Consider the following 56,937-nt stretch of genomic DNA (forward strand, 5'->3'; position numbering starts at 1 on the left):
CACTCAAGACGGTCATATGACGGAGGGTAATTAGATTGCTCAACTATGCAATGGGGTTGGTTAAAAAAGTAGGATTAGTTTGGGAGGATTTAAAAAATAGGGATGTTGACCTTTTTTTTTAAAAAAAAAAAAAGGGATTTGACTCACTTAAATTAAAATTAAATCTAATAATTTAATTAGTTAAACTAATTAACAATCCCAATCAGTTTATTTCATTTCTCCCCGCAATTTGCCTAACCTATTTTCCCGCAAGAAAAACCCGTCATCTTCTTCATTTTTCTTTCACGTGGCTGCTCCTATATTAGATCCATTTATATCATTGAGCTGTGAAGCAGACCTAATGTATTTCAAACATCACACCGTCTATTGCTCATTCATCTGTATTTGAAGAAAAACAAAAACTTATCTCAGTACAAGCGCAAGTAGGTTTTCTCCATTGTTGTTGAATGTAAGCATTGTAAGCATTAATCCGATTTAAGTCATATTTTTTTTCATTCAGCAAGTGTGGGTAAAAAAATGATGTGTTGGAATAAGCTGGGTTTGATTTTATCGGCGCATGAGAAAATTTTTGGTTGACCCAAAGATTTCTGGGTCGACCATGGTTGACCCAGAGTTCATGGTCGACCAAGAGAGTTCTGGGTCAACCATGGTATGCCCACAACTCTCATGGTCGACCATAAACTCTCTTGGTCGACCATGGGTAGACCATGGCAGACCATGGAGAGTTGTTGTTAATTTTTGTGATTAAAATAGTCTTATTCTCTTAATTTTTGTGAATTTTGTAGGTTATGCCTACAATTATCGTTGTTCATTTCGATGGTAGATGAGAAACGAGTGAAGATAACATATATAAATGGAATCCAGGGCCCAATTCAAAGTTTGTTGCTATTCCAGTAGATGATGAATTTTTTCTTCTTGAAAATTTAAATAGTGAACTATATAGAACTGGGAAAATAGAAAAGTCTGTCAACCTGAGGTTGAGTTACCTTCTAGAGTTGCTGTGCAACATTCAACCGATTTATATAGAGAATGACCAAGATTTGAAAGCATATCTGTATTTTGGTTGTCCCAAAACGATGCCGGTGCTTAAAGTTGAAATTGAACATGATGTTGGTTTTTTGGTTGTTTCTGATAATGTGCATGAAGTTGGTATTGATGAAGGCAATACTGATTATAACGACCAAAGCTCTTATGATGATTATTTATATTTGAATATTGTTTCTTTGGATCGTAATAATATCAGTGAGGTTTTTGACGAGGCAGATGTGGTTGCAAATAATGAGGGAGTTGTGGTTGCAAATGTGGATATTGATAGCGAGCCAATTGTGATTACAAGTAATGAGGCAGTTGTGATTGCAAGAAATGAGGTAGATGTGGTTGCAAATGTGGATATTGATAGCGAGATAATTGTGATTGCATGTAATGAGGCAATTGTGCTTGCAAGTAATGAGGCAATTATGGTTGCAAATGTGGATATTGCTAATGACACGTTTTCATTCACAGATGGTTCAAAATTGTTTGTTGGTCAAGAATTTCCAAACAGAGATGCAGTGAAAAATGTGTTAAGAATAATCAGTTTGGAAGCATGTTTTGAATTTGAGACAGTAAAAAGTAGCCAGATAGTGTATGTTGTAAAATGTACAGTGACTGATTGTAAGTGGAGAATCTGGACCTCAAAGATTAAAGATTCACATGCATTCTCCATTCGAACATATTGCAATACTCACACTTGTGATTTGACGGGGAGACGTAAGAGAATCCGCGGAGCTAGTTCGGCTGTTGTTCGTGATATGTTGGTGAATAATTTCCAAGGTAATCCAGTGTCAATAGCATCGAAAGCGGTCATGGCGATGATGCGCAATAATATGAATGCTGATATATCATATTACAAGGATTGGAAAGGGAAAAAACTAGCAGACAATATTATGAAAGGTGATCCTACCAAGAGTTTTACTCTATTGCCTTGTTATTTGCACATGGTTGAGAACATGAATCAAGGAAGCATAACAGACATATGTGTTGATGAGGAAAATTGATTCAAGTATATGTTTCTTGCTTTTGGTGCATGTGTCAGGGGATATCGAAGCATGCGGAAATGTGTATCAATTGATGGTACATGGTTGAAGGGAAAGTACAATGGTGTTTTACTCGTGGCATCCGCGCAGTATGGAAATTATCACCAATATCCTTTGGCGTGGGGAGTCGTCGATGTTGAGTCTACTTTTTCGTGGATTTGGTTTTTGACGAAGTTGTTAGAAGTAGTACCAGACGAGACTGGACTGGTGATAATTTCAGACAGACATCAGGGAATAATTAATGCGATTTCTAGTGTTTATAGAAATGCGCATCATGGCCATTGTACGTGGCATTTATCCCAAAACTTGAAAACCAGGTGCAAAAAGAAGGGTGCAACGGAAATGTTTCTGCAAATTGCAAAAATATATAAGCAAAACGAGTTTGATGTTGCATACAATGATTTTAGAAAGAGATATCCTGAGGCTGCGCAGTTTTTGGACGAGAGAGATACACTTGATCGATGGACTCGAGCATATTGCCCAAATACCCGTTACAATATTATGACGATAAACGGGGTTGAATCGATAAATGCTCGACTACTTCAAGAGAGAAAACTTCCTATAATTTCACATTTAGATTCTTTGCAGAGACTGACATTATCTTGGTTTGTCCGATATCGCAACGCATCAATTGCAGCTAACACTAATCTGACCCCTACCATCGAGGGAATTCTTCGCAGCCGGTTCACTGATGGCCAAGGAATGCAAGTTTTTGAATTGGGCCGTCTTGAGTTTGATGTTTGGAGTGGTCGACACTCGGCCATTGTGGGGACCTCGGGTTGCTAATCTCATCTTAGGGCAATAAACAATTAATTAACAATTAATCAAACAATACATGAATAATAAACCAAGAGCCAAATTTTTTTTTTTAAAAAACCATCACCTCGCTCGATCGGGCAAACTCAGCCGATCGAGCGAGCTAAAATTCTAAGCTCTCGGTCCGCAACACTTTTGGTCTCGCTCGATCGGTGAAACTCACCCGATCGAGCGAGCCCAAAAGCTCAATACTCTGTTTTTGCAAACACAAGCCTCGCTCGATCCGTGGAGTTTATCCGATCGAGCGGGCACTCTGTTCAGGAAATAAAAATGCAACTTTGCTGTACAATTTGATTCCAAATCTCATACAAACTTCATATAAACTTCTCAACATCATGCTAGATACTTTACATGCATTCAAACTAATAGCAAGTGATCTAGAATACATGAACTCTCAAGTATAAATCAATACTTGGCAAAAACAACATATACAAAGGTTCTTGCTTTCTAACATGTTTACCAAATCATAAATACATGTCATCTGCTTAAAACCCGAGTCACCACATGCTATGTCTCTTCTTAAGCTATCCAAGCCAACTCTAGCTTGATCTTGCCCCAACCTGATGCAATGCACACATACAAACAAAGCAACAGCCGGATAACTCCGGTGAGAATAAATCTCAGTATGAATAACATGTGTAGTAATCCAGATTCCATTTTAAGATAATAATATGATAAACATGATTAAGGATTGGTAATCAATCAATTTCGGAGTGTTATTGGACTTCGAAAGAGAATTTGGGCTTTTGACTTTGGGCCGGATCGGAAGCTCCGAACCCAGATCGGAAGCTCCGATCCCAGCCACTTCGGAAGCTCAGCGGAAGCACTGAGATCGGAAGCTCCGATCCTGGAACGGACGTTCAGACCTCCGGTTGTCAGCTTTACCCGATGACTCAGCCACGAGTTTTGACAAGTGTTGATCGGAGGCGAGATCGGAAGCTCCGATCGTCGGATCGGACGTTCCGATCCCGGTGTGTCATGCATGCAAGTCGTGAGTTGGATCGGAAGCTCCGATCCCGAGATCGGTGGTTCCGATCCTGGCCGGGAATTTTGCCTATAAATAGGGCTTGTCTGATTTTATTTGAATTACGAATTCCTGAGGTTCCTTCTTCAGTTATATAGTGTGAGTTATACACTTGAGGGCCCTATCGGTTTTAATAGAGATTCTGGAATAACCAAGGTGTGGTTATAGTCATCCGGGACTAGCGACTCCAAAGGGCTATCTACGGACGAAGGTATGGTCCAGGAATCTATTTAAGTTTTGGAAGTACTTATTAGCTTAGTTAAGGCTTATAGAATTTATGTAGTGATACGGTGAACTTTTGAATATAGGCTTGGAACCTAGGATCCTACTATACTTGAACTAGCCTAGAGGTACGTACACATTGACTGAGATTGCCAGCGAGTATACATGTTTATATGTTGCATTTATTTGGCATCATTATATGACATGATATATGATTTACCATTTTTTATATTCATATGTCATGTTCATATACACGTTGAGCCTATACCTTGTTATACCTGACTATAGAGCCGCTCAGCTCTATACTCGATAGTCTGTCACTGAGAGTACCACGACGGCGGGGGCATTTATGTCTGTCTACTCTGGTGTACTAGACGAGTATGGTTGCATCCAGAGGTTGATCCGTGCGGTGGCAGCACTCATGTGGCGCCGGTACTGAGCATGACTTTTCAGATGACCCTTTACCAGTCATCATGTTGCATGCATTATATACATATGTTTACTCATGTCTATGTACTGGGCGTTAGCACTCACGTCCTAGTTGTTATCTTGGACACCCTATTCTATGGGGAAGGTCGCAGGATGGACGGAGCCGGTAGTTCGAGGCAGGACTAGGGAGCCGGATCTTTTCAGGGGAATTTATACAGTAGGATTTGTTTTAGCTGTATAATGTTTACTTTTAAGTATTTCGATTTGGTTGTATCACTACAGATTTAAGCCTGGATTATGTTACTAAGCTGATATGTAAATTTAAGTTTCCGCACGTTTTACTCTGTTAAGTTATTTTGTTGTATTAAGTTTAATGCATACTATTAGTTGTCAGTTAGTAGGTGATACCATGCAGGGTCACTACATTTTTGGTATCAGAGCATGCTTAGATTTTGGGATTAGTACTTGGGATTTAGAATTAGTTTTTTGAGTAATTCTTGCGCATTTGGGATTTTAATGTGCAATTCTTTTCAGGATATGGCTGACGAGAGTCACGGTAGTATTGGCCAGGGAGGTGGTCATCATCATCGTCATCACCGCCATCATGATGATCAACATCGTCATCATGAGGGTAGACGTCGCTACTCTATCAATAAATTCATGCAAGTAGGACCGAAACCTTTGGTGGGAGGCGAGAATCTTGAACAAGCAAGAAGTTGAATGTCTAAACTCGAGAGTACTTTTCGTGCTTTTGATTGCACTGAGGATCAGAAATTGGAAGTTCTAGAATTTGTTCTAGAGGATCGAGCACATTTTTGGTGGGATGCAAAAGCTGCTCAGGCACGTACTGAGAGAGGACAGGTGACTTGGGGAGATTTCTGTCAACAGTTCCAAAAACTGTATTTTCCTCCGGCTATTCGCCAAGAACGATCGATGGAGTTGCTTACTCTGAGGCAAGGATCAATGACTATTGATCAATATCAGCAACGATTTCTTGATCTGCTACCTTTCAGTCCTAATATTAATGAGAGTGATGCATCGAAGTATGATCTCTTTCTACAAGGTCTGAACCAAGATATCTACTCACATGTTGTTGTCTGTGATGACCCGGTATCTTATGAGACTTTGGTGAACCGTTGTCATCTTGTGGAGACCAGCAACAAGCGGGCACAGTTGATGATGCCAGCACAGCCTAGTGGATCTTTTGAGCCTCGAGCTCAATCTGTTGTGCAGTCTGGACCTACGTCTTCATCTACTCCTACTTCATCTGGATCTTATGGTTCACGAGGTATGTTCCGTTTTGAAAAGAAGAAGAAGAAGAAGGAATTTTGTAGCCATTGTGGAGGGAAGCATCCTGCAGCTTCATGTCGGAGGGCTACTGGGGCTTGTTATATTTGTGGGCAGCAGGGACATCTGCGGAGAGATTGTCCTCAGCGCATGGGTTCTGCTAGTGGATCGGGATCACAGGTTGGATCTCAGGCTTCTATTGTTCCACGTCAGCAGCCAGCACCACAGAGTTCTTCTGGTTACCGTCCCCAGACTCAAGGGCAGGTATTTGCTTTGTCTCAAGAACAGGCTACTGAGGGAAGCGATCGCATGTTGGCAGGTACCTTTCTGTTATGTGGTATTCCTGCACTTGTTTTAATTGATACTGGAGCATCGCATTCCTTTATTTCTAGTCGCTTTGTTAAGAGACATAGATTACCTTATGTATTATTAGATATGGATTTAGTTGTATCTACTCCGCTGGAACAGGAGATAGTAACTAAGCGTCTAGTGATGGGTTGCCTTCTAGAGTTTGAGGGTAATACGTTATCGGCTAATTTGATGATATTAGCGATGGCAGATTTTGACTGTATTTTGGGAATAGATATGCTGACTTTGTATCACGCTACTGTGAATTGTTATCAGCGTCTGGTACAGTTTCATCCTGTTGAGGGTGATAGCTGGTACTTTTATGGTGAGGGTGCGCGACCTCCGATGCCACTTGTTTCGGCTCTAAAGGCATGTCATGTCTTGGAGTCAGGTGAGGAGGGCTACCTTATCTATGCAGTTGATATGTCCATGAGTAGTACAGGTATTGATCAGTTACCGGTAGTCAGTGAGTTTTCTGACGTATTCCCTGATGAGATTCCTGGTTTTCCTCCGGTGCGAGAGGTTGAATTTGGTATTGATTTAGTACCAGGAACTACGCCTATATCCCGAGCGCCTTATCGTCTAGCACCATCAGAGATGAGGGAATTGAAATAGTAGTTACAGGATATGCTTGATAAGGGATATATTCGTCCGAGTGTTTCTCCGTGGGGAGCACCTGTTTTGTTCGTCAAAAAGAAAGATGGATCGATGCGATTGTGTATTGATTACAGGCAGTTGAATCATGTCACCATCAAGAATAAGTATCCTTTGCCGCGGATTGATGATTTGTTCGATCAACTACAGGGTACTTCTATTTACTCCAAGATAGATCTGAGATCTGGATACCACCAGATGCGGGTACGAGACTCAGATATATCTACGACTGCTTTTAGGACCAGATACGGGCATTATGAATTTCTGGTGATGTCATTCGGTTTGACGAATGCACCGGCAGTCTTTATGAATATGATGAATCAGGTATTTCGAGAATATCTGGATAGATTTGTCATCGTCTTCATTGATGATATTCTTGTCTATTCTCATGACAAGGATGAACATGCACAACATTTGAGGATTGTTTTACAGACGTTACGAGATAAGCAGCTGTATGCAAAATTGAGCAATTGTGAATTCTGGCTTGATCGGGTAGTGTTTCTCGGTCATGTGATTTCTAATGAAGGGATATCTGTTGATCCTAGTAAGATAGAGGCAGTGCTGAACTGGTCTCATCCGACGACGGTTGCTGAGATTCGAAGTTTCTTGGGTCTAGAGGGTTATTACCGTCGGTTCATCGAGAATTTTGCACAGTTGGCCAGACCTTTGACACAGCTTACACGGAAAGATGTTGCCTTCATATGGTCCTCGGATTGTGAGGAGTCATTTCACGAGCTGCGTAGACGTCTTACTACTGCACCTGTGCTAGCTCCACCTTCTGGATCAGGAGGTTATGTTGTCTATACTGATGCCTCTGGTCAGGGGTTAGGATGTGTTCTGACACAGCGTAGACATGTTATTTCCTATGATTACATGTCAGTGTGATGCTATCTGGATTGTTGTTGACCGTTTGACGAAATCAGCACATTTTATTCCTTATAACCGGGAGTATTCTTATGATCGCATGGCACGTTTATACATCCAAGAGATAGTGCGATTGCATGGGATTCCAGTGAGCATAGTCAGTGATAGAGACCCGCGATTTACCTCATGTTTCTGGGATAGTTTTCAGGAGGTGTTGGGTACCACTCTGAGTTTGAGCACTGCATATCATCCGAAGACTGACGGACAGTCAGAGCGGACGATTCGTACATTGGAGGATATGCTACGTTCTTCTGTCATGGACTTTGGCTTATCTTGGCAGGATCAGTTACCTTTGATCGAATTTGCCTACAATAACAGTTATCATCGTAGTATTGATATGGCACCTTTCGAGGCATTGTACGGTCGACGGTGTCGTACTCCGTTATTCTGGGATGAAGTCGGGGAACGACAAGTCGAGGGTCCTGAATTGGTGCAGCAAATTGTAGACAAGGTAGATTTGATCAAGCATAGGATCAAAGTTGCTCAAGATAGACAAGCCAGTTATGCTAATATTCGTCGCAGGCCACTTCAGTTTGAGCCTGGTGAATATGTGTTTCTACGAGTATCACCTTTCAGGAAGGTGATGAGATTCGGCGTGAAAGGCAATTTGCCTCCTCGTTTTATTGGACCTTTCCAGATATTGGAAAAGATCGGAGATGTTGCATATCGTTTGGCGTTACCGCCAAATATTTCCAGTATACATAATGTTTTTCATGTGTCGTTACTTCGACAGTATATAGATGATGAATCTCATGTGATTCAGTCTACTGATATTCAGCTAGATCCAGATCTGTCTTTTGTTGAACGACCAATTAGTATCTTAGACAGAAAGGAGAAAGTTCTTCGGAACAAGACTATACCACTTGTGATGGTATAGTGGCAGCACCGAGGCGTTGAAGAAGCAACTTGGGAAACTGAGAGTCGTATGCAAGCAGAATATCCTGAGTTGTTTGCTTTGTATTTTTGATTACCATGTAGTTGTAATAACAGTTGTTGTAATAAAACATGGTTTGATATTTCATATTGTTATCTTGATTTGTCTTTAGACGTTATTTCGCGGACGAAATATCTAAAGGTGGGGAGAATGTAGTAACCCAGATTCCATTTTAAGATAATAATATGATAAACATGATTAAGGGTTGGTAATTAATCAATTTCGGAGTGTTATTGGACTTCGGAAGAGAATTTGGGCTTTTGACTTTGGGCCGGATCGGAAGCTCCGAACCCAGATCGGAAGCTCCGATCCCAGCCACTTCGGAAGCTCAGCGGAAGCACTGAGATCGAAAGATCCGATCCTGGAACGGGCGTTCCGATCTCCGATTGTCAGCTTTACCCGATGACTCAGCCACGAGTTTTGACAAGTGTTGATCGAAGGCGAGATCGGAAGCTCCAATCGTTGGATCGGACATTCCGATCCCGACGTGTCATGCATGCAAGGCATGAGTTGGATCGGAAGCTCCGATCCCGAGATCGGTGGTTCCGATCCTGGCCGAGAATTTTGCCTATAAATAGGGCTTGTCTGATTTCATTTGAATTACGAATTCCTGAGGTTCCTTCTTCAGTTATATAGTGTGAGTTATACACTTGAGGGCCCTATCGGTTTTAATAGAGGTTCTGAAATAACCAAGGTGTGGTTATAGTCATCCGGGACTAACGACTCCAAAGGGCTATCTACGGACGAAGGTATAGTCCGGGAATCTATTTAAGTTTTGGGAGTACTTATTAGCTTAGTTAAGGCTTATAGAATTTATGTAGTGATACGGTGAACTTTTGAATATAGGCTTGGAACCTAGGATCCTACTATACTTGAACTAGCCTAGAGGTACGTAAACATTGACTGAGATTGCCAGCGAGTATACATGTTTATATGTTGCATTTATTTGGCATTATTATATGGCATGATATATGATTTACCGTTTTTTATATTCATATGTCATGTGCATATACACGTTGAGCCTATACCTTGTTATACCTGACTATAGAGCCGCTCAGCTCTATACTCGATAGTCTGTCACTGAGAGTACCGCGATGGCGGGGGCATTTATGTCTGTCTACTCTGGTGTACTAGACGAGTGTGGTTGCACCCAGAGATTGATCCGTGCGGTGGCAGCACTCATGTGGCGCCGGTACTGAGCATGACTTTTCAGATGACCCTTTACCAGTCATCATGTTGCATGCATCATATACATATGTTTACTCATGTCTATGTATTGGGTGTTAGCAATCACGTCCTAGTTGTTATCTTGGACACCCTATTCTATGGGGCAGGTCGCAGGATGGACGGAGCCGGTAGTTCGAGGCAGGACTAGGGAGCCGGATCTTTTCAGGGGAATTTATACAGCAGGATTTGTTTTAGCTGTATAATATTTACTTTTAAGTATTTCGATTTGGTTGTATTACTACAGATTTAAGCCTGGATTATGTTACTAAGCTGATATGTAAATTTAAGTTTCCACACGTTTTACTCTGTTAAGTTATTTTGTTGTATTAAGTTTAATGCATGCTATTAGTTGTCAGTTAGTAGGTGATACCATGCAGGGTCACTACAACATATATATACATCATTTAAGCATATAACTCATTCATATCATGAACGTTACATAATAACATAACATGCTAGCATTTATAAACGCATATTCTAAACCATAGAAATCTCTAGGTTAATGCATAAATGCAATGCATGTGCCAAGGAATAGGCTATCAAATCTGATATCAATAAATCGTAGTTCTGGGATTCCGAGGAAATAAAATCTTCAACAAACACCAACTTACCCAATCGAGGTGAAGTTGAATACTTCATTTTCTCTGACTTTGGTGCAACTATAGTGAGTCTTCTGGTTCTGGAAGTAAGTCTACATTCCGTGCCATTCAACTACAGCCCTCCAAACGTCATATGCACTCTAGGCCTTTCAACCCTCTGTGCTTTACTGGCTGGAGTTCAAGATGAATGCAACATGTTCTGTATGCATTAACTGCTATAAAACACCTTGAACACATCAATCATATAATTATATGAACATATAATCATTCAACGATACCGACAAATCTGTAAGTATCACATATAATACATAAAACATGTTCAATATAGAAAATACTATAAATCAAAGAAGACAAATAAACATTTACATAAATATTCTGGAAATTCAAGAAAATAGCTATCTTGAATAATCTATCTCATTTATGTAAACGTAAACAATAACATAACTTAAACATGCATGTATGTGATTTTAGGCAACTCGATAATCAAAACAATCTCGAGTTACTCTGCCCATCTTATTAATGTCTATTCATACCTTTCATCGCGATTCAAACATCTTGAATCTGTTGCCACTGCTGATCATCTCAAAGCTAGCCAAATCAGTCATACAATTCTGCTCATTTCAATCAATGCTACTTGAAGGTATTTTTTATTCAACTTCAAATACTTCAAGTCATTCGAACTCGAACACGTCGATTCAACTTCGATAATCTTCAATTCAAATCTGAAATAGATTATAACATATCTAAACATCAATTCCAATCTGAATCGATGATTCTTTAAAGCTTATACAATTCAAATCTTGCTAATACGATCGGAATTCAAACCGACGTCGCAACTATCCGAGTCCGATAAATCTTTCGATTCAAATATCATTATATCTTCATTCTAAACATAATCTCATATTCAATTCATCCACAATATACTTGAAAATGAGCTCTAGACATTTAGAATACATAACAATTCAAAATCTTGAACCGGCGGCATAACGGTACGAAATCGGAAATCCCAAAGGCATTAACAACATTAATACAATCATATCATTCAAATATCATCACCAATTCTTCAGCTTAATTTCAAAATAGCCAGCCCCTAAAAATCAGATTTCTGAAAAATCTTTCAAAAATCGAAAACATGTTCAAACGACAATCTTTTCTCGATCCGTCTTAGATATGCTATCGTCGTATATGCTAAAACATGTTTATACAATAAAATATTAATTCTAACAACATCATAAAATTCAAACATGGTAGAACTTCATAAAACTTACGTCAAAACGTAGCACTCGGAGCTGTGATCGCAAATATATGCTCAATCGGAAATTCTACTGGGCGGATCGAAAGATATCGGAGTTTAAAAATGCCAAAATGGCTTGGAACCCCTTTTCTCTTCCTCTCTCGGTTCTTGGCTGGGAATCTGATGAAATTTCTTCCCTTTACACGTTTTTAATGACCAAGTTTCAAGGGAATTGCATTTTGGTCCCTGAACTTTGGCCTAATTGCAATTCAGTCCCCGGACAAGCGATTTAATTCAATTTCAATCCTAAATAATTTAAGAATAATAGAATTTAATTCTAAACTCTAAATATTCTTAAATTAAATATTCTCGGATTAAAATTAAATCATTTCGGACCTTATCGCATTTTAGTCCTTGAACTTCTCAATATTTGCAAATGGGTCCTTGCTCAGATTTCATCCTCAAATTAAATCATTGATATTTATAATCTTGGAATTTACATCTTAAATTTCATAAATATCAATTCAAATATTTTTAATCTTTTAATTTAAGAATTTCGAATATTAAAATCTTAAAATCCGAAAATTAAATATTTTTGACCCGAAATTGAAATCTCTAATTGCATAAATTCGTAAATTCATATTTTCTCTCTTATTCAGAATTTAAATCTTAAATCCCGTCATTAATGACTTAATATTTTCGGGCCTTACAGCCATTGTGGACCTGGAATCTAAAAGATGCATCTGCCGAGTTTTTGATATGGATAGATTCCCATGTGCCCATGTCATTGCAGCCAGTTGGTTGGCGAATATTGACTTGTATCAATTGTGTTCAGAGTATTATTCTACGATGACATGGTGCATGGCTTACTCAGAGACTGTCTATCCAGTTCCCGAAGAAAGTGAATGGCCACGTAACATTAATTTTCCAGTGATATTACCTCCTTGTGTAGAAAAGAGAGTGGGTAGAAAAAAAACAAAATAGAATTCCTTCGATTGGAGAATTTAGCAGAATGTAGAAGAAGCATCCTTTGTGTTATGTAATTATGGGTAAAAATTACATCTTGCTCAAAAAAACTTGGGTCGACCAAGAATCTCTCTTGGTCAACCAAGAGAACTTGGGTCGACCCAAGAACTCTCTTGGTCAACCCAAGAGTTACTGGGTCCACCCCAAGAGAAGCTTGGGTCGACCCAGGAACTCGAGTTCCTGGGTCGACCCAAGCTTCTCTTGGGGTTGACGCATAAACTCTTGCAAGATTATATATCAAAATCGTTAAATCAGTGGATTCAACCGTCAAAACATGTATCATTATATAGCATACTCGTGAAAATAGCGGATACATATGTTATAACTTTCAAGATTATATATCAATATCGTTAAACTAGTAGATTCAACCGTTAAAACATGTATCATTATATAGCATACTCGTGAAAATAGCGGATACATATGTTATAACTTGCAAGATTATATATCAAAATCGTTAAACCAGTGAATTCAACCGTTAAAACATGTATCATTATATAGCATACTCGTGAAAATAGTGGATACATTTGTTATAACTTGCAAGATTATATATCAAAATCGTTAAACTAGTGGATTCAACCGTTAAAACATGTATCATTATATAGCATACTCGTGAAAATAGCAGATACATATGTTATAACTTGCAAGATTATATATCAAAATCATTAAACCAGTGAATTCAACCGTTAAAACATGTATCATTATATAGCATACTCGTGAAAATAGCGGATACATATGTTATAACTTGCAAGATTATATATCAATATCATTATATAAGTAACAGATACATATGTTATAACTTGCAAGATTACATATCAAAATCGTTAAAGATCAATGAATTTTCCATTGATTATCAAACATATTACAGAGTAAAAAAAATCTAAACTCAGTTACAAGTCTGTCATCTAACTTTAATACTAGGTGATCACTTTTCTTGGATAAAGCACATCCAGCAACGGCTAGGACAAATGCTCCTGAATCCTCACTGTAAAATTACAAAAGTTATGAAATTATTAGTCATTTGTCAATGGTAAACATATTACACATTAGAGATATGATAACGTACTGTTTAATCTGGGCTTTGAATTCATCATACATCTTTATAGACCATGACCTCTCAGGGTGTGGGTTGTTCCCAACAAAGGATAGTAGACGAGCAACTTTGATAAGTATAGGCCCTATGTCCTCATCCAGATCTTTGCATTTAAGATTGGGCTTTCGCTTCAAGTCATATATAGTGCACTTATTGACCCCTGCCACGAGTTTTAGTAAAAACCAGCATCCATCTGTGTGGACTGGGATGAGAATTATTCGTGCCTTTTCCCAAGAGACACATGGCCACATTTGTTTTGAGAATTCGATTTTCATCTTCAGCCACTACAGACATCGACACATAGAAATGTCTATCCATCAGCGACACATTTGGTGACATCAATTCAGGATGTCGTAGCTGAATCTCGAGTAATCCACGGAGAGCTTCACCCATGTGCTGAATGCGATAGAAGAATATTTTTTCAAAGTTAAAAATAAGTGCTCTACAAATATTCACAAATCGTAAATGCTTACACAAATCGTGACGGGCGAATTCGCGTATGCCATGGGCCTGTAGAACGACTTGTCATAATTGTCATAAAATCCTTTAATCATGCTAGGCGAACTTACGAGCATCGATGCTCTAACTCGAGCCAACGAGTTCTTTACCTTGAAAGTCAAGCATTCCACAAATGGCCTCACACCGTCACAACCTTTCGACGTGGTCGCCTCGGAACCTGACATAACCGCATCAGGAGTCACCTAAATATCTAAAAACATAAAATTGATCATTTATTATGTTATACTATACATAAATATATACGTCAAAAAATGCATTAACTCACCTTCAAAGGATTCCTCTGGTATAGTTGGCAGCTCAGCTCCGCTATTATTGGGAAACAATTCCCTGATCATATTATCATCAACACCTAACAGCATACATCAAACAACTTAAAATTTCAATGACAATTTTAATACATAATCCTCTTATGTGAACTTAATTAGAAATTACTCACCAACGTCTGCCTCAAGTACAGATGATTTTCTCTTTTGCCTTCTGCTATAGACCATGCATAATCTCTCTGAACATGTACTGCCGTTTGAGACCTGATCTCAGCCAAACCTGCTCTAATCTGTTCAGCCAAACTCGATCTCAACTTATCAAAACCAGCTTTCATTTGCCTTATACACGCTCTGGTGTCGATAAATTGTGTTGTCATCTCAAGACACAATGAGTTAACGGTATCTTCCAATGCACTCAAACGCCGCCCAAAACGATGCTCAAGGGATGATTGTGGCGGGTAGGATTTGCTACAAAGTGGACTCTAGGCCCCGTAGGAATGGGACGAAGAGTGCTAGAGCTGGATCTAGTGGCATCAACAGAAGGGGTGCTGGAGCTGGATCTATTGGCTTCAGTAGAAGGGTTTCTAGAACCATCGTTATAAAAATATGTGTGCTGGACTAGGGGAGACTCCACATCATGCTCGAGAGGGTGTTGGCTACATATAAAAGCCTTACCCTGACTCCACAGCTCTAGTATCCGAGTGGTGACGACATCTGGTGCAGAATCAACAAAAACACCGGTGGTATAATACGATGACATGAGCTCCTCAAAAGTAGGAGTCAAATATCCAACACAATCCTATATTTATTTAATATCGTATCAGATAAATAAAAAAATTTATGTTCACAGCTACCATATCAAATTAATTAATATTACTTACATCTATATCACAGGCACCAAAAGCTGCACTAACATCAACATCAGACGGGGCACGATTTGGAGGCCACGTGTCCGTCACCCACTGAAACATCCTGGGCAAAATCAAACCATCTACAATATCTCTTCTCTTGGCAAATTTTTGTGTCACACTAGGATAATATTCATAAGCCAAGATCTGTGAAAAATATTTCAAACAATGTTATAATTATTATTATAAATAAAGATAACAAAGTCACTTTTAACATTCAAAAAATGATATACCTGCAGAGGCAGCACAAAACCACAGAGAAGAAAATTGTCATGAACTTCTTTACAACTCTGTCCGTGGGAAGTATATTTCTTTAAAAGGTCCTTCTTCAAAGATATGAAGGCATCACGATAGGCTATTCTACCCCATGGATACTTTTTAAACCTATCCAAATCATCTATAAGCCTTAGACATGTACGATCGATCTTTATGTTTTTTTTCCTACTCCCCCCACAGAATACGTCACAATAAAAGTAAAGACTAGCAATCTTCAACTTCTCCACATCTATCCCCTCAGTCTCATTTTGTCCTAAGGCAGTAATCTTTGCCTCCAAATCAGTAAGAAAAATTTGAGATTTACCAACAAAGTGTCTCGAGACAAAGTTACCTTCTCCATCTGGTAGATCTGTCGGCTCTATACTGCAGTCGAGACCTGTTATTAAACAATACTCTGACATAGAAAATCTAACCGGTCTTTTGCGCACGACCATCCAAAAATCATCACTACCGTTATCAACTATCTGGCTACTCATTAGATACCACATAATTTGACTCGAAATATTAAAATCTCGATGATACCTAACGAGGTTACCAAATGGAGACTTGTCAAAAAACATTGCTCTTTCCTCGTTGTTCAGATATTGATAAATCTTATGGGAACTCTCTTTATATCTCGACTCAATTGTCAATTTGACACGAAAAATTGCATTCCTGCCCAATTTTGTTGGCAAATATACCTATTAAAAATAAAACAAATACATTAGAACAATCAAAAAAACAACCAATAAGCTTTGGGTAAACCCAGAGCTTGGGTAGACCTAAGCTTAGCCCTGGGTTTATCCAAAGCTTGGGTCGACCCAAGAGCCCCAAGCCTTGGGTAAACCCAAGCTCTGGGTCAACCCAAGGCTTGGGTCGACCGAAGCCCTCTGCGTTTACCCAAGCTTGGGTTTACCCAGAAGGCTTCGGTCGACCCAAGCCTTGGGTTGACCCAGAGCTTGGGTCGACCCAAGCTCTTGGTTTACCCAGAGCTTGGGTAGGGTCGACCCAAGACCCAAGCTTTGGGTAAAGCCAGAGCTTGGGTCAACCCAAGCTACCCAAAACCTTGGGTTTCTTGGGTCGACCCAGGGCACCCAAGCCTTGGGTCAACTCAAGAATGGTTTGCGTAGCTCATGGGTCGATCCAAGGGTTAATCAAGCTTTTTTTTTATCTGTACCAAATCATTAAAAAAAATTCAAATATTATCAGATCTTTGTCAGCCATTTGATTGACGGAGTTTGTGCTTATTTGAAAGATATGCGTGGGATGAGAATGGATATTTGTGGAGAAATTTTGAAAGAAAGAATAAGTGATATGCGAAAAGGGAGATGCGAGATGCGAGAAAGAAGATGGGCGGGAACTTTGAGAATTAAAGATTTATGAGAAGGAATAGATTTAAATTTTAATAAAAAATTTTAAAAAATTAAATACAAAGATATATTAGTAATTTAAATAATGAATCCTTTCTTTTAAATACCATACAAAGTACTCCTTCTACCTTCTACCTAAATTTCCCCTATGCAATGCCCCAACCAATTCTTGATGTTGCCAACCCATCATTCACTGCCACTGATGAATTTTCCAGATTTTCAAACCAAGTCTTCATCTTTTTGTTCCTGGAACAGAATCCCGAAAATTCATCATGGCCCAAAAGCTTATCACGGCTTTTACGTTGAAAATGCATCCAAAAAGATGCTGCCTTTTCCACCAAAAGTGAAAAATATAACGAGCACATCAAACCCTTTTGTGAAACACTGTGTCAAGCTTCGACTGAGCTCTTCCTATCGCTACTTGCACGGCTCAGTTCTCGTTGTTGGTGCTATTCTAGTAAGGTGTTTCTTTTCTTCCCGTCTTTATCGTCTCTATTTGGGCTTTGCTTTATATTTATTTTCGAAGATGTTTTTTTGTTGTTTAATGGAACAAAATAATCCCCATCTTGTATTGGAATAAAGATGCGTAATGTGTTAGTTGAAAGGTTTTAAACTTGTGAGTCGGATAGCCTTTCCTTTGCTTTTGTGCGAAATTGGAAATAATAATGTGTTCACTTTCTAATGATGTATGCAACTAAACTTTGAATGTGGTTCTTATTTTGCGACCTTTTGGTTTTTTGAAATATATCAGTGGGGAGGGGGTTGTAGTGGTGGACTAAACGTTATGTCTGAAAATTTGATCAAAGCGAGTGAGGAACTACTGACTTAAGGTTTGGTTGCAGACCTTTTTACGTTTATAGATGTGGAGAGAAGTGTCGAAGTAGCCTTATGTGATGGTTTCTCTTGGCGTCACATCAGTCACACTCTTCTTTATTTCAAGACACAGTACTATACCAAGATAATTCTAAAATGAGTTGGGTTTGTATGGTCCCCATGCTATTTTTCATCAATGAATTCAGTTGATTGGGTCTGTCTGTTGTTATCACAATGGAACAGCAAACTAGTGCACAGATTTGAGATTTCTTCAGCCGTGAATTTTGTATGGGAGAGATTCATATAATTAATGACTTGAAAAAAGGTGCCATAGTGATATGTTCAATTGATGTTCAGATTCATTACCAACATGTGAATACCATAATAAAGTGGAGTTTTCTATCATCAAAGAGAGACATCTCACTATGACACTATGTTATAACATCAAATAATTCTTTGACGTCTACGTTCATACCATTGTCCGCAGGTGAAACCGCTATTTTCAGGTTTTGTCTTTGACCATCCTGACCCCTATAATTTATTTTACTTGCTATACCGAGATGTTCCACAATTTCGGCGTTAAAGACATTTCCTGTGTCTTTCCTTGCGTGCCAATATTACTATTACTGGAGTTTTTTTCATCTTCAGTCAAAACTTGAAGCACATGTTATCCGATCCTTAACTTGAACGTTACTAATACTACCACTGTTGTTTTGAACTTAATTAGGATTTGCCCATTGTTTGATAGGATCGTGTTCATAACTGCCTGAAGGCTCATTTCCGTATCTTGTCCGAGATTTTGTTTACTTCGTTAGTCTTCGTGTATATATACTTTTTAATGCATCATAAGTTGGATTTCTGCTAAATATTATGATTTTGATAATATGCAAAAATTATGACTTGCTTTGATAATTGACTGCCAGAACATAATGTAAACTTTCCTTTTTGTAGGGAAATTTATGGCTTTTATAAAACGTTTCAGGATAGGCCTATAATAGAGTGCTTGCTGGTACTTGATAACTCTCATATTCCTGAAGAAATTGATTATCCTTCTGTTCATATAATCCGAGTCAACTCAGTGGTTATGAGTAAACTTTCTGGTGTTCAGTCGAATGATTCTGTTCATGTCATTGCCTTGGTGAGATTTCCTACAACATTTCATGTTGCCAGCGACAACCTACTTGAAGAAGATTGTCGTAAATGGTTTTCTTTTCCACATCGAATACTGGTTCTTGATGGAATTCAGGTACCTTTATATCTTTCTTATTCATGATTGTTGGTTTATATACCTCAGCTATTTCCCATGATTGAAGAGTCAGGTAAATATTTTCTAGTTAGCGTCATTATCACAACACAACTCAGTCCCAAACTAACTGGCACTGTCAAGTTACTATTCTTAAATTTGAAATTTTTGGGCGAGGACATTTCGTCTAATTTTTGCTTGATTCGAACCCCTAAACATGTTGATTGCAGGCACATGTTCTTTTTATTTGAATGAACTCGTGATGATTTTTTCTTCCATCATTTCCTATTAGTGTCAATACCAGCTAGTGCATCACCTCTTAAAAGGCAAAGCAAGAGGTTGCTGCTAGGAATGAAATTTTAATGTTCTCATGCATACCAAACATGCAATAAGCGATGATACTCCATGAAGATTAGAATAGTTCTATCTACTTCTATATTTAAGATGGATGCTGATGCCATAAATAGGGTTACTTTGGTCGAATATGAAGTTGCTTATTGCATCATGTCAGAATTGTTTAGCTCATTGATTTTGCGTTTACTTGTTTGGAGATAAATGAACCGACATGGAATGCTATTTTATGCACCAATATTTTGGAAATTCCCAATTTTTATTCTGTTCTTGCTTAAACGTTGGCAAAGTCTAACAATGACATTTAGTTTTGACTAAAGTATCTATGCAAGGAATACTGGGGAGAATTTAGCCATTCAATTACTGCATTTCAGTTTTTGAGCAGCGTCTCTGAACTCATATGACTGTTTTTTTCAGGACCCTGGCAACCTTGGTACATTACTTAGATCTGCTACAGCCTTTAGATGGGTGAGCAAAATTAATTGCCATGTAAATCTGCAATAGTTTTCCATGCTTCTGGTTTGAAATTTTTGGCTTTTCATTCCTGCCTGACCCACTTTTGAAGAACTAAGTGGATTAAAGGATGCTGTTTGAGTAGCCTCGTTTCATCTTATTGTTCACAGCGATTGATAGCATACCTAAGCCATCTGTGAACACTTGAGCTAGACTTCATTTTCCTATTCGATTGGAAATTTTATTGGTTTAAAATTATTTAAATCAAAATTTTAAAACTTCATCCTCTGTGGATCCACGTGTCTAGCTTTTAGATCCCAGATTTCTTGTTCTGGAATGGGTGGGTCACATTTGTTTACTCGGAGGATGACCACTCCTGTAAAGAATAGTCTTGTTGCATATCTTCAAGGAAACTATTATTTCTTGGAATAATTGAATTAGGCTGTTGATTTTTCACTTGAAGGAATTTGAAGCAGTTGGAGAAGGCGATTATTGCATTGCATTTTTTTTCCTGGCCTGAAATTAATCTTACTATTTTCGTAATATAAACCCTTCATTTCTTAGCAGTTAAAATTTCTCCGGAAATCCAATAGAAGTATACATGATGGTATTACAACATGGTACATTGTTCAACTTTATAGTGATCATGCATGTTCACTCAATAGGAGCGGAACGTATATTAACCAACAAAGAATAACCATCCAACTTCCCTCTAATTCGAGGTTTTAGGAAATGTTGGTCAAGTAGCACTACCATTCATTCACAAATGGCACAATGTGTTGCTCAAAAGATGCAACTACACAGTTAAGAAAGAATTTGTGGACCTGCTGTATCCAATGATTATGTTGGATGAATACAAGAGGCAGATTTTGGTACTGACATACCCAAGTATCGTCTTATTTTTTATGAAGCTATGATTTTTCACAAGCTTAAAAGTGTAGCTTATCCAAGATGAGAAGAGTATCAAGACTTCAAGAGTAATTTAGGCTGCTATAAAGCAAGGTTTGTTATGTTGGGACTTTGAGAAAAAACTTCAGAATTTTATTTTTTATTTTTCCGAAGGTACCATTTTACCCAAGGAAAAACGTCTGTCGTTTCAGTTATGATGAGAGACTAAACGTGAAATTGCAAACATTTCATGCTTCTGTTATGTGAAATGCCTGATATTATTGCAAATTTGGAACTCGAAGCTGTGGTCACAGATTAATGCTTTGGTTGGTTTCATTTCCGGTGTTATATAACATTTGCAGGGTTAAATATTTTCTTCGTTTCAAACTTCTATTTGCCTCCTTGACGTCCTAACAAATTTTATAATGCCAACAGGGTGGTGTGTTGCTGCTTCCTGGTTGTTGTGATCCATTCAACGAAAAAGCACTTCGAGCCGGTCGAGGAGCCAGCTTTCAGATCCAAATTATTACTGGTAATTGGACACACATAGAAACTCTAAGAAAAGAATTTCAAATGAAAATGTTGGCCGGCCATCCTTCAATTAGTGATAAACTGAATCCAGTGCTTAAACTTTCTAAAGAGCTGGCAGATTCTTTAGCAGAATTGCCCCTTTGCCTGGTGTTAGGCAGTGAAGGAACTGGTCTTTCTGAAACCAGTAAGAGTTCTTGTGAGCTTGTGAGCATTCCTATGGCTGGAGAATTTGAGTCTTTGAATGTTTCAGTAGCTGGCGGCATCTTCATGTATATGTTGCAACCTGAGAACCATGTAACTATTTGACTTCCTAGCAAGATGATCCTTTTTGTTGGTAAATGCTACCGACAAGATCTGCTAAACTCGATAATTTGGTTTGGTACCACTTGTATACAGATAATGAGAAGGATATCCGGAGGATTTTACCTCGGAGATCATCGAGCATTTTGGTTCTCAAATGCTATTCATACCGGGAAATTTTACTTGTAATATTGATGAGCTCCAGAGAAGCCTAGAACCTGCTATATAGAAAAAATGAACCGCAAAGGATGTCATGTCACAGAGTTTGGAGTTGCAATTTCTTGCTCTTTATGTGATTTCTGCCAATGATGAATGAAGGCATGCCCTTTTAGGTCTAATCGTTCGCCTTTGCCCACATTTGTTTCATACTGGACGAGAGATATCTGTCTCGTTTTACCTTTAAATGAAATCTCTTTCTCGGGCTAATAGTAACATCTAGTAGGGACAGGAATTCAGTTATCAATTCAAGGCTAATAGTAACATCTGGGGCTAGTAGTAACTTCCTCTTCCTTATTTCCCTGATTTTTTATTTTTTTTTGGAATTTTACAGAAATTATAGAATTTTATCATCTGAGGCAACCATATTAATGCTTTGTCATTTGTAATTCGCACTTCATATTACCGGGGTGCAATGGAGTTCAGATGAATCGAAATATAATATTGCATCATTGGCATATTTCACCTCTAAACATGTTCGTTGAGCGGGGCTATGTACTCTTCAATTTTTGGTACATCTGAGACATTTCCAAAATAAATATGATAAGTAGAGATCTTTAAAATTTTGATCTTCTCGTTTCTATATATGCTCTCTATATAACTGCTAATTGTACATAAAACGGCAGCCGTATTCTAATTGTACCAAGCTATCCACCTTCTGGTAATTAATCTTGAAACCATTATACATCTCCAGTATCACATGCATATGACAGACAGGTTGACCCCATAAAATGTATCCTCAAAACCAGCATGCACACTCCCATAAGGCCAAAAGATTCTTTATATTCCATTCTCAAATATATGTCCAAGTAAGGAAACTAACACTGCAAACAATCTACTCTACTAAGTTAACCACCTACAAAACTTAAACTTTAATTTATTGCTTTTGAAGAGAATGCTCAAGAACCAACCTCAATCGGCGTTCCAACACATCCAATTCAGCAATCCTTTGCTTCTGCCAGCGTGATTGTATACTCTGATAACTTGAATTCCGCACTTCACCGCTCCCACCACTAGCAAGGAACATCGTCCTCAAGTCATTGCAACACTCATCAAACACATTCAGCACCACCTTCACCACCACTTCACCTAATGTATCCTCACTGTCAAAGTTCACATGCCCGAGCCCCACCACCTTGCGCCAGCGCATCCCACTATTATCCATCACCCCATCTTCCCCTTCAAACTTCACATTCACCTCACTTAATTTAACCTCTTCGCCATTCTCACTACCAAGAAAAGCATCCCCCCGTTTGTCTTCATCCACATTCTCATCATCAAAACACTCCAGTTCCATATTAACATCAAACTCTCGATCATCGACACCGGGAGAAATGACGGGCAAATCAGGCGAAAAGTCGACTTTAACGCCAACAAGATTGGATTTTTTAACCATCCCGTCATGATTCCTATCACTGCCACTATGATTGAAACCCACATCCCTGGATCCGTTGAAGGGCGAGACGGCGGCAAAATCAGGATGCCACAACTGTTTGGACAAATCGTAAAGAGCCCGATCGTGGGGAGACAACTGCGATTGATCGAGACCTTTAGACAGCCTGGTGGAGATGAGCCGAAATTTCTTCCGTAGGCGGCGGAGCTTCTCGGAAAGCTGGGACTTGGTGTAAGGCTGCGACATGGTGTTGGAAAAGCGGGAGTAAAAGATGGCAAGGTCCCTGGGAAAGGCTAAGTTGTGGGAGGAGCAGTCGACGAGGCCCTGCAAGAACCGGATCTCGTCCGGTTCGGTCCAAATGCGGTGGAACTTGAACGGCGCCACCGTGGGATTGGAATCGAGTGGGGTTTTGCGTTTGATGGGAAGTTTTGAAGCGATCGTATTCGTGGTGGAGTCCATGGTTAGGGTTCCACAAATCCCACCTAGCCCAGTCGGTGTGTTTTTGTTTAGCCACTGCTTTTTTCTTCTTTAATTTAATTTAATTTAAGTGCAAATGGCTCAAAAATTTCCAATTCAAACATATTTTACTCTGCATTCCTTAGCCACTTTTTTGTACCACTTTTTTTTTTATTTGTACACATTTTGTATGGTTTTGTACCACATCTTGTATTGTTTTGTACCACATTTTATGACTAGAGACCCCAAAGCAAAACATGTTTGCATTTGGGGATTTTTGAGCAAATTACCCTTAATTTAATTACTTGATAATGGGTGGTCTGGAAAAACTAAAAAGACGATTACTATTATTATTGCTTCTTTTTTATTAGTATTATATTATGTTATAATTTACCTTTTTGTTAACCATTTTGAGCCTGACAGTTTTTAAAAAAAAAAAAATTGATTATAATTACATGTGGAGAATATCTTATAATTGAGGGATAGTTTGATGATGTAACATAAATGTAAATTAATAAATTGAGAATCCTAAAATTTGTTTGATTTTTTTTTTTTAAATGGCAATGGAACTTGTTAAGAAATAGATTTGAACACTATGTGCAGTCCAACACATACGGCGGTCGGCGAGTCTATACGAAATGACTTGAGTAACTATGGGCAGTCCAACACATACGGTGAGTGTATCAGATTTGTCTTTGTCTATATGAATAGACTGGAGTAACATACAGTGTGTCTAAACTCTAATATCATGTTAATAAATAGACTTGAATCTAACTCAACTCAAAAAAACTAGTTCAAGAGAGAGATTTGTCTTTATATATATATTGAACTCTCGGAATATTTACTCAACCGATATGGACACAACACACTAATATTGAAGCACCTATTGGTGCGCATCGGGTAATTCAAGAGTTATGCACAAGTTTGCCACCTAAATAAATAGTAAATCACATTAGACAAAATTTGAGAAAGTATTAATAAGTAATATTTAGGATGAGTTGTTTGGCTTTTAGTTTTTACCAATCAGGAAAATAACGAATATAATTGTTAGTCAAACTCTTAGCAGAGTTACAACTGTTACCATATGTTATTTTCCCTGCATACCAATACATGGCCAAAATATAGTGGATAAATAACCTGCATTTGCATTTTGTATCCTGAAATTTTCTTCCTATATATCACTATTTTTCATCACAATAATATTGAATTCAAGAAATTAATTACCCATCATTCAAGGCTGTGTTTGGTTGGAGTATTTTTAATCCCAATATAACTTATCTTATCCAATCCCGCGATTTTTTTTACATATTATTTATCCATCTCTTAATTATTTATTTTACATCAATCAAATCATTAATTATTTATCTTACATCAATCAAATCATCGAATTCAAATTACTATATTACCCTTTATAAATAATATTATTTATATTTTATTTATTGTTAAAAGAACAATATGATAATTTATTATTTTTTATATATAATTTAATCAATCAAATCAATAACCTATAATCTATCAATAAAATCAAATATTATATTAAGTATTATTTCTAATTTATTTTTTATTATGTTACATTATTTATCCATATATTATCAATCATATATATCACCTGAACCAAACTGAGCTAAAATGTATTGTCGGGTCACTGATCATACGTACAGCATCCATAAACCCTAAACAGGAGGAAGGGTAAATGAATCGACGTCAGAAGTGACAGAAACGGGCTCGTTTATTCCCCGGCAGTATCTGGCCCGAACCCGCCAACGAAGTGGACTTGTCAACCACCATTTTCAGCACTTGTCTCAATCTTCCAAACTCTTGATCATCACTTCCGACGTCGTTTGAAGAAACCAATTCCACCCACAAATTACTCTTTGTTCTACCTCCAATGGTGCACATTTCTGCCCTGGTCACCTTCGCTTTGACCGAGTTGAGGGCCTGGATCAAGTTAAGTATCATGTCGGGCCTGTCTTCACAGCACAATGTTGCCTTTATCAAGCCCGAGCCATCCTCGCAGGGACACACTTTGAGCTCGTCTGTTTCGGTGGGGAACGTGGTGAAATCTTGCTGGTGTTTCGTGTGATCTAAATATTCCATGGCCGCCGTTAATTCTGTTGTTGCTTGTTTCAACTCCTTCACGCGGCGGACCGCTTCTCCAAGCAAAGAAGCCTTGTCCGTCTGATGAAATATTGGAGAGTATTTTTTTAGAGATTGCAAACACTATCTTAATTTTATGAACGGAACGTAAATTAATACCTTGAGCACGTTCGGAAGAATGGCTTTGAGGGTGGCGATGTGGCCGTTGATTCGCTTTCTTCTTCTTCTTTCAGCTTCCTTGTGGCTATTGCTTGCTGCCATCGCTTTCGCCTCCGCCATGGAATATTTCAGGCCAAGGCTTTCATTTAAGTTATTTATAACATCTTCTGATAATTGTGGCGATGAACTCGTTGGTCTCTCAAGAATATGATCATAAGAATCTGAGCAGTTTCCCAGTACTTCATAAAAACTTGCAGGATCAACAGAAAACATCTCTACATATACGTACCTCGCTGCAAAACACACACAAGTACCTAGAACAAATCTCAAATTAAAGAGGAAGGGTTTATTGAGGGGTGTGTGTGTGTGTATTTGTGTGTGACGAATCTTGGGTTTTAAGAATGTTTATACGGGGCATTTACTCTTGGGAATATGAGACACATGGGACGAAATTAAAGGAGCATTAATTTTCCCAGATATGTTTTTTTTTTTTTTTTATAATTATGTTTGATGAAAACTATATATGTTTGTTCTGAACATATACATCTCGGGATTGTGGGTGACGAGAAAAAGCAATTAAGACGAGGAATCACTCAGATCGATGCACCGTGTTCATTACTTCATTTGCCTCAAGTTTTTCCTTTTATTTAGCCCTTTGCCTCTTCCATTGCATACCCTACTACAGTAATAGTAGACATCTTTAAAAAAAAAACAAAAAAAAACAAAAAAAAAAAACAAAAAAAAACAACTCTCGTTGTCTTTTTTTTATATATAGTACAAGATACAAGTAATCAATTACAATAATATAATGAAACTGCCCGCATAACCAACGAGACTTGAATATTAATGATCCGAGACTTGCTTATTTCGGACGAAGAAACTACTTAAATCTACATAAATAAATTATATGATTCACGTTAAATTTTTTCCCGATCGTTAAAATATCATTAAGGATCTATTATAAAATTTGTATGAATGTATTTCCACTAGCATTATTCATCTTTGTAAAAAAAAAAAAAAATTGACTATATAATTGGGAGAGAAAAAGTATTATTATTATTAATCATTTATTTATTTTAGGTTCTCTTATATGGTAATTTTAACATAAGCAACCGTATGTTTTCATTATATAGCCATATAGGCTCAATATGATATACCACGATATCATACGTATATCATGTACGTACACACTACACAATTATAGGAATATATATGGTCCCATGTAACTTTGCAAGACACCAATGACTAGTCAATGAAACTAACTTTCCTACAATGCACCTATGAGATTACATTTTTTTCCATGTAATTTCATTTTTTTTTTAATTTTTAGCCATGTTAGGCATCGTTCTGTATACCATATTACTAATATATATATAACTCATCTCATTCTATCTCACGTTCTTCTCATCATATTATTTATTCATATATTAACTATTTATTTTACATCAATCAAATCATTAATTATTTATCTTACATCAATCAAATCATTGAATTTAAATTACGATATTATTTCTTATAATAATATAAATTTTATTTTATTTATTGTTAAAAAGATAAAATAATCATTTAACATTTTTATATAAAATTTAATCAATCAAATCAAATAAACTACAATCTATCAATCAAATCCAATATTATTTTAACTACCATTTCTTATTTATTTTTTATTACATTATATTAATTATCTATGTATTTCTCATTTCATAACTCAAACCAAACGGTGTCTTATATTATCAATTCACATTCTTAGTACTCTAATTTTCATTTATTTTTCAATTATATAGTTTTTTTTAGCTCAATGGTACCAGGAATCATAAAACTTTGTACTTAAGCCTTGAAGTACAAAGTTCGATTCCTAAGGACGGCAAAAACCCGCTGTCAGGAGTGGAGAGGTCATCAGGCCCGACTCCAAGGGGAGGCAACCTAGGTGTGTGCCTAGGGCCTCCCTTATGGAGGGGCCTCTAAATATTTTTTTTTATTTGATTTTTTTATTTTAAATTTTGGAAAATCTTTTTAATTTTGTTGATGAAAATTTGCAACTGTTTTTTTTATTTGTATTTTTGCTTCTCCTTTATTCTTTAATTTGCGTAAAAAAAAATTTTTAAAAAAAAACTCTCTTTTTTCGATAAGTTGCTCTACTCAAATGAGTTAGGTTGCTCAAATTGGTTAAACCATCGTTTTGTTTTTTATTGAATTTAATTTTTTTGTATGTTTGTGTGTTGTGGATGATATTTTATTTTTAATTGATTTGGTTATTGGACTTTGATCTCCGAAATTCTAAAATATTCCTTTAATTCGCTTATTAATCGGCTCTTAGACTCATTTAGTTTATATATATCATTTCTTATAATTTAATAAATTTACTTATTATATTAGTTTATTAAATTTGATTAGGTGGTTATGTGCATTTAATTATGATCAGCTCGTATTTAATATTTTTATATTTAATAAAAAATATATATATAAAGTTTTTCCTTAAAAATTAGCCTAGGGCCTCCAATTTTCTGGAGACGACCCTGGAGGTCATGAGTGCGCATGGGCTCGGACCGCATGGTTCGACGGGCATCGCACTCATGACATCCCCACTCCTGGCAGTGGTTTTTTGCCCTCCCCAGGGATTGAACCCTGCACCTCCAGGCTTAAGTACAAGTTCTTATCATCCCTGGTACCATTGCCTCCAGGCTTAAGTACAAGTTCTTATCATCCCTGGTACCATTGAGCTAGCTAGCTCAATGGTACCAGGGATGATAAGAACAGGGATGATAAGAAGTACAAGTTCTTATCATCCCTGGTACCATTGAGCTAGCTAGCTCAATGGTACCAGAGATGATAAGAACTTGTACTTCTTATCATCCCTCTAGCTAGCTCAATGGTACCAGAGATGATAAGAACTTGTACTTAAGCCTGGAGGTGCAGGGTTCAATCCCTAGCTCAATGATACTAGGGATGATAAGAACTTGTACTTAAGCCTGGAGATGCAGGGTTCAATCCTTGAAAAGGGCAAAAAACCACTACCATGAGTGGGGATGTCATGAGTGCGATGTCCGAGTTTCGATGTGACATCACACGCATAAACATTATTGACATGATACACCAATATTTTGATTTAAAAAATGACTAAATTAATTGTTAAAGAAGAGAAGAGTGCATATTATTAATTATTAACCACGAAATGCATGATGAATTAAATGCTTATAACATAATCGTGTTTCAAATAAAATAAAAACTAACAATATATATAACCAAAAATGGGGAGGAAAAAAAAAGTGTAAATGTAGCATTGGAAACACAAACAGTGAAAGCTCTATCATTTCCATGTAGTTTGAGTCCCGCAAATCATGAGGCTGAAAAATGAAACAGTGTTGAAACCATATATATATAATAATAATAATTTATTAAAAAAGGCTGACGAATTACTGAAGGAGGGGACAATAAAGGTGAGAGAATGGAATCTTTGTTTGTTTGACTACAAGAGAATTGAAGCTTTTGGCAGAAGAATTTTAGTGGAGAAATTCAAAAGGCGCAATCATTTTCCGGCGGATGGATGCGACACACTTCAATTTTTCGGTCAAACCAACAACATGGAACGACACCACTTGTATGTATATATTTGTATGCATTCATTTCAAATAATAACCTTTTTTCTTCTGTTTGTATTTCGTGTAATTAATTTAATTTTCATTCTTGTTACATATATATATATATATATTTCTTTTATGGTGCCCAACAACTATGCTCAACTCTGTGTCCACCATGTACAATAGGTGAGTTGACCAACACAATTGGTGAGTTGACTTATACATGGTGGACACGGAGTTAGGCTTAGTTGTTGGGTACCATAAAAAAACTATATATATATATATATATATATATATATATATGCACAAACTGAATCATAAGACATATACATATATGGCACATATGCGTGCACACATATAATGTGATTTCGCAAAGACGTACTTTTAGTCATTCCAGATTTTATTTGATTAGCGTCTAACATTTCAATATTTGTGACTCTCTTTCGATTCAATTATATCTACTGAAATAAGATAATGGGTTGGAACGTTGGAACGATCCGCAACCTACCTTTAGATATAGAGTGGAATGAGGTGATGAGATAGGAAAGAGCATAATTTTGATGATCTAAAATTGTCGTCCCAACTCACATATTTTATGTGGTAGGATAAGTCTAGCATGTTTTTAACCACTTTGACAATATTTGTTGTTGGTATTGATTAATTAATTGCTATTATTCAAATGTTGATATTTTTCATATATATATATATTAGTTTACCGTCTTTCAAAAAAAATATTAGTTTACAGGATTTGATTAAAGAAAAACGGTATGAGATGTGATCATTCATCTTATTTTAAATAAAATAAAAAAATATAAAAAATGAAATCAGAGTCCTGGGCTAGCATAGGCCCATATGTCTCTTTTTATTTTGAAAATGAATACTTGTTGTTTTTGGAAGAACATGTTCTTTATTCTTATTCACTCTGTTAGCTGGTTGTAGGCTTATGTTTGAGAACTAGTCATGTATAGTCTTTTCCATAAATGAGATGTTGTACAATTAAATAACTTTATTACGTATTAATTACGTTAGTTTTGAAAGAACTATTGTGACAACGAATTAAATCTTTTATGGCTAAAATACATATCTCGAATAAATTGTCGGGAAAAAAATAGTTTTTTTGGGAATCATATATAATGAATTTTGTATGGATTGTGATTCTAAATACATACATAAATAACTCCCAAACTTGGTGAATTAAAATATGCTAGATTTTTGTTCCCTGTCTTATGTTGCCAATTAGAGGGGTTCTACCGTTTTTGGTAGAATATCGTGATCTGGTTTGTCACGTCAGCCTTTAACCATCGTCTAATTAGTGTTTTCGATGCAATAGGTTGACCAAAATAGCCAAAATTCAGAAATTACAGTCCGGGGACCAAAAATTTTAAAAAAATAGTGAATAAAGGGAAAAAAAGCAAGTTACTAATTAAACTAAAAAAAATGATTTATTTTTTCCCCGATCGAAAACAAAAATATTATCTTCCTGGTGGCCATTTGGCCTTGCCACAACTCTGGGCATTGGACCTTGGCTTGTTACTTGATCATGCAAATTTCAAGGCAGCAGTAATTTACTAATTTTATAATAATAATAATGATTATGTATGTTACCTAATTAGTTTCTATGTGTGTGTGTGTGTGTTACTTCCGATGCACGAATGAGGGAGGGGTCCGTTTTGTGTCGAACCAAATGAGGTGAGACAGTTGCTGCAATGTTCATTTTCAGAATTGCCCCAGTGGTCCTTTATCGTGCGCCTACACACCACAAACCCAATATTAATCGTAGATGTAGGATCGTGACAATTGGCACGCGGGGGCGAACCAAGGGTCGATCGTCGTGATCTCTCAAGATTAATCGGGGAAAACTTTGGACACCTGGGTTATTTGAAAAAAGGATTGTTACAAGATACACAAAATATATGATAATTTAATCATATCATGATATATATATATATAATGTGTATAGCCGGGGGATTGTGTATTTAAATTTGACAAAGTTTCTGTAGAATTTTCTCTGCCTTTCCATTCATAACAACGAGGAATATAAATACAATTTACAGAAAACTTCCTAAATTATAAATATTTATTTATCTAAAATACAAACGCTAACACAAAAAAAATATACGGAGAATAAACCTCAAACAAAGAAAACAAAATATTCCTTCCTAATGCAGACACAATAATATCGGTAATAAAATTGCACGTAACTCTTGTTTCTGGGTCAGAGCATGCATCCACAATCGAAGAACAAACTGTGCTTCTTTTGTTGCTTTTGATTTTTTTGAAAATGAGGGTGTCTTGTCCACCGTAGCAGCCGGAAAATGATTGCGCTTTTGAATTTCTCCACTAAAATATTTCTACTGCCAAAAGCCTTTCCTTCTTTCTTGTCAAAATAACATAGATTCTGTTCTTTATCCTTTGATTTATTGCTTCAAAATCAGTTTAAAATCTAAGATTAATTTCTTAAAAATAAGCAAAATTTAACAGGGCAATCGGCTCCATGAAAGAAAAGGGAGAATTTTAATCTTTTCAGGATAGATCTCTTGTAAGATAATATCATATATATTTATCCGCGAGACGAGTTGATCCGATTTATATATATATATATATATATATATATATATATATTTTGAAAAGTAATAATTTTAACATATAAAATAATATTTTTTCATGGGTTGAATTGAATAAGAGATTTGTATCATAAAATTAATCTGTGAGTCAGTTTCATTGAGTTTTTGCGAATCAATGATATGATATGTATCATAAATTTAGAAGTTAATATATCGTTATATATATATATATAATAGTTTTGATCTCACACTCTAGGGTGCAGGGTTTTTATGAACGACTACCGATACCGTGTTTTAGGTCAAGTGTTTATTTTTTTAATTTTTTTTCTAAAACACGGTACTGAGTTTTTGTAGTCTCCTACAGAAACCCTACACCCTAGAGTGCGAGGGATCAAGAATATATATATATATATATATATATATATATATATATATATATATATAATATATATATATATATAATATATATATATAGTTTTTTTATGATACCCAACACTATATGCTCACTTCATGCCCACCATGTACAATAGATGAGTTGATCGGTACAATAGATGAGTTGAATTGTACATGGTGGGCATATAGTATTGGGCACCATAAAAGAACTATATATATATATATATATTAATATATATATATATATATATATATATATATATATATATAATATATATATACACTCTTCCAGTCTCTTCTTCTTACCCTATTTTATTAAGAAATGTTTATTTTTTAAAAATAATTTTAAAATACTGCCTCTTTTTAATTTAGACAAAACCTCTCACAATCCTACTAATTTTTTTAATACAGGTTTTTTTAATTTAAATTTTTATTAGAAAAAAAACTATAAGTCTACTCGATCCATGACATGATTGTTAAATAAAAATTATTTTACTATTAATATTTATTTCAATAGTATTTTTAAAAATAATAATAAAATTTTGTCTCTCTCAATAAAATTTCTTGGCCCCATCCATCACAGTGATAAAAAGTTAATTATAATTCAAGAGCACTGATCACGTCACAAAAATTTTTTGTTAAAAAAAATAATTTTTTTCGTTTAATAAAAACGAGGTTAAAGCCAAAGATCTCATTATCCAATGACAAAGGTGAAACCGCAAGAGTCAAACCCAAAGAATCTTTGTTAAAGTTGCACTTGTATGAGTTGTTAGTTAAATAAATTTCTACGGTCATTATATTAAAAAAAAAAACTGGATTAAAATGAAAGTAAAGCAGACAACTTTTCTGGACTTTTGACTATTAATGAGACATAGTTATAATAAGTAGTATATGAATACATGACTTTGTTAGAAGGCCGTGTGATAAAAGGCGACATGCGTGTTAGACATGTTTTCTCAAAATTCAAACGCAAAATCAAATTAAAACCCATATTCGTCAACAATTACCCAACAGACTTTGCTTATGTTATGTACACCAATTGCAAGAAGATTCGTAGAAATAATTAATTCTACCCTTACATGCAAATATGACATGATTTGGTACACACAAACATATAATTAAAAAAAGGTCCCTACCAGTAAAAATAGAAAATAAATACGATCGAGATCAGTGCAACTACTATAAAAGGGCATGCAGCCCAGTGTGCAAATGGTTAAATAAAAGGAAAACAATCGAGGAATTGAGAACAATTTTTTCTTCAAGTTAGCATGTGGAATCTTGCATGCATTATTATATCTGAGTGATTCCTCGTCTGTGAATTGATTTTGCTGGTCACACACAATCCCAAGAAGCTCAGAATTAAGAAATCATTTGAGCTTCCAGCAAATCCATATATTATATCCTCCTTAATTTCGCCCACGTATTTCATATTTCCTTCAAGTTATATTATTTGATCCATTAAATGCCCGTATAAATATTCTTAAAACCCAAGATTCGGCATATACATATATATATATATATATATATTTCCTTCCTCTTCGTGATTTGTTCTAGTTTTTTCTTGTTAGTGTGTGTGAATGTACGTGTTTTGTTGTTGCATTTTCTTGAAGCTTTAAGCAATAGAGAGAGATGTTTTCTATTAGTACTCCAAGTTTTTACGAACTGGCCGGAAACTGTTCGGATTCCTATGACAATAACATTCTTCAAAGACCGCCATTAACAGAAGATCATCACATTCTCCTGAATGAGAATCTTAGCCCACAATCCATGGCGGAGGCGAAAGCAATGGCAGCAAGCAATAGCCACAAGGAAGCTGAAAGAAGAAGAAGAAAGCGAATCAACGGCCACATCGCCACCCTCAAAGCCATTCTTCCAAATGTGCACAAGGTAAATATTATATATATATATATATATATATATATATATATATAAGTTATCATCAGTACTTGATGAAATTAAACCAATAGTACGTACCCTCCATTGAATATGTGGCTCTTCAATATATATTTTCATCAGACGGACAAGGCTTCTTTGCTTGGAGAAGCGGTCCGCCGCGTGAAGGAGTTGAGACAAGCAACAACAGATTTAACTCAAAGTATGTTCCCCACTGAAACAGACGAGCTCAAAGTATGTCCCTGCGAGGATGACTCGGGCCTGATAAAGGCAACATTGTGCTGTGAAGACAGGCCCGAGATGATACTTGACTTGATCCAGGCCCTGAACTCGGTGAAAGCGAAGGTGACTAGAGCAGAAATGTGCACCATTGGAGGTAGAACGAAAAGTAGTTTGTGGGTGGAATTGGTTGGGAGTGAAAGGGATTTGGGGTTGGCAAAATTACGACAAGTGCTGAAAATGGTGGTTGAGAAGTCCACTCTGTTGGCGGGTTCGGGCCAGATACTGCCGGGGAATAAAAGACCTCGTTTCTATCACTTCTGATCTTTCCTTCTTGTATCATGCATTTGAATGATGAGTTCTTTTCACCACTGCTATATTGTAATAGTCACGATTCAAATAAAACAACTGTGAGACAAGAAAATTCGAGAATACAAGTGCAGGTTATTTACACAGTTTCTTTGTCTGTATTGGAATATAGGAGAATTTTAAGACCTTTAAATTTTTATATATTATTATTGATTTTGATTATATGATTTTGTTGAGTGTTTAGAGAAAGTAAATGTGTTTTCTTGATACATCATTTGCGGATTGCAATCGTCTTATGTCATTATGGACTATACTTTTTTTTTATAGAATAAAAAAAAAATTATTTTCTCAATATACAATACAAATAGCATTAGCTTTTGTCGGTGCTTTATAAATGTTGGTGATGTATTCATTTATGTTTCAATTCTTGTAGAACACAATGTCACGGCTACAACTGGACTTTATAGCTTCTTCCAAACTTTGTACACGGTCGAAATCGACTTTGAAAGTTACCATCGTGATGTTATCTTTTCCGGTCTCGTAATCCTGCTTGATGTCCTCAACTTGAAATAACTGAAGCTGCAAAATTAAAACATTTTGAATCACGCTCTTATCTAAAAAACGGTAATAAATAGTCGAATTCAAAGCAAGGGATGAGTGTTGGGGATTCTCCCACAAAAACAAGAACATTGTTGTTTTCTTGGCAGAACAGGGATTCGGTGGCATATAAAGAAGCTTTTAAAAAGTCATACAGATACATAGGTAATTAAGAGCATAGAGGCTCAAAAGTATCAGAAAAATGGACAAATGAAAAAATAATCAATAAATTGAAAATCTAGCCGGTAAAAGATGATATTTTCCTCCTCTTTCATACCTCAGCTATACAAGTGCAATATTTGGTCAAGAAATGGCATGATTTACCGAAGCGGCAGATCAAATGAAGTTAGTGCTTTCATTAATTTTCTTTTCAACTGTTGCAAAAAACTACAAAATCTCCTTACGGAAACGATGGGTTTCAATTCATATCCAACATATCTGAATGTGATTTTCAGAAATATGTTTTGAGAGATTGTATTATATAATGGATATATGTTTGGTTTTGTTTTCGTAAAATAGATCTTTTTAAGGTACATGTCATCTCATGTAAGAATTTAACGAACTAGTAATATCACATCATAAACACTTCGTATTTTAATAGTCTATGAGTCTTTAAAACCTTTACACCGTGGAGCGTTATGTTATAATCTTATATATTATTCTTGGCACAATGAAAAAGCTAAATTACAAATCAAAATTATGTTGCACGATGTGAAAATAAAATGAACATACGCTTTGGGAGAAAAGAGACTGGAAATGAAAAGAATGTTTGGTTTGATTTACAGGGATGGAAAATAAACCAAGCAATGCAAACCAAGTTATCAAAAGTACTCAACGGGTCTGATCTTACTTGATGGTACAGAACTCCCAAAAGATCAAACGAAACCTCCAATCCCATTGGAACCTACAGAAAAATGAAAAAGAAAAAGAAGTTTGATTTTGCTTACAAATGCATCCCTTTTAAGAATCCAAATTAAAAAGTGAACCACGAGCATGGATATGTGCAAATTATACGAACATCAATAACTTTTCAGAAATTTTAAGGTGCAAAAGTAAAAAAAGACCAAGTTAACGAGAGAGAGTTTAATACTTTGCATTTTACTACACAAGTTGGGGCATTTCTCAAGCATTCTGAGGCGACCCCTCCATAAGCTCTAACTAGTCCTCCAGTTCCTAGTTTGATTCCTCCAAAATATCTAAATGTAGAGAGAAAAATGATCCAAAGTTCAAGAATCAGCAGATATTCAATCAAAACGATAATCAGAAGAAAGTTTTAAAAAAATCCATATGATAGGCTTCCTCCTATATCGCTGCGAATTTTATGGAGCCAATAACTGACAAAGTATAAGTGCCAGTTGTTTATATAAATTTACACAAACACAAAAACAAAAACAAAAACAGGAAGAAGTTTCAACAGGATCTAAATGCCTGGCAAAACATGCAGAAGCAGTGCAGGACATCTTAAAAAAATGGAACTCGAATACAAAAGAAAATGGCGAGCAAAACATAATTTCATACCTGATGACAACAACCATAATTCTATCTATCCCTGAAGAGGCAATTGCGGACTGTATTGGCTTTCCAGCAGTACCAGATGGTTCGCCGTCATCATTACTTCGGAATTGATCTCCAATCTAGAATTAAGACTGTAAGAATTGGCAACTAAAAAAGGAAAGATAACAACAAACGTCAGTTAATATCCCCCACAACTGTAATATCTATCCTTCGCGTAATGATGCAACAGACTGTATGCTTACTACAAACAAGTTAACAAATTTAAAGTACATGAAAATATAAATGATGATAAGTATACCCTACGTAGAAAAATGGAATTGCAAACCAAAAAAAAAATTTGCGAGAGAACAACTAGGCATGAAAATATGATTGATCAAAGAAGAATCATCGTGTTGCAATTAAATCTCTGTGTTGTGATAAGAATGCATAGTCTCCGTTGCATGAACTAAAAGATGTGAAACCAGACATAAAATTTATCCCAAATCAAAGTAGGATGATCAAATTAAAGCAGGAGTGAGCTGATTGTGCCAAGAGTGAAAACACCACATTCCCAACTACTCTTTACTCATGACCAAATTCTCTCTCAAGTCTTAATCTTTCCTCCTTTCTTATGAATATTTCCTTGGTAGTTTATTCGAATAATAATTCACATTGGGATATGGGATTGCTAACAACAGAGATTCAGGCATGCACTGAAGGCCTTTAACAAGCAAAAGCTCCACAACTACACCCATTACAAAAGGCGCTTGAAGCATTATCCATGTACATAGATACAAAGAAATTAATAACCTGGTAAGCCCAACAATTATGAGTAGCACGTGGATCGCGAACCTGCACAGAAATATCCCATCAAAGATAAAATGGGGGAAAATGATTAAGAAAGTTTCAGGAGACGTATCAAACACCATCGACCACATATACGAACCCTACGCATAAAATTGGGAAGGCTCCAAATCCCATGAACAATGGAACTTACCTCGGACAGAAAAGAGAAAGAGGATTGTTCATCGGAAACGGGCCCGGCAATGGCAATGAATTTGCTTTTCTTGATTTCTTTCTCGAACATGACTCTCTCTTTAAGGGTCGTGAATGCACCTCCGATAGGGTTATTGCTAGGTTTAGAGGAGGAATAAGAAGTAGCAACGCGACTAGTGGTGATCATTTGTCTGTTAATCGAGAAGTTGCGCACTGAAAATATGATTGCGGATGATGAAATAAGGTGGTGGAAATGAATGTCGTGGCGGAAATTGTTAGGATTCAAACGAGGTAATGAAAGGGCATAGAATTGCGCCACCTGCATAGGAGTGGTCTGCGGCGGTGATGCTTGAAATCGCTGGCGCCGGCGGAGGGAGGTGGAGTACAGAAGTGTGTATTGTTTGGATATAGTTACATTAGCTCAAACACTTAAATTTTAAAATTAAAATTATCCTTGTTTACTGAAAAATTTTTGATATAACCTTGCATATATTATTTAAAAATCTTAAAATATTTATATTTGTTGTGAAAAAGTAAAAATTTACGGTAAAAAGTAAAAACTCAAAAATTCAAAATTTATCAAATTCTACACTTTATAAAATTTTTCTCTCTTCACAATTGTGTTTTTCTACACAAATGGAGAGACCTATTTATAGATCTCAATTGGAGATTAGTCAAAAATTAATACATCATTAATTACATCATCACACACTAATTTTCAATATTTTACAACTCAATTTTCAACTTTCAACCTTCAACATTCAACAATAAATAATAATATATATTTATATATATTTTCAACACTCCCCCTTGTGATGATGATCATGATAGAATGACTATCTCCATTACGTGTTGTATACTGCCTCGTTAAAAACCTTACTAGGAAAAACCCATTGGGACAAAAACCATAGTAAGGAAAAAAGAGTGCAGCCACGTAAACTCCCCCTGATGTCAACATGAATGATTCTTCACATATTTCGTAGATTGCGCATCCCAATATTATAAATGTGTTTTCTGAATATCGCCGTGGGAAGTGCCTTTGTGAAGAGATCGGATGAGTTCTCACTTGATTGAATGTAACAGATATCAATATCTTTATTCTTCTCCAGCTCTTGAGTGTATGCAAAGAATTTAGGAGGAATATGTTTAGTTCTGTCACTTTTGATGTATCCTTCTTTCATTTGGGCAACACATGCGGCATTATCTTCATACAGTGTGATTGGATTCTTGTCCACTGATAATCCGCAAGAAGTTTGGATATGCCGAGTCATTGATTTAAGCCAGACACATTCACGGCTTGCTTCATGTAGTGCAATAATCTCGGCATGATTTGATGAAGTTGTAACAAGTGTTTGTTTCTGTGATCGCCAAGAGATTGCAGTGCCTCCACGAGTAAATACATATCCGGTTTGGGAACGTGCCTTATGTGGATCAGATAAGTATCCAGCATCAGCATAACCAATTATTCTCTGATTTGTATCTTTTGGATACAAAAGTCCCAAATCCGTCGTTCCTCGTAAATAACGGAATATATGTTTAATTCCGTTCCAGTGCCTCTTCGTTGGACATGAACTGAATCTTGCCAATAAATTTACTGCAAAAGATATGTCTGGTCTAGTGCAATTTGCAAGATACATAAGGGCACCAATGGCACTTAGATATGGTACTTCAGGACCAAGAACAACTTCATCATCTTCACATGGACGAAATGGATCCTTTTCTATATTCAATGATCTGACAACCATTGGAGTACTTAAAGGATTTGATTGATCCATATTGAAACGTTTAAGGACCTTCTCTGTATAATTAGACTGGTGAACAAAAATTCCACATTCTTTTTGTTCAATTTGTAAACCAAGACAATACTTGGTTTTTCCAAGGTCTTTCATTTCAAATTCTTCCTTCAAGTATAACATCACTTCTTGAATTTCTTTATTCGTTCCAATGATGTTTAAATCATCAACATATACAGCAATAATCACGCATCCCGATGTTGTTTTCTTGATGAAAACACAAGGGCATATTGGATCATTTACATATCCCTTTTTCATCAAGTGTTCACTTAGCCGATTATACCACATTCGGCCGGATTGCTTTAACCCATACAATGATCTTTGTAATTTCACAGAATAAAATTCTCTGGGTTCTGAACTTTGTGCTTCTAGCATCTTAAATCCTTCAGGGATTTTCATGTATATATCACTATCAAGTGATCCGTATAAATAAGCTGTAACAACATCCATTAGACGCATGTCCAAGTTTTCAGACACTGCTAAACTGATCAAATACCGAAACGTAATTGCATCCATAACAGGAGAATATGTTTCTTCATAATCAATTCCAGGTCTTTGAGAAAAACCTTGTGCAACAAGTCGAGCTTTATATCTCACTATTTCATTTTTCTCATTTCTCTTTCGAATAAAAACCCATTTGTACCCAACAGGTTTAACACCTTTAGGTGTAAGGACTATAGGTCCAAAAACACTACGTTTATTTAGCGAATTTAATTCAACCTGGATGGCATCTTTCTATTTTGACCAATCCTTTCGAGTTTTGCATTCACCAAAAGATTTTGGTTCATTATCTTCATTTACGATGTCACATGCCACATTGTACGAAAATATCTCATCAATATCTTGTACATTCTTTCGGTTCCATATTTTTCCAGTATTAATATAATTGATAGAGATTTCATGATTCTCGTCAGTTTGTGATTCTGACAGAATATTTTCATCATCGTGTGTTTCTCCTGGAACACTATTTTCTATTTTCTGATCATCATTTTTCTCTATGTATTTTCTTTTCCGAGGATTTTTATCCTTTGAACCGATTGGCCTTCCACGCTTCAGGCGTTTTATGACATCATGAATGTCTTCATTTTGTTTCTTTGGAATTTCAACTCGAGCAGGGGCATTTACAGCAGGTATATATGATTTTGTTACCCCTTTTGTGTCTACAAATGCATCTGGCATTTGATTTGCTATTCTTTGCAAATGCACAATTTGCTGTACATCTTTATCACATTGTTTAGTTCTAGGATCCAAATGTAATAATGATGGTACATACCATGTGATTTCTTTTTCGATGTGTTTCTTTTCTCCCCCTAACATTGGGAAGTTATTTTCATCAAAATGACAATCAGCAAACCGTGCTGTAAACACATCGCCTGTCTGAGCCTCAAGATATCTAATGATTGATGGACTATCATAGCCGATATAAATACCATTCTTTCTTTGAGGTCCCATTTTTGTTCTTTGAGGTGGTGCAATAGGCACATACACCATACATCCAAAAATTCTCAAATGAGAAATATCTGGTTCTTTGCCAAATACAAGCTGCAATGGGGAGTGTTTATGATATGCACTTGGCCTGATGCGAATCAATGCAGCAACATGTAAAATTGCATGTCCCCATATAGAAATAGGGAGTTTCGTTCTCATAATCATTGGTCTAGCAATCAACTGCAGACGTTTAATCAATGATTCAGCTAATCCATTTTGTGTATGAACATGAGCTACAGGATGTTCAACAGTAATTCCCATCGACATACAATAGTCGTTAAAAGTCTGGGAAGTAAATTCTCCAGCATTATCAAGTCTTATTTTCTTGATCGTATATTCGGGAAATTGATTCCGCAATTTTATTATTTGAGCCATCAATTTTGCAAATGTCACATTCCGAGTGGACAATAAACATACATGTGACCATCTGCTAGAGGCATCGATCAATACCATAAAGTATCGAAATGGTCCACATGGTGGATGAATTGGCCCACAAATATCACCTTGAATACGTTCAAGAAATATGGGTGATTCCTTTTGGATTTTAGCTGGTGATGGTCTTATAATAAGTTTCCCCAGAGAACATGCCTTACACTGAAACTTATTATTCTGAAAGATCTTCTGGTATTTCAGTGGATGACCACTTGTATTTTCTATAATCCTTCGCATCATTATTGAACCAGGATGTCCCAATCGATCATGTCAATTTGTTAGTATTGAAGAATTTCCAATAACCATATTTGATTCGATTGGACTTATATGTGTATAATGCAATCCAGTAGGGAGCATTGATAATTTCTCAACTACATATTTCTTTCCTGATTTATATGTAGTAAGACACATATATTTCTCATTTTCTTCGGTTATTGTTTCCGTATCATAACCATGAGAATATATATCATTAAAACTCAACAAATTTCTTTGTGATCGTGGTGAATATAAAGCACTATTTATCAAAAATTTTGTACCATTAGGTAACAAAAATTGTGCTTTGCCACATCCTTCAATCAAGTCTACAGGACCTGATATTGTATTCACCATTGTTTTTGTTGGTTTTAATTTCAAGAAATATTTTTCATTTCTGAGGATAGTGTGCGTTGTACCACTATCTGGTATGCAAACTTCCAGTGCATTATTTCCATCTTTGATCATAGCATTTTCCATAATGATCTTCAAAAACAATATGCAATAAAATGAATTAAGAAAGATACATGCAAACAATACATGCAAAATATAATATGTTTTATAAAATAAAAATTACATTGTTACATTCTTTTCCCACCAGTACATTTAATCAATATCTTCGAAATTATTCAAAAAGTAGGCAGCATCTAAATTCATTGAACCACTTGCATGGTCAATGTTTTCAGTAAAATTGGTCTCTTTTTCTTTCCCCTTTATTGAATCTTTATAGAGCTTACACAGATGCTCAGGGGCTCGACAAGTTCTTGACCAATGTCCTGGAGTGCCACATCTATAACAAACACTCTCAGTTCTTTTTGGATGATTTTCATTTTCACCCGTATTATCATGCTGCCTCTTTTGTGGGTGGTTCGTGACGTTCCTTTGAGATGAGTTATTGAAATAACTATCTCTTTTATTTTCAAATCCACGGCCTCGACCACGACCGCGATCATTTCTACGCCCACGTCCACGCCCACGTCCTCGTCCACGACCTCGACCAAAATCTTGTCTATATCTTTGATTTTGGTTTTCATTTTTACTTACGACATTTGCTTCAGGAAATGCCGTTGAACCAGTAGGTCTGGACTGATGATTTCTCATGAGCAATTCATTATTCTTTTCCGCCACGAGTAAACATGCGATGAGTTCTGAGTATCTTGAAAATCCACGCACTCTATATTGCTGTTGTAGAGTTATATTTGATGCGTGGAATGTGGAAAATGTCTTTTCAAGCATTTCCATCTCAGTAATATTATGCCCACAAAATTTCAGCTGTGAGACAATTCGATACATCGCAGAATTATAATCACTCACCTTTTTAAAATCTTGGAATCTTAAAGTATTCCATTCATCTCGTGCGGTCGGAAGTATAACTTCCCGTATATGCTCAAAACGTTCTTTTAACCCTTTCCACAAAATCATTGGGTCTTTTTCGGTCAAATATTCACATTTCAACCCCTCATCAAGATGTCTGCGTAAAAATATCATCGCTTTTGCTTTATCTTGTGAGGATGATATGTTATTTTCTTTGATAGTTTCGTTAAGACCCAATGACTCGAGATGCATTTCTACATCGAGGGTCCATGGCATATAATTCTTTCCGGTTATATCAAGTGCAATGAATTCGAGTTTCGCCAAGTTCGACATGGTGGTACTAGAAAATAACAATGCATTTTATTAGTTAATTTCCATAAATATGACAATACAAAATAATGGAAGAACGTAAATTACAAGTGCGTATACAAATAGAGAAAAAATATGTGTTGGAAAATCGCTGGTGAGTAAAAGACTCGTGAGCATGATGATCATAGTCGTTATGAAAAATATCCTTATAAATGTCATCATCTCCATCTTCGAAAAAACCGAGGATAAAATATTTTGAGAGAAAGAATGAATTTGGTGTGATTGAAAATGAGTTTGAGTGAACATATTTATAGGGCAAAAACTAGCCGTTTTGTTACCGTTTGTGACCGTTGGGGGTAAAGAAAAAATTGAGTATGTGTTGAATAAAAATTCGTGATAATCATGTAATGCATATAATGATAATCATAATTAAATAATTATGTATATCATATCACATTATTATAAGGTCAGTGTCGTAGACAGCCTTTTATATAATGTTGTGAAATTATACCAATATAGTTAGTATAAAGTCAGGTATAGTATATCATATCACATTATTATAAGATCGATGTCGTAGACAGCCTTTTATATAATGTTGTGAAATTATACCAATATAGTTAGTATAAAGTCAGGTATAGTATATCATATCACATTATTATAAGATCGGTGTTGTAGACAACCTTTTATATAATAACATGAGATTATACAAATATGGTTAGTATATAAATACACAATAATATATATCATATCACGTTATTATAAGGTCAGTGTCATAGACAACCTTTTATATAATAACATGAAATTATATATTAATATAGTTAATATATATACATAATAAATATATATCACGTTATTGTTTAAAAACCTTAGAGGCTTTTATACTTGTCGTATCCCTTACCGGGAGTGTGGGATGTCGTCTTAACATCCTCCCAGGATTTATAACAAGTTTTGAAAAAAAACTTATTTTTTTTCATAACATGATATTATATATTAATATATACACAAAAAATATATAAACAGTAAAATAAAAATTCTTACTTGTTGAATATTTTTGACTTCTTCTTGTATTTTGGAGCGTCGGAAAATATAGAGAACCTTCGAGCGATCGTGCTGATAACGTGTTATGAAAAAGTAAAAATTTACGGTAAAAAGTAAAAACTCAAAAACTCAAAATTTATCAAATTCTACACTTTATAAAATTTTTCTCTCTTCACAATTGTGTTTTTCTACACAAATGGAGAGACCTATTTATAGATCTCAATTGGAGATTAGTCAAAAATTAATACATCATTAATTACATCATCACACACTAATTTTCAATATTTTACAACTCAATTTTCAACTTTCAACCTTCAACATTCAACAATAAATAATAATATATATTTATATATATTTTCAACAATATTCAATATTTTTCTCTCTTTATTTATTTTTGGGTTTGATGTGTACATTTATTTAAAAATCATAACAAATGTAAATTCGATTCGTGAAGATTCTCCACCATTCAGCTCTTTCCCCTCTCTTGCCCAACGACGTGCCTTCTCTTTTCCAGTTTCTGCTCCTTTTCCATTAGCTCTATCTTTTTCAAATATTTCTCGCAGCACAGGAAAGTAAGGAATTGCAATATTTCGGACATGTTTAGCATCAGGATATACCTAATTACATTTTATTATTCTCAGACAATAACAATTAAAAAAATACAAGTAAATGAACATGAATAAAATAACAATGCATACCTTGATTAATGCGTCACAAACCTCCTCAGGTGCTTCAATTTGTTTTGTTATGTCATTCCAACCAAACCCACTACCTCGTTTGAACACTTCCAAAGCAATAGTCATCTTTCTTTTCAAAGTTTTCAATCTATTTTGCACGTTGTCTTTATTTACTTTCATAGTAAATTTTGAATTTATAGCTTCAATAGCAGCATTGTACGCAGCTTGAGAAAAATTTCTGTCTGGTTTTTGTCCTTGATTCTTTTGTTCTAGTAAAAAATCAAGCAAAAACTCATCCATCTGTTGAGTCCAACTTTTATAGTGGACAACTTCAACAGCTTAAGCTTCAGTACTCATTTCCTAGGATGTAAACATTACAAAGCTTAAATCATAAAAAATACCATAAAATATTAAATTATATAATGATTCCAATTAGTGTTTTTTCCGTAAAGCAAACATAATAAGGAATCACACAAGAAATAGGAATAAATTTTACATAACAATCAAAGAAACAAACATAATATTATTAAATCAAAAGTACATGACAAGCAAACAGAATAAGAAATCACGCAAAAAATAGGAATAAATTTTACATAAAAATCAAAAAAACAAACATAATATTATTAAATCAAAAGTACATGACAAGCAAAATATTCTAAGTAGGACCACATGCATAATCTTCCCACATTTCTTGTGCTATTCTATTTCTTATCATTATTCCATTTCTGCTGCTTTCAGATCTACCACGAGAATTTGCATTTTCTTCATTCACAATATCTTCATGTGTTAGTTCACTATCGACTTCGGCAATCAATCTTTCGTCGGGTTCTACTCCCATGAGAAAATTATGCAAAATACAACATGCTAATATAATTTCTGAACGAGTCTCTACTTTGTAGTTAGACTCGGCACCACTGGCTAAAATTGAAAATCTTTTCTTTAAAACACCGAATGCTCTTTCAATGGCATTTCTCAAAGACGAATGTCTGTGATTAAATATTTCTTTTTGAGATTCTGGTCCACGATTACTATATTCTTTTAGATGATACCGAGTTCCTCTGAAAGGGGCGATAAAACCATCTCTTAGCATAAATCCAGCATCGACAAGATAAAATTTACCTACAAAATTAATTGAGGATTAATATTTATTTGTTATTATTATTTTTTAACATTTTATTAGTATATGTATGAGGAAATACCATTTGGAACTTTTAGCTTATCCTCTCTATCAAGTGCATCCTCAAGGACACGTCCATCAGCTGCAGAACCTTCCCATCCAGGTAACACGTATGTAAACCTCAAGTCGAAGGTACATGCAGCCAACACATTTTGTGTGGGAAAATCTTTTCTTCCTCTATATCTTGCAACATTTTCTTTAGATACTTTAACACGAAAATGTGTTCCATCGATTGCACCAACACAATCCTATCATATGTATCAAAATTATGTTATTTTTTAATCAGATATGACTTAAATATTTTAATAGAACAATTCTTAAAGCTTTATCTATATATTTTTACCTTGAAATATGGATAGAATCTTGGATTGTTAAAGATTTCAGCTGGGACCTCATTTCCATCAGGTTGGATCATAAATTGATCTTGAAGAGATATGATTGCCCTCAAGATATTATGAAAATGTCGACTGATGGTTTCACCAGATCGTAAAAATATAAATCCCATCGAGCGAGTACTTTCGTTTTGCCTAACAATATACAAAAATTTTGCAAATTGTTCTTCTACACTGCTGTAAATAGTATCTTTGAGGAAAGTTTTCTCTCGTAATAGTGCAACAAATTTCATAAACGCAGTTGGTCCCATACGAAGCACCCCACGAATTCTTTCATCGGTTTCAATACGATGCATTAACTCCTTCCTAACTATATCTCTTTTTCAAATCTTTTTTTGATATGATGCTACTTATGTAGCTCTTATTTTTATAAAACAACATATTCAAGTAAGCAACACAAGCTACTACTGCTATAACTGTCATCTGTGATCGTCGAGTTGATTCTTTAACTCTATCCATCTATAAAATAAAAAATATATATATAACATGAAAATCGTTGCATAAATCCAACTTGAATTCAGAAATGTACGACTAATTCCCTCTATCCCAAACTCCAAGTGGAAGAATAATAGACACTTTTTTTTAACATAAATATAAAAGATGTAGTCTTTTCCCATAAAGCAACACCATAAATACTGAAATCATCGTAAATAATATATATGAGCATTTGATTTATTTAAAAATATTTAGTGTCAATTACATGTCCAAAACATATGTAAGTTATCAAATTAATTTGAGTCTTATAATAATTATTAATACAATACACATGCCGTAAACATATGTTATAAGAAAAGATCAGCCGCATGGTAAGATACAGGATTTCCAGTCAACAATCTAGATTTAATGTCAAATTATATGTCATAAACCTATGCCAATTATCAATCTAATTCAATCCATAAATTGTGTTTTCACGTTATCAAGAATTCTAGAGGGTATAGACGTGCAATTCAAAAAATTTTACAAATAACACACAATTTTTTTTTTATTACCAAAACATGTGGAATCAAAATACATGAATCATATATAACAACGCAATAAAATAAATTCACCATACTACTTTATTTTTGTATTTTTCAAGATTTTTCCCACTACCTCGTAATTAAAAGCACATGTAAGAATTCTGAAAAGAAGGCAGAGGTAGGTGCAACACACATGCACTATAATTATTGCATCCAATAAATCGTATATCATCCATCCTACAATATTTTAGTCTTTTACATGATTATACTCAAGTAGTCGTTAAAAACCCAGGTAGGGATTCTTAAAAAAAAAAAAAGAAAAGGCACACACAGGTAAGGATTCTTGAAAAAAAAAATTCAGAAGTTAGGTGCAATACATGATACACTTTTTATCACCAAGAATATAACAGAGAAAAACAAAGAATATAATAATTACCAGTTCTGTTAACGATCAAGCAACAAAAATCTGGAAAAAAAAAACAAAACGTTAATATATGTATATAATAGAATGCATCGATCAAAATATTAAAGTCAAAAAAATTCGAACCAGGTTGAATTTGATGGAAGAAGCGATGACTGATGAAAGATGAGAAAGATGCATCGATGAAATGAGAAAGACAAATGTAAAATAGAATAAGAATATTTGATCGGTGTTTTATTTTTATTTTTTTTCAAATCCAAATCCCATCAAATCTTGTCAAATTTGATAGGATTTGGTTACACTGATTGAAATCCCACAAAATCCTGGGAATTCCTGAACAAATTCAAATTCCTTTTTTTAAGTCATCATGCCAAACGATAGAAATGGGATTTTAAAATCCAAATCCCATCAAATCCCCCAAAATCCTGGTTGCCAAACATAGTGTAAATTTTAAAATTAAAATTATCCTTGTTTACTGAAAAATTTTTGATATAACCTTGCATATATTATTTAAAAATCTTAAAATATTTATATTCAATATTTTTCTCTCTTTATTTATTTTTGGGTTTGATGTGTACATTTATTTAAAAATCATAACAAATGTAAATTTGATATAATAATTAGAGTCATAAATATTTTTCATGAGATGATTTGTACAATTTGATTTGATTTTGATAAGTATTTATTTAAAATCAATAAATTAGTATGAATGGGTTCGGTCGATTTGGAGATCCGCTCAACTATCTTATTTTATTATTTACTGTCAGTTTTAGGAGTATCAAAATTAAACCCGACCCGAGTTGATCAAAAAATTATTGGATTAAGGTTGAGGTTTTGGGGTTCGGGTTGAATCCGAAATATTTGATTTTTTTTAACAAAATAATTAAATACACATAATAATAATCAATAATAATAAAAATTATTGGATTAAGGTTGAGGTTTTGGGGTTCGGTTTTGAAGGCAGTGGAGGAGTGTTGTTCTTTGGGATTCACGTTCCGTCATAAGAAAGAACAACAAGGGATTCGTGTCTCTTCTGTGCTTGCAGAGCCAGCGCTATACAGACGAATCCTGGAAGCTCAGAATTCTGATCTGAAGACTCAGAAGTTAGCCCGGCTGGCTGAGGGTGATAATACTTTTGGTTTCCATTTGTAGGAAGACGGTCTGTTGTGTCTTTCTGGTCGAATTATGGTACCCGAGGACTCTACTTTGAGGGACGAGATCTTATCGCAAGCTCATCGTAGTCGATTCTATGTACATCCAGGCAGCATGAAGATGTATAAGGATCTTCACACTCGATTTTGGTGGAAAGTGATGAAGCGCAGCGTTTATCAGTTTGTGTCCCGATGCCTTGTGTGTCAACAAGTCAAGACAGAGTTTAGACGACCCGGAGGGTTACTTCACAGCCTAGAGATTCTTGAATGGAAGTGGGAGCATGTGACGATGGACTTTGTCACCCACTTGCCTATGTCTTCCAGGAATTATGATGCTATTTGGGTTGTCGTGGATCGGTTGTCGAAGTCAGCGCATTTTTTTCCCTATAACCGCGATTACACTTTTGATAGGATGACGCAATTGTATGTGCGAGAGATTGTTCGATTGCATGGGATTCCGTTGAGCATTGTCAGCGATAGAGATCCGAGGTTCACCTCAAGATTTTGGGGTAGTTTCCAGCGAGCCCTTGGTACTACTTTGAGCTTGAGTACGGCTTATCATCCAGAGACGGACGGACAGTCGGAGCGTACTATTCGTACTCTAGAGGATATGCTTCACGCGACGGTGATGGATTTTGGCCCAGCGTGACATGATCATTTACCCTTGGTGGAGTTCGCCTACAACAATAGTTTCCATCGCAGCATTGGCATGACACCATTTGAGGCTCTTTATGGACGCCATTGTCGTACACCTTTGTTTTGGGACGAGGTTGGCGAGCGTCAGGTTGAGGGTCCTCAGATGATTCAGCAGATAATTGATGCAGTATAGTTGATCCGACGCAGGGTTAAGGCAGCCCAGGATCGACAGGCTAGCTACTCGAACACCCACCGCAGGCCACTTCATTTTGAGGTAGGAGAGTATGTTTTCTTGCGTGTGTCACCTTTCCGGAAGGTGATGAGGTTTGGTCGCAAGGGTAAGCTGACACCTAGATTTATTGGTCCTTTCGAGATTCTCGAGAAGGTTGGGGATGTGGCATATCGTCTGGCCTTGCCACCCGATCTTTCGGAGATCCACGATGTGTTCCACGTGTCCTTGTTGAGGCAGTATGTGGCGGACGAGTCGCATATTTTGCATCCGACCGAGGTAAAGGTAGATCGGGATCTGTTGTATGTGGAGAAACCCCTACAGATTCTTGACAGGAAGGACAAGATACTTCAAAACAAGCGTATACCGTTGGTGATGGTACAGTGGCAGCGCAGAGGTACAGAGGAAGCTAATTGGGAGTTGGAGAGTCGGATGTTGGCCGAGCACCCAGAGTTATTTTGAGATTTTTGTACTTCTTAGTATCGAGTTTGTACTTGTTCAGTTGTAATAAAGAACATTTGGTTGGCTATTTATGTTTTCCTCTAAGACTTTAATTTCGAAGACGAAATTTCTTAAGTGGGGGAGAATGTAGTAACCCGAATTTCTAATTAGTGATTAATGAGTAATTAATCACGTGATCATGTTTAGATTAAGTAAAACATGATTAAGTAAGTTCTTGTTGAGATAACGGACTTCAGAAATGGATTCAAGACACTCGAAAATAGCTGGGAACGTCCCAAGGGTTCGGGTGGATCGGAAGCTCCGAACCAAGTCAAGAGGCTCCGAACGGGTTCGGAGGATCCGAACTCAGGATCGGAGGCTCCGAAGTGGATCGAAAGCTCCGTCGGTAAGATCGGACGTTCCGATCGGGACCAGGGCACATGTCATCGCTTACATCAGCAAGGTGACATCATGGCTGACGTAATATTGGGCGATCGGACGCTCCGAAGGAGGGATCGGAGGTTTCGATCGTGTTCGGACGATCCGAACCAGGTTCGGAGGCTCCGAACGTTGCTTATAAATAGAGGGTCCGAGAATTCATTTTCTCGCACCAATTCCCTCTCTTCTCTCTCGATTCCTAAGCCTTCTAACTCAGATCTAGGGAGATCTATGCATCCTACGGGGAATCCGGAAGTGGCTTAGTGATCTAGACGTCGTCGCGGAGCTACGACCTAGTTTTGAGGCTATCGTCACCAAAGGGCTAACGACGAACGCAGGTATAGCTTTGGCATCCTAAAAATATTTAGGAGTATGCAATAGCTTAATTAAGGCTTTTAGAGCTTAATTGTTGATGCAAGGATATTTGCATTGTAGTAGCAGTAGACTGGACTAGTAGGCTTGGAGTCTAGGTCAGTGGAGCTAGGTTTGACCAGCAGTGTTAGAGGTACGTAAGTACTGACCGAGATAGCCGGCATGATATATTTGCTTATATGTTGCATGAGTATGTGTTATATGTTTTATCATGTTTTAACATGTTTTACCATCTTAGCACATACATGATTTTATGTGTGACTGCATCCGGAGATATGTGAGTCATTGACAGTCTCCATAGGGAACGATGATCTCATTTTGGACTCGAGTCAGGTATGACAGTTTCCATATGAGACTTGTATCCTGTTTTGGATTCGGGTCAGGATGGGGTTGGCTCAGCCCTGATATGGAATATACGAGTACCCCGCAGAGTAGCTCTCTAGCAGGTACTGTATATTCTCGGCGCCATGAGCAAGTGTTTTCACTTGAGTTTTAAATCATCTGTGTGCGCATATTTGTATTTATATCATTGCTTCGTATTGAGCGTTCTAGCTCACGCCCCTGTGTTTGGGTATTGTGTACCTTGTGGCGGGGCAGGTTTGAGGCTGGACGGTCCAGACGGCTCTCAGCAGGATTGAGCTTGGGGAGTGCGAGGTTGTAGAGGGTAGGGATTTATTTACCCTGAACCTTCGATTTGGTTGTATAACAGTACTTATACACTTGTGATAGCGTCGGTTGTATTCTGCCGATTTGATTTGTTGTATTTTAATTATCCGCTCTTTACGCTTTAAGCTTTTATTGCGTGCGCTTTTACTATAACTCTGATTAGGTAGTGGATCCGGGTCGGGTCACTACACGCTCCCTCTCCATAGAAAAACCAGCTCTCACTCCCTTCCGGATGAAAGCGTACTAATCTTTGATAGCAGTCCACTGAAGCTCGATAGGTAGTCAACATATCTATTCCCAGAATGCAATCAAAGTTGTCCATAGCAAGAACCATGAGATTCGCTAACAGAATGTTTCCCTCGAACTCTAAAGGGCAACCCATCACTAGACGCTTAGCCAAAACAGATTGGCCCGTCAGAGTAGAAACAGACATCACTACGTCTAGTGCAATGCATGGTAACTTATGCCTCTTAACAAAATGTGCAGAAATGAAGAAATGAGATGCACCAGTGTCAATAAGTACAAGAGCAGGTATACCATAAAGCAGAAATGTACCTGCGATGACTTTCTCATTCTCCTCCATTGCCTGATCATGCCTCAAGGCAAACACCTGGCCAGAAGCTCGTGGCCTCAAATGAGAACTCCCAGCAGGCTGTCCCTGCGACCTCTGCTGAACAGTGGCCTGAGAACTAGATCCTGAACCAGAACCAGAACCGCCTCCCCCATATAGTGGACAATCCCTCCGGATATGACCCACCTCGCCGCAACGAAAACAAGCTCCAGAAGCTCTACGGAACTTGTCGGATGGATGGTTCTTCCCACAGTGATCACACTTGTCCTTCTTTCCAAAATGGACAACACCTCCAGAACCAGGGAAGAAGTAGATCCAGACTTCTTGAAAGATTGGGCACGGGGACCCAAAGAACTCGCAGGTCTCGACTGAGAGAAAGACCTGTTTTGCCGAATGCTGTCCTCCGCCTGGTGACAAAAGCTCACCAAACCCTCGTAGGACATGTCGTCACCAACCACCACACGGTCATGGATCTCAGGGTTAAGGCCCTGAAGGAATAGATTATACTTCATCTCGGAGCTGTCGGCAATCTCGGGACAATAGGATAGCAGATCAAAGAACTTCTGCTGATACTCATCAATAGACATGGTTCCCTGTCGCAGACTCAGTAGCTCGCCCGCCTTCGACTGACGGAGTGCAGGAGGAAAATACAGCTTCTGAAAAGCTGTGCGGAACTCGGTCCAGGTGGCCACTCCTCTTGCCGCAACAAAAGGTGCAGAAGTAAACCTCCACCACCTGCGCGCACGTCCATCCAGAAAATAACCAAGGGTCTCCATCTTATGTTTCTCGATGCATTGGAAAGTCTGAAAAGTCGTCTCCATGCGGTCTAACCAGTTCTCCGCATCCTCCGGAAACTCACCTCCAACCAAGGGCTTAGGTGCCATCTACAAGAATCGACGAACACTGAAACGGTCCTCATCTCAATGACGATGGCGGCGTTCCCGACGAGGCTCCCGATCGGCATCACCCCAACGCCCACCAATACTGCCATGAGAACTTTGGTCGTCACGATCTGCCATCTACAAAATTAACCTAACGGTTATCTTTATGTAGAATCTAAATCCCAAGAATACTTTGCATGCTCTGATACCATAAATATAGTGACCCTTACCCGGATCACCTACTAAACATAACTTAGGCATGCAATTAACTTAATTAAACGAATATCAAAATAAAACTGCAAAAACCATAAATATTATATAATCCCAAGGCAAGGAATCTGTAAATACCCAAATATAATACAACCCAATCGAATAGTTGTATCAATCCAATAACAACAGAATAAAACTTAGGCGAAGCTCCAGCTGACCAACCACTGCCTAGCCCCTCTTAGATCCACCCGCCTCGTCCAATCGCAAACCTGCCCCATGGAATAGGGTGTCCAGAAACACAGAGTACGAGACGTGAGCATAAAACGCTCAGTACGAGAGTATGAGTATACATGCATGCAAAGTGAACTCCCTATAATCTCGAGGTCAAGGATCATATAACAGAGACAGACCGGGCCCTGGTATGTAGCACGTTGTGCCGTCGCTTCAGGAGGTGGCTCCCATACCATAATACCAGTGGATATGCCGGACCCAAATCGATGGAAGTCCAACCACTAACAGGATAGGGAAAAACCCTACTAACAGACATCTCGAAGGAGATAGCTCAGTATGCAAATGAATGCAGCATAAATCAATGACATATAAACCATGCAGTCACATAATACATGCATACTCAGTCAGAATATCTCGAACAATACTTTCGTACCTCAAATCAGTGCAAGCTCTACCAACTCTAGGTCCATGCCTATAGTCTGCTCTACACTGCCAAATGATACTACTATCATTAAAGTGCTCTAAAAGCCTTAACTAAGCTATTGCATACTCCTAAATATTTATAGGAAGCAAAAGCTATACCTTCGTCTGTCGTTAGCCCTTTGATATCGAGTGCCTCAAAAACTAGGCCACAACTCCGCTACGACGCCTAGACTGCTATGCCACTTTCAGATTCTCAACGGAACGCCTAGAATTCCCTAGATCTGAGTTAGAAGGCTAAGGAATCGAGAGAGAAGAGGTGATTGGTGCACTTCAAAAATGAGCTCGGCACCCCCTATTTATAGACGGAGTTCGGGCCCTCCGAACTGACTTCGGAGCCTCTGAACACGTTCGGATCGTTCGAACTGGACTTCGGATCATCCGAACTCAATATTACATCATTGCTTATGTCAGCATGATGACATCATCCATGACGACTGTCGGCAGCACGTTTGGAGCGCCCGAACCACTCTTTGGATCGTCCGAACCCTGACTTCGGACCGTCCGAACCTTGACTTCGGAGCCTCTGAACTCGATGACCCTCAAACCATTTTCAAGTGTTCTGAATCCAATTCCGGACTCCGTTAACCCATTAAGAGTTCTCTTAATCACGTTTACTCTTAACTAGTAGGATTAATGAATTGATTAACACTTAATTACTGATTTCGGATACGGGCTACTACATATACATGTAGTGACCCAACACAGATAACCTAGATACTGACTACTAGATTAGCATGCAACTAACTTGAACAGTTAAAACTTAATCAGATATAATTGCGGGAATGGAAAATAAATCCACGCGCAAATCCGGTATAATACAATCGGTAGAGCCAATGAGAACCCAAAATCATTTTAATACAACCATATCGAATCGGTGACTGAAAACCAAAGAAACAATTGAAATAACATTGATAAAACTTCACAAGCGGTCATTGGATCCACCTTTAACACAACCGGCTCCTGCTTTCTCCAACCCAAGACCTGCCACGTCGAATGAGGTATCCAATATAATATCAAGGACATTAATGACTAACTTCTGGTTCAAAAAGTATGAGTATATAAACATACACGTGCATGCAAATTATGTGACAAATGACTAGGTCAACTAGATAAAATCATGCTCAGACTAGGCGTCGTGAGTGAATAGTATCATCTGGGGTCAAATCTCCTGTGTAGCTCACACACTCGTCTCTATCGCATATATTGGTATCCTGGTCATCGTGGCCTCAATCCCACAATCGTGGTAGCTCTCGGTGTCCGATCGCATATCAAAGTATAGGCCTGAGCGACCTACTAGAATGACTATATAAAATGAGATACACACTCAACTAATATATGCATATGCAGTATATGTAAAATAGTAAAACATGGATATAATGACCAAGAAAAAAGCGTGAAGCGTGTCGAAGCGTGGGAGCCAAGCTTCAAGCTTTTTAAACTTAAATGCGATTACTACGAGCTTAAGCGTACGCTTAAGCGTAAAAAAATGTTTTTAATTTAAACTATAATTTTAGTCATCTAAAACAAATTAACTGAGTAAATAATGAATAAATATAACAAGTTCAAGTGTAATGCATTAATTCTTTGTGAGATTCTAATTCAATTTATTTCATCATTTATTTCATATCCCGTGTCATCGAACATAAAATAAATTAATTGGTCTAATATAAAACATTAACTGTAAAGTCCCTCAATATGTACTGCATTCACACCATCGCTACACTTAACCATACAATATTGTACATTTATAACATTTCTAACAATCACTCACTAATAAAATGGCTAATTTATGATTTATTTTCTTATTATTAATCAATTTTAGTTTTTTGAAAAGTCACATTTAAGCGTATTTAACGACACTTGACATTGTCAACTTATGTCTGACCGTTTTTTACCGCTTTTGGCCGAAGCAAAGCATTTTGGTGAAGCTTAAAGCTTAAGCTAGGCTTAATCAATCTTTTTAGAACATCGATAATGACACATAAAATGCAACACATAGACATGAATACTCAGCTGGATATCTCAGTTAGTACTTACGTACCTCTCTAAACAGGTCGAGTAAACAGGGTTTACTGTATAAATTATGGGCCTACATATCAAGTGAACACCGTATCATTATTACTTGTTTGAAAAGCTTAACCAAGTCAACTCCCAATAACTGCCAAGAGTTCAAGGCTATGCACGAGTCAATCATCAACCCTTCGGTGTTGAAAGCCCAAAAACTCAAAT

The 56,937-nt window shown here is 36.6% G+C and overlaps 6 protein-coding genes across 13 annotated transcripts; 2 read left to right on the forward strand and 4 right to left on the reverse strand.

The window, feature by feature from the left end:
- Window positions 1-17,337: 17,337 nt before the first annotated feature.
- Window positions 17,338-21,789, forward strand: LOC140891061 (uncharacterized). Of its 4 annotated transcripts, none has more exons than XM_073299312.1 (5): window positions 17,338-17,666; window positions 18,969-19,263; window positions 20,029-20,079; window positions 21,388-21,484; window positions 21,593-21,789. In XM_073299312.1, the coding sequence occupies exons 1-5, from the start codon at window positions 17,353-17,355 to the stop codon at window positions 21,787-21,789; spliced, it is 954 nt and encodes a 317-aa protein (XP_073155413.1). In that variant the 5' UTR covers window positions 17,338-17,352. The 4 variants fall into 4 exon arrangements, with proteins under 4 accessions (XP_073155413.1, XP_073155412.1, XP_073155410.1 ...); XM_073299311.1 differs by having other exon boundaries at window positions 18,969-19,026; window positions 19,126-19,263; window positions 21,388-21,789; XM_073299309.1 differs by having other exon boundaries at window positions 21,388-21,789.
- A 73-nt stretch (window positions 21,790-21,862) lies between these two features.
- Window positions 21,863-23,883, reverse strand: LOC140891063 (probable transcription factor At5g28040). Of its 5 annotated transcripts, none has more exons than XM_073299318.1 (2): window positions 22,911-23,883; window positions 21,863-22,001 (listed from the first exon to the last, which is right to left on the reverse strand). In XM_073299318.1, the coding sequence occupies exons 1-2, from the start codon at window positions 23,849-23,851 to the stop codon at window positions 21,995-21,997; spliced, it is 948 nt and encodes a 315-aa protein (XP_073155419.1). In that variant the 5' UTR covers window positions 23,852-23,883; the 3' UTR covers window positions 21,863-21,994. The 5 variants fall into 5 exon arrangements, with proteins under 5 accessions (XP_073155419.1, XP_073155418.1, XP_073155416.1 ...); XM_073299317.1 differs by having other exon boundaries at window positions 21,902-22,004; XM_073299315.1 differs by lacking the exon at window positions 21,863-22,001 and adding an exon at window positions 22,388-22,517.
- Window positions 23,884-25,552: 1,669 nt separating this feature from the next.
- LOC140890072 (transcription factor bHLH30-like) lies at window positions 25,553-26,377 on the reverse strand. The gene is made up of 2 exons (XM_073297829.1): window positions 26,105-26,377; window positions 25,553-26,026 (listed from the first exon to the last, which is right to left on the reverse strand). The coding sequence occupies exons 1-2, from the start codon at window positions 26,375-26,377 to the stop codon at window positions 25,553-25,555; spliced, it is 747 nt and encodes a 248-aa protein (XP_073153930.1).
- Window positions 26,378-33,885: 7,508 nt separating this feature from the next.
- Window positions 33,886-35,158, forward strand: LOC140893506 (transcription factor bHLH30-like). Its single transcript, XM_073302586.1, has 2 exons — window positions 33,886-34,526; window positions 34,656-35,158. Exons 1-2 carry the CDS (start codon window positions 34,269-34,271, stop codon window positions 35,073-35,075), a joined length of 678 nt encoding a protein of 225 aa, XP_073158687.1. The 5' UTR covers window positions 33,886-34,268; the 3' UTR covers window positions 35,076-35,158.
- A 205-nt stretch (window positions 35,159-35,363) lies between these two features.
- Window positions 35,364-38,544, reverse strand: LOC140892404 (uncharacterized). Its single transcript, XM_073301279.1, has 7 exons — window positions 38,467-38,544; window positions 38,149-38,360; window positions 37,962-38,003; window positions 37,176-37,291; window positions 36,748-36,853; window positions 36,508-36,561; window positions 35,364-35,639 (listed from the first exon to the last, which is right to left on the reverse strand). The coding sequence occupies exons 2-7, from the start codon at window positions 38,332-38,334 to the stop codon at window positions 35,481-35,483; spliced, it is 663 nt and encodes a 220-aa protein (XP_073157380.1). The 5' UTR covers window positions 38,335-38,360; window positions 38,467-38,544; the 3' UTR covers window positions 35,364-35,480.
- A 6,642-nt stretch (window positions 38,545-45,186) lies between these two features.
- Window positions 45,187-45,750, reverse strand: LOC140890073 (uncharacterized protein At2g29880-like). Its single transcript, XM_073297830.1, has 2 exons — window positions 45,472-45,750; window positions 45,187-45,390 (listed from the first exon to the last, which is right to left on the reverse strand). The coding sequence occupies exons 1-2, from the start codon at window positions 45,748-45,750 to the stop codon at window positions 45,187-45,189; spliced, it is 483 nt and encodes a 160-aa protein (XP_073153931.1).
- Window positions 45,751-56,937: the final 11,187 nt, after the last annotated feature.

The sequence above is a fragment of the Henckelia pumila genome, chromosome 3, assembly GCF_033568475.1.
Source record: "Henckelia pumila isolate YLH828 chromosome 3, ASM3356847v2, whole genome shotgun sequence".
Lineage (NCBI taxonomy): Eukaryota > Viridiplantae > Streptophyta > Magnoliopsida > Lamiales > Gesneriaceae > Henckelia > Henckelia pumila.

Coding starts and splice junctions, on each gene's coding strand:
- LOC140890073 (XM_073297830.1), bottom strand. CDS start 45,750: ATGGATGAGTTTTTGCTTGATTTTTTACTAGAACAAAAGAATCAAGGA. Junction 45,391..45,471: donor TTTGTGACGCATTAATCAAG/GTATGCATTGTT, acceptor AAATGTAATTAG/GTATATCCTGATGCTAAACA.
- LOC140892404 (XM_073301279.1), bottom strand. CDS start 38,334: ATGATCACCACTAGTCGCGTTGCTACTTCTTATTCCTCCTCTAAACCT. Junction 38,004..38,148: donor CTTTCTCTTTTCTGTCCGAG/GTAAGTTCCATT, acceptor ATTTCTGTGCAG/GTTCGCGATCCACGTGCTAC. Junction 36,854..37,175: donor ATTATGGTTGTTGTCATCAG/GTATGAAATTAT, acceptor CTCTACATTTAG/ATATTTTGGAGGAATCAAAC.
- LOC140893506 (XM_073302586.1), top strand. CDS start 34,269: ATGTTTTCTATTAGTACTCCAAGTTTTTACGAACTGGCCGGAAACTGT. Junction 34,527..34,655: donor TTCTTCCAAATGTGCACAAG/GTAAATATTATA, acceptor TATTTTCATCAG/ACGGACAAGGCTTCTTTGCT.
- LOC140890072 (XM_073297829.1), bottom strand. CDS start 26,377: ATGTTTTCTGTTGATCCTGCAAGTTTTTATGAAGTACTGGGAAACTGC. Junction 26,027..26,104: donor TTCTTCCGAACGTGCTCAAG/GTATTAATTTAC, acceptor ATATTTCATCAG/ACGGACAAGGCTTCTTTGCT.
- LOC140891063 (XM_073299313.1), bottom strand. CDS start 23,851: ATGGACTCCACCACGAATACGATCGCTTCAAAACTTCCCATCAAACGC. Junction 22,835..22,910: donor GTGTTGGAACGCCGATTGAG/GTTGGTTCTTGA, acceptor TTAGTAGAGTAG/ATTGTTTGCAGTGTTAGTTT.
- LOC140891061 (XM_073299309.1), top strand. CDS start 17,353: ATGCAATGCCCCAACCAATTCTTGATGTTGCCAACCCATCATTCACTG. Junction 17,667..18,968: donor GTTGGTGCTATTCTAGTAAG/GTGTTTCTTTTC, acceptor TCCTTTTTGTAG/GGAAATTTATGGCTTTTATA. Junction 19,264..20,028: donor TGGTTCTTGATGGAATTCAG/GTACCTTTATAT, acceptor TGTTTTTTTCAG/GACCCTGGCAACCTTGGTAC.